We start from the raw sequence: 72089 nt of genomic DNA on the forward strand, positions 1-72089 counted from the left end.
CCCATAGCTTATTTCTTTTTTAGTGCTATGTAACTTTCCATTTGTATGAACACACTTTACCCATTCACCTACTGAAGGACATCCTGGTTGCTTCCAGGCTTTGGGAATTATGAGTAAAGCTGTTATAAACATCATGTGCAGGTTTCTGTGTGGACATAAGTTTTCAGCTCCTTTGAATAAGCACCAAGAAGAGTGATTGCTGGGTCATATGGCACGGGCATGTTTAGTTTTGTGAGAAACCGCCATAATGTCTTCCAAAGTGGCTGTACCATTTTTGCAGTCCCATTAGCAGTGAATGAGAATTCTCACCAGCATTTGGTGGTGTCATTGTTCTGGATTTTGGCCAACCTAATTGGGATCTAGGGGTATCTCACTGCTGGTTGTTTTTTTTTTTTTTTAATTTTTCAACGTCTATTTATTTTTGAGAGACAGAGTGTGAGTGGGGGAGGGTCAGAGAAAGAGGGAGACACAGAATCCAAAGCAGGCTCCTGGCTCTGAGCTGTCAGCACAGAGCCCAATGCAGGGCTTGAACTCACAGACCATGAGATCATGACTTGAGCTTAAGTTGGACGCTTAACCGACTGAGCCACTCAGGCGCCCCACTCATTGCTGTTTTATTTGCATTGCCCTTATGATACGGTGTGGAGCATCTTTTCATATACTTATTTTCCATCTATGTATCTTCTCTGGTGAGGTGTCTGTTAAGGTCTTTGGCTTATTTTTCAATCAGGTTGCTTGTTTTCTTTTTGTTGAGTTTTAAGTGTTCTTTGTATATTTTGGGTAATAGTCCTTTATCAGATGTGTCTTGTGCAAATATTTTCTCTCAGTCTGCAGCCATGGAAATTTCATTGCCCTTATTAATGACTGGCTTAGGCACAGGTATTTAACTTTGGTACCAACACACGTGGAAAAGTCTGTTGGAGGGATGTGGGGACGGCTTTTCTCAGAAAGGGATGTCCTCTCTCCTGGCCTTTGGAAGTTGCTGTTTGAGGACATGCTATCTGGGGCTGTTGGAATCATTCTGCAGCTATGAGAATAGGAGACAAACAGAACCTCAGAGTAGAAAAATGGAAAGAATATGAATCCCTGGTAGTATTGTTGAGCCAGTGAATTACCCAAACTGCCTCATCTCAGTTCTCCTTGTCATATAACTTAATAAACTCACAATTGTTGGGTTGCTTTCCTTTACTTGCATCCAGGCATTCTACCTGGCCTACTACCTAAAGCTGATGGTTCCTATAAAGCATAAGGTGACATCATTCTGTTTCCTGACACTACATAGATTCAGCTCCATTAGGGCTAAAGGTCAACACGAAATAATTAGAACTGATTGCCACAGTATGCGTTTCTTTTTCATTACTTTTATGGTATTAATAAGAATGCGTAGCTATAAAAGCAATAGTTATAGACAATTAGGAAAAAGTGTTTTATTTCCTTTTTCTCTTTGAAACCGCAGAATTATTGGAGAAGGTGTGCTCATTAAATCTGCAATGACACAGAGATAGGAGAGCACCATATGACAGTCAAGATTCAGAAATATTTCAGCAGGCTATAATGATGAGCCAAACCAACAAGGTGAAATGTAATAGAAATGTACATTTTTGCATTTAGGTTTGAGATGAGAACTGTTGCTGCTCAGGATGAGAGTTAAAGGCTGTTTATAGGAAAGGTATCTGGGGGGTTCAGTTATGTGCTAATTCCCTAAGTGCCAAGATTAGAACAGGGCAAGAAAAATGAAAGTGTAATTATAGAAATCCTTCCTTCAACGAGTATTTATTAAACATGTATTTAGCAAATGCATGTTGGCAGCTGGTTAAGAGGAAGAGCTTTGGACTGCAACTGATTTCAGCTTGGACTGTGTGATCTTAGGGAAGTTACTCTACTTCTCTGTGTCTCAGTTTTCCTGTCATATACCACTGGTAACAGTGTATGGCGACTGAGAGAGCCAAAATAAGGATATATGCAAAGTACTTATTAGCAATATTTTTTAGTGCTTGGCCTTGTATTAGATCAATTGTGATAATTTATGCACAATAATCTGTTTTGTTCATTTTATACCTGGAGAACTTTATTTTTTTTTAATTTTTTAAAATGTTTATTTATTTTTGAGAGAGAGAGGCAGAGTGTGAGCAGGGGAGGGGCAGAGAGAGAGGGAGACACAGAATCCAAAGCAGGTTCTCTGAGTCATCAGCACAGAGGCCGACACGGGGCTTGGACCCACGAACCGTGAGATCATGACCTGAGCTGAAGTCAGACGCCCAACCGACTGAGCCACCCAGGCGCCCCTGGAGAACTTTATTTTTATACCGTATTTTGAAGAACACTGAGACTAGGGAATGACCAGGCGAGCATGAAACGAGGCTCTCTGGAAATGATATCAAACAAGGAATCCTTTCAGGGATTAAACATATGATCTGAAGAGAACACTTCCCAGGTTTAGACAGGAGCCGTATGAATCAGGTGATGTACTTACTTAGTGTTGCTCCAGAGGGAACCCTGGACGCAACAAGAGGCAGAATTCAGCTCAATATACTGAAAACGTGAACTATGATTGTTCTGCGATAATTGCATGGCCTGATTGGAAAAGCGATGACCTCCCTGTCACTACAGCAAGGACTTGGGCAGAAGCCAGATGGGAACCTGTCAGGGAAGATGTGGGAAGTTCAGTGAGTCCTGCAGTTGTATATTTGACTTGGGCTCCTTTGAGCAGCAAGGTTCTTTTTTTTTTTTTTTTTTTTAATTTTTAACGTTTTATTTATTTCTGAGAGAGAGACAGAGAGACAGAGAGAGAGAGAGAGAGACAGAGCACAAGTGGGGGAAGTGCAGAGAGAGAGGGAGACACAGAATCTGAAGCAGGCTCCAGGCTCTGAGCTGTCAGCACAGAGCCTGACATGGGGCTCGAACCCATGGATTGTGAGATCATGACCTGAGCCAAAGTCGGACACTTAACCGACTGAGCCACCCAGGCGCCCCGTTGAGCAGCAAGGTTCTGATTCTTTCACCTGTGTGTCCTTGGAAGGTTTTTTAACCTCCGAGGAATATTAACACACCATCAGGGAAACTATTGTCTCACCTATTTTGCAGAGTCAAAAATTTCAGAAATTCAAATGTTCCTTAGAGCCTAAATAGATGCATTTTCAATTACTGGTCTATGAATTGGTAAGAGAATTGAAAGAGAAATTATTCTTCTTTGTATTAATTTTTCTTCCATTGTCAGAGTAATATAAATACATTAAATAAAATGGCAAAAGAGAAAAGAAGGAAAAATCAGCTCTGCTCCATCATTTTTATGCATAGTTTTTATTTTCATTTTATTTTTGTTATTTCTGAGAGAGAGAGAGACAGCATGAGCAGAGGAGGGTCAGAGAGAGAGGGAGACACAGAATCTGAAACAGGCTCCAAGCTCTGAGCTGGCTGTCAGCACAGAGCTGATGCGGGGCTCGAACCCACGAACCGTGAGATCATGACTTGAGCCGAAGTCGGATGCTTAACTGACTGAGCCACCCAGGCACCCCTTATGCATAGTTTTTTATATATAACTTGTATTTCATTTATATAGAAATAAGTATCAACACAGTTGTATATTTGTACATATAAAAATATACAATATGTAAAATACATAATATACATACAATACTATATGTATATGTGTGTATATATACATACACATGCACGCGTGTATGTCTTTTGCTATTTTCAGTATATAAGGCTTGTAGTAGTTTGCTGGGGCTGCTGTAACAAAATACCACACCACACACTGGGCAGTTTAAACAGCAAAAATGTACTGTCTCACAGCTCAGGAGGCTGGAAATCTGAAAGCCAGGTGTCGGCAGGGTGGGCTCCTTCGGAGAGTGGTGAGGAAGAATCTATTCCCCGCCTCTCCTCTAGATGCTGGTGGTTTGCCGGCCACCTTTGTTTGGCCTTCCTTGCTTCTGCTGTCACCCCAGTCTCTGCCTTCATCATCACATGGCCTTCTCCCTGTGTGCATGTCTGTTCCCACACTCCCCCTTTTCATAAAGGCAACAGTCACATTGGATTAGGGACCCGCCCTACTCCAGCAAGATCTCATCCTAACTTAAGGAATAACATCTGCAATGATCCTATTCCCATATAAGGTCACATTATGAGGTACTGGGGGTGAGGACCTCAATGTATGAATTTTGGGGGTACACAATTCAACCCATAGAAAGGATCAAACCAATTTACAGTGCCACCTACAATGTGTAAGGGTGCCTGTTTTCCTGTATCCTCGATGACGTCAGGTTTGATTTTAAAAAGTCATATTTTTGCCAACTAGGTGAAGAACAGCACCATGGTGATGTTTTAATATATATTCCTTTCCTAGTGAGTGTGAATGGTTTCCGTTTGCTTATTAGTTTAATGTCTTCTTTTGTGAAATGTCTGCTTGTGTCTACTGCCTCTATTTTTTAAATTATAAAACTAATATATTACAAAAGATTTGAAAAACAGAGAAAATAAAAACCACCCATAATGCCACTATTCCGACACAGCTATTATCATTTTTATTGCCTTCGAGGCCTATTTTCATATGCATGTTTTACTCTTTTGTAATTGTGGTGTACATATAATCTTATATCTTGCTTTTCTCACCTTACAGTGTATTAGAATATGGAAATGGGTTAATCCACAATGTACTAGAATAGCACATTCTTCAATAATTATGAATTCAGAACCAGGTGTCTGGTATTAGACAAATAAAAGCTTTTCCAAGGATATACTACCTGGCCATTATTGGGGTACGAAATAAGAGGATCCTTGGTTGTAGGGAAGTTAAAATTACATTTCTGTACCCTGGCCTATCTTTGGGCATCTGGCCCACAGGTGTCCAATACGTGTTGAATGAATTAATAGTCTAGTTATTAGACATAATTTTTATTCATTATTTTGCTGAGACAAGTCAGTTTTCAGAATTTTCTTTGTCCTGGGTGATATGCATGAAATACATTAAGGCTATCTTAATGCATGTAAGTCATACATTTAAGAACCAGTATCTTACTAGACCAAACAGAAGTTGAAGCAGTATAAGATATACCATTGAAAAAATATATTTTAGAAGTCATAAGTTAAAAAAAGGTTTTACAAAGTACCTTTTTTTTTTTTTAAAGTAGGCTTCATGCTCAGTGTGGAGCCCAGCGTGGGGCTTGAACTCACAACCCTGAGATCAAGACCTGAACTGAGATCAAGAGTCGGACACTTAACCAACTGAGCCACCCAGGTGCCCCTACAAAGTATCTTTCAGAGTAAACTTATGTATATCAAAAAATATGGTTTCACAAAAACAAATCTGTTCTGTGGACTAAATCCGAACACAGAATCCCTTTTTTTTCCTTTGTAAAGAAAAAGATTCACGTTAGAACCAAGAGATGTTACAACTTATCATTTGCCCATCGTCTGAAATAAGTTGAGCTAAAAGAACTATCTGATGGTGGCTGTTATGGTATGCACGACTATTGGTAATCTATGCCAACAATCTATTTTTCTATTTTGCATCCTTCCTCTTATTTCTTTGGTAATATTTTGCCCATATCGTTATTCAGATTTCAGCCTTTCTAATTAAAATGTAAAGACTGGCCTCAAAATGAAACTCAAAGATTTCATATCTAAAAGAAAAAAAGTTGAGGCACATGGGTGGCTCAGTTGGTTAAGTGTCTGACTTTGGCTCAGGTCATGATCTCACGGTTCATAGGTTTAAGCCTCACATAGGGCTCTCTGCTGTCAGCATGGAGCCTACTTTTGGGTCCTCTGTCCCCCCTCTATCCTTGACCCTCGCCCATTCTCTCTCTCTCTCTCAAAAATAAAAAATAAAAACACAAAAACCTGTTAAAAAGTTGTATAAAAGTAACACTTCTCAAAATGTGTGGTGAAGCTCTTTTCTAAAAATTTCCAATTCATTAATAAAAATTAACCATTAGAAGAACACTTTTAAAAATCACCAAGGCATAGAGAGTAAAAATCCAAAAATTTAAAAGTTTCTGTAGACATGAAAACTAACTTGCCCAATTTCTATAACATTTTTTAAATTTTTATTTAAATTTTTTTAGAGAGAGAGAGAGAGAGGGCGAGAGTGGGGGGAGAGCAGCAGAGCAGGGAGGGAGGGAGAGGGGGGAGGGAGAGAGAGAATCTTAAATAGTCTCCAAACTTAGCACAGAGCCCAATATGGGGCTCAATACCACAACCCTGGGATCGTGATCTGACCTGAAATCAAGAGGTTTTGATTTTCAACCAACTGAGCCACCCAGGTGCCCCAAATTTCTATAAAATTCTTAAATCCTTAATCTTTTTTTTTTATTTTTTTTTATTTTTTTTTTTTTACAAATAGTTTATTGTCAAATTAGTTTCTACATAACACTCAGTGCTCATCCCCAAAGTGCCCTCCTCCATGCCCATCCCCCCCCCCCACATCCATCAGTCCTCAGTTTTTGTCAGCATTCAAGAGTCTCTCATGGTTTGCCTCTCTCCCTTTCCCCCACCATTTCCGCCCTTCTTCTCCCCCTTGTTCCTCCGTCAAGTTCCTCCTAATCCTCCTATACGTGCAAACATATGATATTTGTCCTTCTCTGCCTGACTTATTTCGCTCAGCATAACACCCTCAAGGTCCATCCATGTTGTTACACATGGCCAGTTAAATCCTTAATCTTAATTCCTGAATTTATCTAGGCATGGTCTGGTAACAAGTAGTCCACTGAATACATTTTGAGTAGCCCTGATATAAGATATAGACCCTGTCCTCAAGGAGCTAAGAATCTTGTTATGGTGAACACTGCAAGAATACGTATCACTAAGCACAAACTTGTATTATAATCTATGTGCCCCAGACCACATCAGCCTGGAGTAACGTGAGACGTACTCACTGTGACATAATAGATAAAATATATATTGGTCTCTGTCCCCAGTTCCTGACACAGGGCTTCTAAAACCCTTGTAATTTCCTTAGTGATAAGAGCACCAGGAACATCTTTTGTTCTAATATTTGGTCTTTGACCCCCAGTTCCTGACACAGACTTCCTAAATCCCTTGGAATTTCCTGGGTGATAGAAGTGCCTTTTTGTTCAAATGAGGTGACTCTTGGATGGGAGCTGGTCACTAAGCCATGATTAGAAGCTTGGAATTTTCAGCCCCACTACTCGTTCTCCAGAGAGGGGAGAGGGGCTGGGAATGGAGTTAATGGTCAATCATGCCTCACGAGGAAGCCTCCCTAAAATCTCAAAAGTACGAGGTTCAGAGAGCTTCCAGGATGACAAACACATCCACTGACCGGGAGAGTGACCCGCCCCAACTCCATAGGGACAGGAGCTACTGTGCTTGGGACCCTTCCAGACATTACCTTTTATATCTTTTAATCTGGCTGTTCATCAGTATCCTTTACCATATCCTTTTATAATAAACTGGTAAACAGTGAGTAAACTGGTTTCCTGAGTTCTGTGAACCACACTAGAAAATTAATTGAACCCGAGGGGGGGGGCGGGGGAATCTCTGATTTACAGTGGGTGGGTCAGAGACACAGGTGACAACCTGGACTTGCTGTTGGCATCTGAGCTGGGGTGGGAGCAGTCTTGTGGGACCGAGCCTTTAACCTGTGGGATGTGATGCTGTCTCCACGTAGACAGGGTCAGAACTGAATTAAGTAAAAGAGATACACAGGAGGAAGACTGGGCTTGCTCCTTCTCATCTTAAAGGTAAAGGTGGGTATAGCAAGGACCAAGGAGCCTTCTCAGAGACACAAAAATGTTAAAAGTTAAAAGAGGTAAAACTGTCAAAAACAGCAATATAAATTGTAAAACATAAGTCATGGTTAAGTCATGGTTCCTTTACTTGTATGACTGTAAAATTCACAGATTTCATGGAGAAAAACACCATTATTATGTCTAAATAATCACAATCTGGTCAGAATAAGTCACCCACAGCATTTCGCTCGATTTGCTTCCATCAAGTCTTGTGGAATCTTCAGTTCTCCCCTATACCAACCCTCACCCCCTTATCTCTTGGAATCCCCAAGAACGTAATCTGATTCATACTCAGCTCTCAGATAGTCTTGTCTATACTCTTCCATTATCTGGTGATGTGATGCCAGGGCTTTTGATGCTGATGAAATTATCGTTACTGGCAGGGTCTACCATAGATACTGCTGCCCTCAACTTTTAAGTTGCAAGTATGGGAAACAAAAGTTTCATCAGTTATGTTTAATGGTCCACAGGAGGAGCCACTGACCTTTTTTAGCCCCTGGACCCCAGACCCATGCACTCTGACCATGAGAAACAGCATCAACTATGTGCTGTTGGTTGTTTCGGCGTGATTTCACATCCCATAGCACATCATCCCAACCATGCAAGGTGTTCATTTCCTGGGTGGTACCATGCTGAGTCTTCAGTAAACCTTTCCAACAATCTATGAGACCTATTGCTTCTGTGATGATGTACATAAAACCAGTCAATCTCATGGATTTTGACCCAACTTATCATTGGAAGCAACAAATTCAGAGCCTCTCATAAAGTACTGTACTTTTTTTTTTTTTTTTTTAGTTTCAAGTTAGTTAACATATAGGATAGTATTGGTTTCAGGAACAGAATTTAGTGATTCTTCACTTACATATAACACCCAGTGCTCATTCCAGTAAGTGTCCTCTTTAATGCCCATCACACATTTAGTCCATCCCCCCCCCCACCTCCTCTCCAACAACCCAGTTTGTTCTCTATATTAAGAGCCTCTTCTGGTTTGCCTCCCTCTCTGTTTTTATCTTATCCTATTTTCCTTTCCTTCTCTTATGTTCATCTGTTTTGTTTCTTAAATTCCACATATGACTGAAATCATATGTTATTTGTCTTTCTCTGACATATTTCACTTAGCATAATACACTCTAGTTCTATCCACGTTGTTGGAAATGGCAAGATTTCATTCTTTTTGACTTTTGAGTAATATTCCATTGTATACATACACCACATCTTCTTCATTCATCACTCAATGGACATTTGGGCTCTTTCCATAATTTGGCTATTGTTGATAGCGCTGCTATAACATGTGCCCCTTTGAATCAGCACTCCTGTATCATCTGGATAAATACCTAATACCACAATTGTGGGATTATAGGGTAGATTTATTTTTAACTTTTTGAGGAACCTCCATACTGTTTTCCAGAGTGACTGCATCAGTCCGCATTCCCTCCAAGGGTGCAAAAGTGTTCTCCTTTCTCCACATCCTTGCCAACATCTGTTGTTTCCTGAGTTCATTTTAGCCATTCTGACAGGTGTGAGGTGGTGTCTCATTGTGGTTTTGATTTGTATTTCCCTGATGATGAGTGATGTTGAGTATCTTTTCATGTCTGTTAGCCATCTGGATGTCATCTTTGGAAAAGTGTCTATTCAATGTCCTCTGTCCATTTCTTTTCTGCATTATTTGTTTTTTGGGTGTTGAGTTTGGTAAGTCCTTTATAGATTTTGGATACTAAACCTTTATCCCCTATGTTGTTTGCAAATATCTTCCCCCATTCTGTTGGTTGCCTTTTAGTTTTGTTGATTGTTTCCTTTGCTATGCAGAAGCTTCTTATCTTGATGAGGTCCCAAGAGTTCATTTTCGATTTTGTTTCCTTGCCTTTGGAGACATGTCTAGTAAGAAGTTGCTGTGGCCGAGGTCAAAGAGGTTGCTGCCTGTTTTCTCCTCTAGGATTTTGATGGTTTCTTGTCTTGCATTTAGATCTTTCATCCATTTTATTTTAGTGTATGGTGTAAGAAAGTGGTCCAGTTTTATTCTTCCTCATGTTGCTGTTCTCCCAGCACCATTTGCTAAAGAGTCTTTTTTTCCCCATTGGATACTCTTTCCTGCTTTATCAAAGATTAGCTGGCCATACATTTGGGGGTCCATTTCTGGATTCTCTACTATACTTTTTAAAGTTTTATTTAAGTAATTTCTACAGCCAGTGTGGGGCTTGAAATCATGACCCCGGGGTCAAAAGCCTCATGTTCTTCCAACTGAGCTGGCCAGGTGCCCCGTAAAGTACTGTACTTTGAAGTGACCAGTCATAACCTTATGGCAGGTTGATTGCACTAAACTCTTTCCATTATGGACGGGGTGGCAATTTCTCTCAGTAGAAAAGAAACTATTTCTGGATTTGCTTTCCCTGACCCTCCTGGTCCCATTCCTCTGCAATGGAGACTAGGGCCTTTGGGGGCTGCATGCTACTTGGGACATGTGAATTCTCAGTGTCTAGGCCCATTTTAAGTTCTTAACATGTTCATCTTTCAAAGGCTTTGGTAGGTCTGGTATTGTTTATGGACCCTTTCTCAGAATAGTATCTTTATTTTTTTTCATAATTTTAAGCTATTTTCTTATGAACCTTTAACATGGCTCATAACACACTTTAAACAGTTTTTTAATGTTTTATTCATTTCTGAGAGAGAGACAGACAGACAGACAACGTGAGCAGGGGAGGGTCAGAGAAAGAGGGAGATACAGAATCCGAAGCAGGTTCCAGGCTCTGAGCTAGCTGTCAGCACAGAGCCCGACGGGGGGCTGAAACCCATGAACCGTGAGATCATGACCTGAGCCAAAGTCGGACACCCAACCGACTGAGCCACCCAGGTGCCCCTGGAATAGTATCTTTAAACGCAACATATAAAACACATAAGATTACTAAAGAAACTGGCATTATATGATATTATATTGTTCTATCTTCAGGCCATTTAGGGTTCTGTGGGCCCCAAATTAAGAGGTTAAACTTGTTACCGATCCTCCACTTTCGATTCCATATCCATAACCGTCTGACCAAACCATTAACCTCTGCCAATTGGTATAGATGAGAAGCTGGAAAACTTGTTACCTGGTTTTGTGAATAAAGTTTTATTGGAAAACAAGCAGATCCATATATTTACATACGATTTATGGTTGTCTTTGCACTGCAGGGGTGGAGTTGAACAGTTGTGACAGAGATCGGATGTGGCCTACAAAGCTGAAAATACTTACTTTTTGGACCCTTAGAAAAAAAAAGTTTTCCAATTCCCAGTCTAGATCCTGGCCTACAGGCCAAGCAAGCAAAGTAGACCAGAAGTACTCCTTGAAGTTCTGCCCACTGGGAGGATTTTCCTTTTTCTGTTGTCCCTCAGAAATACCCTTCAGGGCTATAATTGTGGAACAGTTCACTTCTGCCCATTGCAGGCATATTATGCAGAGCCAGTTGTAAACAAGCCTTGAACCTCCATGAGGTGTGAGTCACTGGAACTATAGCTATAAGTTCCAAGCACACAGCTTCCACTGAAGATGAACTGCTTCAGGGCACACCTGAGTTTATAGCTAGGCAGGTCTCAGCATGCAATTTATGACAGGCAGTTTGGGTTATGTGGTCCCTTGGAGATATATGTTAGAAATTCAATCCCAATCAGAAAGGAGAAGCAAGACAGGAAATGGCTTTAAAGGAGAAAAGTTACTTCCTTCAAAGAACATAGGTTTGTTCCCGAGCTCCAGGGATTTCTTGCTGTGATTCACTGGTATGGACTCTCCACGTGTTGTCATAAAATCCCAATCTGCGAGAAATGTATTTGGCACCACGGGGATTATTGGATGACAAGGGCCAGGTGGTAGAACCACCCCCACTGCTGCATGGACCAGATGGAGCACCATCTCTTGCTCTGGGCCTTCTCAAAGATGGAGGGTTACAGCTTTGTAGGCCAGTGAATGGAATGAAGCAACCAATCAAATGTGATATATGTTACCTCGGACATCCATTGAAGCCCATTAAATGGCAGGGGGTCCAAGATGCAACAACTGTTCACTCACAATGGACAGGATATCCTGTGTGTCCCAGATCAGTGGACATACTGGCCTCCCTCCCCCAAATTTTACTGAGGTGTCAGTGGAACTTTGTATTTTCTGGAGAATTATGCATTTTCCAGTATCTGGGGGTACCTGTTAATTTTTGCTCTCCAGATTCAGTCAACATGATGTCATCGATGGAAGACTAGCATAATGATGTCCCATGGGATGATGAGATGATCAATATTCCCTGACAATTAGTGGCGCACAGCTGAAGAGTTGACATACACTGTGGCAAGACATTGGTGGTCTGCTTCTGGTGTTCTCTGGCTGGTGTTAGTTCTGTCTCTATTTAAAATTTGGCGTTTTGTAGGTTATGGATTTTTTGCATTTTAGTTTTATAAAATATTACATTACAATACTATTTTTCTTGGTTACTGAGTGTTTTGACATTCTCCGCATTTTTGTGTCTGAGGTGAGTGCCTCACTCACCTCACCCTAGCCCCATCCTGACTGACATATATAGAAAATGCTTTCATTAGATCAATGCTACTTGCCAAGTGTTTATAAGTATATATCTGGAACAGTAGCCACAATTAGAGTTGACATACAATTAATGATGATCTAAGGTCACTTTCAGACCCACTTGCCTTTTAAAGTAGCCAAATATGAATTAAATCATCACTCCTACATCTCTCAGGTCATTGATGATAACACTTATCTCTGCCATTCTATCTACCAGGGAGGCAGCACTGCTTTCCTGTTAGGGAATTGGAGCTCCAGGTGTTTCCACTTGGCCCTTTTTTTCTGTAATAGTCTTTTCTTTAAACATTATTTTTGAGAGGGAGAGCATGAACACATGTGAGCAGGGGACGGGCAGAGAGAGAGGATCAGAAGCAGGCTCTGCTATCTGTCAGCAGGGATCCCAATGTGGGGCTCAAACTCAAAAAGTGTGAGATCATGACCTGAGCCAAAGTTGGATGGCTAACTGACTGAGCCATCCAGGGGCCCCTCTTCTGTAATAGTATTAAAATCGCTGTCTCTGTGGCTCCAGGAGCCCAGGTAAGAATTTTGTCATTTACTGAGGACATGCATTGCATTTATATCTTCAGGAACTGAAGATGTTTCTGCTGGATTGGGTTTGGCAGTGTCACTGGGCCTATGGTGAGACTGACAAGGGTCAAGAGCTACACTTATATCTTGTCGACACTGACCCAAAAAGTCAGCAACTGGTAACTATTGTGTCCTGGCTGTCCAGAAATCAGTGTTTAACTCAGAGCTAGGACTTCCTATTCTTCACAATTTGTGGTATTTCCCTTTCACCAGGGAAAATGGCTGTAGGTTCACTGGGGGAAAGCTAGGAGAAAAATGCATACATAGTTGGGAGGGGTGGTTCTTCCTTAAGGGTACCTGGCCTCCCTTTCATTTACGGGGCCCTAAATTTGTAAATCAAGTTAGATCTGGTAATTGGGTGAAAGATTATGACTCACTGTTGTAGTAGATCAAGTCAGGTTTTCATTCACTAAACCAGGAGTTCTGTCTGTTATAGAAGGATCTATTTGTGTCCTAAGGCTCCTGCTCAATTACACAATGCCAAGATCCTTGCAAATGATAATTTCTGATTACTACACAGGTCCTGCTATGGATTCCAGTAGTCACCCCCATCATGTCTATGTTGGGTCGGTGCCCTCATCTTGTCTTTGCTAACCCAGGCCCCTAATTATCCCCACTGAGAACAGCAAGCTCGTTTTGACTGCAATATGTCACACCAGCATCCCCATCCAGAGCAAACAGCTAATAAAGCTGTTTTAAAAGATAAGAAAGCCTGAGTATCAAATGGGGAGGAAGCGCTGGAGTTGGAAAAATCATTGTTTTTCAACCATCACAGAAAAGATTGGTTTAGGCAGGAAATCATCAACTGATGCTAAAACAAAGGGGAAATTTTGATGAGAATCAGAATATTTGCATCATTCTTAAAACATCCCTCCACAGACTGCTAATTAGTTGCTAGGAAAAAATATAGTAATTGTAAAGTGGGAAACTCAGAAAACAACTCGATTGGCTGATCAACATTTACATCACCCATGGAGGGCAGACAGACATCGCGTGCCTCCCAATATCATGCTCTAAGAAGGACATAGCATCAATTATGTAGTTGTCTAGCAGGAATGCATACTGTGAATCTAAACATGAGGAAATAGTAGACAATCTCCAAACGAGGAGCATTAAAACAAAAGGAAAGAGGACTGTATTCTTCAAAAATCTCAGTGTCATAGAAGAAAGACTGTGCGAGTGTTTCAGACTAGAGGAGATGAATGAAACATGACAACTAAGTGCAATATGTGATCCTAGCCTGGATCCTGTGCTCAAGGGTAAAGGTGCGCTATAAAGGGTGTTACTGGTCAATTAGTAAAACTGAACTATGGAAGTTAGATTGGATCAAAGCTCTGTTCATTTTTTTTTTTTTTGATTGTTCGGTGTGGCTTTATCTTCTGATTGTACAATTGTGTCCCACAACCGGCCCAAGCTCTGAACAGTCAGCAGTCCTGACAACTCGTCCTGGGGAGAAAGGGGAAAGGATGAGCCAATGTTGGTCCCTGCATCCAGCGCCTCAGAGGTGATCCACCTGGCTGGGCACTCAGTAAACAGTCTCTGGGGGAGACAGGCCCCCCAGCGGGGCAGAGAAGGGGGATGGACAAAAGAGAAACTGGGGCCGGCATGCCTGCCCCTCCCTGGGCCTGGCTGGGCCAATGTCCGGGGCCTGGGAGGCTGAGACGGCAGCCCCGCCGGGGGGGGGGGGTGGTCTGGCTTGGCAAAGGCAGAAGGCCCAAGATGGGGGCAGAGACGCAGTCCCCCAGGAGCCTGTCCGTTCCAGCGAGCGGAGAGCTGGTTTCTGGATGGGGAGTGGCCGGGAGGCGGCAGACAGGAGGGAGCCTGTCCTTCGGCCCCTTCGGGCCTTCCCCATCAGAGGACAGCAAGGCCTCCCTGGTGGCAAAGGAGGCAGCCGCCTGAGTGCCTCGTCCCTCTTCCCGACCTGCCTCCCAGCACAAAACACCGAAATGATTATATTGCTAACGAAGCGGGACACCTGGAAGAAGCACCTGGGTCTCCCTGAGTCCAATCTGAGGGGCTCGAGAACTTCTCCCCATGCCCCTCCCTTACAAGGCACCTGATCTGTGCGCTGCAGGCCCTGACCTTGCTCTCCAGGTCCCAGGTCCTGGGAAGAGCAGCCCCCCCAGCCCCGTGGTCGGTTGCATCTCCTTCCAGAAAATGCTCTTGCTCCACCCCCAGCCTGGGTGTTCCTCTTCTTTTAAAGATAGGAAACTGGAGGGGCGCCTGGGTGGCTTAGTCGGTTAAGCGTCCGACTTCGGCTCAGGTCACGATCTCACGGTTCGTGGGTTCAAGCCCCACGTCGGGTTCTGTGCTGACGGCTAACTCAGAGCCTGGAGCCTGTTTCGGAATCTGTATCTCCCTCTCTCTCTCTGACCCTCCCCTGCTCATATGCTGTCTCTCTCTCTCTCAAAAATAAATAAAATATTAAAAAAAAAAGATAGGAAACTGAGGCCAGAGAGCCCAAGGTAAGAGGCAGAGGAGCCAAGGGCCTCCTCTAGGGCTCCCTCCTGTCCCAAGGACTCTGAAGGCACCAAGGTCCCCAGGGGGACAGGCCCCAGCTCCCTGGGGTGTGGCGGGAGGGCAGAGGCAGTGAGAATCATGGGAGAGGGCGCGTGGTGCCCGGAGCCTGACAAGGAGGCGGCTGGGTGCTCAGGGCGGTCGCAGCCAAGGCCGCACCCTGAGCTGGCTCCCCTCAGCCCTGGCTGGGAGGCTGGGGATGGACACAGAGGTTCCGAGGGAGAGGCCAGAACTGGGGACCCAGAGGCTGGTGCTGCCCTCCTTCAGGCAAGAGAAGAGAGTATCCTGGCCACCAGAGGGCGACTGGGGCAGGGTGGAGGACAGACACAGAGCGGCGAGGGGTGGACGCCACCCTCAGCCTGCAGTCCCCGTTCAGCCTTGCGTGCAGCAGGAGGGACACGGAGGCTGCGCCCGGCCCATTTCCTCTGTCATCTCGGCTCACAACCCCTGAGGGCCACGGGGTCGCCTCCAGGAGTGGGGGCTCATTTGTAGGCTTGTTCCCAAGTCCATGGCCTGCCTCTGGACTTCCACCAAATGCTCCTCCAAGGGAGTGCAAAGGACAAAAAAAGAGAAAGAATCCCCCAAGTCCTCAAGAGCAGTACAGAAAAGCTCTGAATTCAGGGCTGGGGCTTCTCAGCAAGGGGTGAAGCCCTGTCCTCCTGCCGGCGGGGGGGAGGGGGGCAAGGGGGCAGGTGGAAAGCTCATCGTGCTGGTGGATGGCCATGTCACTGCGTCTCGGCCTTCAGGAGCAGTCCCTGAAGTGTTTTGTACAGGACGCTGTAGTGCTGGGGACAGTGCAGCAGGGTTCAAGTGAGGTCAGGGGCAAACCGTGTATCGAAGAAGGCCTGAGGACCACCTGTGGAGTTACCTTCTAGGCAGGATGCGGGGGGCGGGGGGGGGGCGCGGGGAGCAAGGACTCACCTGACCAAGGTGACCCCCGCGCAGGCCATCCCGAGGTGGGCACCAATGCAGATGGCCAGGAACGTGGAGAAACTGGCTGGCTTGATCTTGTAGGCTTTCCCTGCCTGCTTCAGTTGAACACAGAAGACAAACCTGGGGTCCCATTTGTCAGCCTTGATGTGGCGCTGCTTCGCCTCCTCCAGGTAGCAATTCAGGTAGTGTTCGAGCGTGCTGAGGAACGTGCGCTAGTTCCTACCAGCGGTGAGCCCGCCCATCCCCCAATCCAGCTGCTCCTGCTGGATCATCTGCTCTGGGAAGACTGGCCTGTCTCGGGGGTTTCCTTCCCAATCAGGCTGTAGATGACGTGGGTCAGGGCCTCCGCGATGAGCCTCAACTTGTGGGTCACCGTTTTCAGCGTGGGACCTCAGGTCGACGAGGTGGCTCCCCAGGCTGGACAGGGTGAAGGCAGACACCCAGAGACTGGCAAAGCGCTCCTGCTCTCAGGCCAGGGTGTGCTCAGGTGGCCTGTCTAGTGCCCTACGGAGAACCGCACCTCTGGGAACTGGCGGCCCAGAACTGGGGGCCACCAGCTCCAGCTCTAGGAGGAAGGCATGCTGTAGTGTCCCCTCGCAAGGCGGCTCGGACGTGTGCAGGTACAGGCTGTCCCCTTGGGCCACGGGGTTAGAGAACAAAGGCAGAGGACAAAGGCCACGTTGTACCGGAGCAGGCTGGAATCTCTGTGGTCCAGATCGCCTTCCAATCTGGTTGGTTCCCTGGTAGTTGAACTTGCTCCCCCGGAAGTAAAGAACAGAAGGTGGGTTCTTTACCCACCCTGTGTGGGTGCGCTTGTTGGTGCAGAGCGTGGAGAAGGGGCGGGTGAGCTCCAGCAGTAGGAAGATGCCGCTCTCATTGGAGTCCAAGCCGTGTGACGGCCAAGGGGCCACTCTGAAGGTATCGTAGTGGGCCACGATGACGATGGTGGTAAGGTCCTCTCTGCTCAGCCCCATCAGCCACCAGTCACTTGTGGCCTTGCTGTGGACTCATGACCATCTGGAAGCTGTTGGCAGCGGCGCGGCGGAGAAGTACTTTGGCAGCAAAGGCAGAGCCCTGGGAAGCGGGCCTGGCCTGCGTCTGCTTGCAGACGGAGAGCAGGGCCTCATCGTGCACAGCAAAGGACAAGGGGACGATGGTTTGCATGGCCAGCACCTTGGGCTCCATCTCCGTGAATTGCTCGATGACTTCCTGGGACATGGAGGCCACAGGCCTGAGCAGGGCGGTGACCACGGCGCCCGGCCGCAGGGCCTCCCGGAACCGCCGGCAGCCGCTCAGGGGCCGCGGGGGCACGCAGCGCGAGCCGCACGTCGGGCACGTCGGGCACGTCCGCAGAGATGCGCGCGCGCCTGCGTGTGAGGCGCCGGGTGCTCAGTGCCTCCGCAGCTGCGGGGACGCGGCGGGTGGGCGCCGGAGCCCTGGAGGGAGGCGGGGGTCCTCACGACGGAACCAGCGCGGGTCTTAGTGCTGCACGCAGTAGATGTGCCGCGTCATGGGGTGACGGGGCGGAGCGGCAGGCCCCCGCCTTCAGCCTGTTCCCCGGCACCTGCCCGCGTCTCCGGCGTCGTGGCGGGGCCGCGCCGGGCCGCCCCTGAACTCAGCTCCGCGTGGGCGGCCGCAGGGGCCCCTGTAAGTTCGTATCCGTGCTGTGGTACCTAGGAGAATATTCCTGTTCCAAGAAAATACACAATGAAGGGGCGCCTGGGTCGCTCGGTTGGTTACCCGTCCGACTCGGCTCAGGTCATGAACTCCCGGTTCGGTTTGTGGGTTCAGGCCCCCATGGGGCTCCTTGCTGACAGCTCAGAGACTGGAACCTGCTTCGGGTTCTGTGTCTCCCTTTCTCTCTGCCCCCTCCCTCCCCCCATGCTATGTCTCTGTCTCTCTCTAAAATAAAAAAAAAAAAAAAAAGAAAATACACAATGAAGTATTTAGCGGTAAAGGGGCAATGTGTATGCAACTTATTTTAAACAATTTCGGAAAAAAATATGTGTATGCACACACACACACAGCCCACACACAGAGCCCACACACAAATGTAAAGCAATAAAGGTCAAATGTTAAAAATAGATGTATTTGGTTAAAGGGTATTTGAGTATTTTTGGCGTTATTATTATTCTAACTCTTGCAGAAGTTTTACATTATTTTCAACAACAACAAAAAGATACTTGAGCTTACCTCAGTGATTTGTCTCAAGTTTTTAGGGAAGAGATAGTCGTCTGGCCTTTCAGAGCGTGTAATTAGGGAGTGAGCAGGCAAGTTGCATGTGATAAATTTACACTCGTATATTTCTCTCGCTAACTCCTTCCATTGCATCATGTTGGGGGGGGGACGGATTTATAGGGTTTCAGCATCTGTGTGTTAGTCAAATCAGTAAAATAATAGAGGTATATCCTGACGCTCTGGCTAGCAAACATGTGGGCGAACTCCATCACCCTCAGTACAGTGTCCCCAGTGCTCAAGTTTCTGGTACATATAAATTCACAAATTCCTGCAAGTCTTTTGGGATTTTCTTTAGTGACTTTGTATTTCCAGTCGGAGGGGCTGCTTCTTCCGGCCAGAGATGAAGATTCTGTTAGCAGAGTCAATAAACCCTTGAATTTCAGTCTGTAGTTGAGGTGAGAAATTAGGGACATTGTTACACTTTGGTGTTAATGCAATGTTTGTTTGATGCAGTGTTATAAAATGCAACGTCTCCACCCCCTAGGTGCTGTCATTTCTTAATGTTCCAGAAAACCTCAGCGGTTCCCTGATCCCCGCCCTCAGTGAGCACTTTGTTCCAGGTGAGCACTGGCCATAACTTACATCGATCGTTTTCTTATAATTATTGGGGGCTGCTCTATTCCTGTCTTAGGATTCAAACTGGAGCTTTATTGCGTCCTGCCTCATCCCTGCTAGATTACTGGTGTGTACGAATTGCAAGAAATAGATTTGGAATAAATCTTGCACTTAGGCGTTTCAAAGAAGTTTAACACAAATTGTCCTGTATTCTCTTTCATCGTCACACAACCCTATGAGATAAGGAGGGAAGCTCTTCCTTGCATTTTGTAGTGAGGAAACTGAGGCACAAAATGGTTAAGAACCCATACAACATAGTGATGGAACTGGTATTAGAATTTAGGCTTTGTCTTCCTCTTTTTTTGTGTTTTTTGTTTGTTTAAGTAGACTCCACACCCAGTGTGGAGCTCAGTGCAGGGCTTGAACTCATGGCCCTGAGATCCTGACCTGAGCAGAGATCAAGAGTTGGATGCCCAACCAGCTGAGCCACCCGAGGTGCCGCTTTGTTCTTTGTTTTAGTGAAGCATCCCAGGTCTAATGAAAATATTGCTAAATCCCCGAAGATATTTTGGAAATACTAAATATATACAAAGAATTTTGCAGAAGTACCTTTTAGCCAATGTGAAATAATCATTAGGATACTAAATTATCAAAAATAATGTCTCACCTCAAATTCAAAACTTCTTTCTTACCAACTTTCTTATTGTCTCCATTTCTGCCAGCGATACCATTATTTTTGGCTTGCTGTTCTGCCCCTCAGCTTCCCACTGTGTCTGGCTGCAGACCCCACCTAGACTCTGAGGGTTGGGATCACCTTGCCCTAGCATGCATACCTCTTCAGCAGGGGCCTGTGAAGGAAATTCAAGCTGGAGTATCTTCCTTGGGAACCTTTCTGTCCCGTGGTAAACACGCTGTGCTGTTACCCCACCAAATACTTGAAGTTCAGATTGCACCCGCTGCAACCCACTCTCCTTGCTCGGCAGTCATAGGTAACTCCAACCAGTCTTTAAATTTATTATTTTAGGCAAACCTCAGTCACGCTCCCCGGACCTTCTGTACTTCAAAGGACACATATCAAGTGTTGTTTAAACTCTAGGGAATACAGTAGTTCTCCTGAAGCCTCTTTAATTTGGTTTGAAGATCAGGAGAGTGCAGAGAGAAATGCACAGCATTATGACAATCTGCTAAGTAATCCACACTTGTCAGTTACCCTTTCTGATCACTCTCTTCTTCTCTTGTATAGACCAGAGGCTGGTAGTGGGCTGTTTTACAGTACACTAAGCATATCCTTCATTGAATAAATTAATATTTCTTTTTCTTTTTTAATTTTTAAACTTTAGTCTGAGAGAGAGAGACAGAGAGAGAGAGTGGGAGAGACAGAGACAGTGGGAGACAGAGAAAGAGCATGCATGCAAGCAGGGGAGGGGCAGAGAGAGAGAGAAAGAGAGAATCCTAACCAGGCTCCTAACTATCAGAGCAGAGCCCAATGTGGGGCTCAGTCTCATGAACCATGAGATCATGACCTGAGCTGAAATTAAGAGTTGGAAGCTCAACTGACTGGGCCAGCAGGAGCCTCTAAAATTTCCTTTTAGAATTGTCTTAGTTGGCTATAACAAATTACCATAGACATGGTAACTTAAACAGCAGACATTTCTTCTGAAGGTTGGAAGTTAGAAATCATGATGCCAGGAGGGTCAGCTTCTGACGAGAGCCCTCTTCTTCGTTGTAGATGGTTGATTTCTTGCCGTGTCCTCACTTGGTAGAAAGAGAGCTAGCTAGCTCTCTGGTTTATTCTTATAGGAATGCTAATCCCATTCATCAGGACCCCCTCTATATCTCCAAGTACCATCACATTGGGATTAGGGTTTCAACATGTACATTTTAGGGCAACACAAACATTTAGTCCATAACAGGAATGATAGATATTTGTCACATACATTTTCCAGGAGCAGTCTGGAGACAAATATTCTGATTTAACACTGTGCTTCATGGATAAGAGATACATTAAAACATATAAAGACAAGGATCCTGGATCACACAGCCTGCTGTTTGGAAATCCCAACAGTTTTATGCTGGCTTATAGTGGACATGATAATTTGTGATATTGTTATCTACTTAATTCCTAGGAGACAGCACAAGTTGGTCTAACAACATTTACAGTACAAGTTGGTCTAACAACATTTGGTGCCGAGGAGGAGAAAGTAGTGAAGGCTAAAATCTCAGATCTATATGATGTCAAGAATAGTGGAGTAAGGAACTCTAAGAAACCTCTTCCATAAAAGCAATGAGAACACTAGCAGAAAAAAAAATGTCAAAGGCAACTTTTCCAGAATCCTAGAAATTAACTGAAAGCTTGCAAAAATTGAGAGAGTATTTCCTCAAGAAAAATAGTTAAATCTTTGTAAGAATAGAAAGTTCTGTGTCATTAGAACTTCCCGTATTCCCATACTCTCTCCCCAGCTCTGTAGTACCCTTGAAAATCAACAGCTCACAATCACAGTGAAAATCAGCAACTTAGCAGCCATGGGAGGGATCAGAATGACAGAGAATATAAACTTTATACTTCTCGATTTCAAAAATTACCGTTAAATCACATTAATCAAGACAGCGCAATGCTGGCCTATATAGATCAATGGAGTAGGATAGAAAGTCCATAAAAAAACCCTCACATCTGTGTTCAACTGATTTCCAACAAGAGCACCATGACCATTCAAGGGGAAAAAACAGTCTTTTCAACAGAAGGTGCTGGGACAACTGGATATCTGCATGTAAAAGAATGAAGCTAAACTCTTACACCGTATACAAAAACTTAATTCAAAATGATAGATACTTCAAAATGGGTCAAAGACCAAAAAGAGTAAAACTCTTAGAAGGAAAATAGGTATAAATCTTCACAACCTAGATTAGGCAATTTAGGCACTTCTTATATATAATACCTGAAGCATGAATAACCAAAGAAAAAATAGATAATTTAGATTTCATTAAAATTAAAAAATTGATACTTCAAAGGGTATCATCAAGAAAATGATAAGACAACCCATAAATTAGAAGAAAATATTTGCAAATCACCTCTTTGATAAGGGTCTTACACACAGAATATATAAAAAAAAACTCTTACAACTCAACAAGTAAAGAGTACCTTGATTAGAAAATGGGCAGTGGAGGGGCGCCTGGCACCTGGGTGGCTCAGTCAGTTGAGCATCCAACTTTTTATTTCAGCCCAGGTCATGACCTCATGGTTTGTGAAGTCAGGCCCCATGTCAGTCACCATGGAGCCTGCTTGGGATTCTCTCTCTCCCCGTCTCTCTGCCCTTCCCTGGCATGTGCTCTCTCTCTCTCTTTCTCTGCAAAATAAACTAAAAAAAAAAAAAAAAAAAAAAAAAGAAAATGGGTAATGGGTAATGGAGAGGCATTGGATGGCTCAGGTGGTAGAGCATACAACTCTTGATTTCAGGGTCATGAGTTTAAACCCCATGTTGGGTGTGGAGCCTACTTAATTTTAAAAATGAATGAATGAATGAATAAATGAATGAAAGAAAATGGGAAATGGATTTGAATGTATGCTTCCCAAAAGATGATACATGAATGGCTAATAAACACATGAAAAGATGTTCAACATCATTAATCATTAGGGAAATGCAAATCCAAATACAGTAAGATACCACTTCACACCTACTAGGCTGGATATAATGGCTAGAATATATATATTAGATAAATAGACAGACAATAGCAAGTGTTGATGAAATAGAGACACTTTACCCATGTTGGTGGTAATATGATGTATATATACTTATTATATAACAAATAAATGTTATAAACATATAAAGAGATTTATTATAAGAAATTGGTTCATATGAGTATTGAGGCTGGCAAATCCCAAGATCTGCAGGGTGAGTTGGCAAGCTGAAGACCTGGGAGAGCCGATGGGATAGTCCACTCTGAAGATTGGCTTGAGATCCAGGAAGAGCTAATGTTTACCTTTAAGACTAAAGGCATGAAAAAGTTGATGTCTCAGCTCAAAGGCAGCAGCAGACAGGAGGAATTCTCTCTTATTTGGGGGAGGGTCAGCCTTTTTATTCTTTTCAGGTTTTCAACTGATCAGATGAGGTCCACTCACATTTTGAAGGGCAATCTCCTTTACTCAGTAAAACACCCAGCCAAAAACACCCTCACAGAAACACCTAGAATAATGTTTGACTAAATAGATGGCCATCCTGTGACTCAGCCAAATTGATACATAAAATTAACCAGCATGAGTGGTAAAAAGGAAATGAGCCCTAAACATTTTATTCTCTTAATTCCTCATGTTATTCTCCTTACTGTACCATTTTTGCTAGTCTGCACATCTAGAATTCTGCCTTGGTTTCCTGGAATTTCTGTCCTGCTCCTTTCACCATCTCCTTCCCATGTTCTCTGTATTCTGAGTGGCTAATGACAGTTCTACTCTAAACTGGATGAACAACTCCAAACCACACTGCTGACTCACTTCAATAGCAGATTTATTTACTCCTGTTTGGAGACTCTTACTGACATAACTTCATTCTGCAGACTGACTCCCTTAAATGCTGGCGCTAGTATAAATCAAGACTCAGTCTATCTTGACCTTTTGGCCAGTAATTTAAATTGTTGGCTATCACCTACAGGAGAGAATCCAACAGTTGATTTTGTTTCCCTAACCTGAATCCCCACTGTTCACAGCTTCCTTTCTTTCCCTGTGGTCTCTCTGCTGAGTTACTACTTCACATACATATGTTCACTTAAAGTATAAACATAGCAAGGTTGTGTCCCTCAACTCTTGCTTTAGTTTTGGTCCAATTTCACAATTGAAGAATTAGACCTTAGAGGAAAAGGAGGTAAATTGGACTACATAAAAAATTTTGAACTTTTGTGCTATCGACAGTATCATCAAGAAAATGAAAAGTCAAACTACAGAATGGGAAAATGTTTGCAAATATATCTGATAAGGGCACAGTACCCAGAGTATGTAAAGAACAATGACACCTCAACAGTAAAAAGGCAAATGACCCAATGAAATAATGGGCAAGGATTTGAATAGAAATTTCTTCAAAAAAGACATACAAATGGCCATTAAGCACATGAAAACATGCTCAACATCATTAGTGGGGAAATGCAAATCAAAATCACAATGAGAGAATTACACAACCAAAGTGTGTGGGGGGAGTTAAAATGGCAGAGAAGTAGGGGGACTGGGATTTCCCTCATCCCTCAAACACAGCTGCGTTGAGGTCAGATCACTTGGAACACCCAGGAAATCAATCAGTGGAGTGACTTAAGGATTTCCACAGCTAGAGGAAGACAGCTTGGCAGGATCGAGGCTCATAGTTTCTGATTTGTTGGTTTTGGTCAAATTATATATATATATAGACTTCCTCCCACACTTTACTTTTTTGGCAGGGTTACTTCAACAAACAAATCAAAGCACATGTGGTGGAAGGTCTGAACACTCATACTTCACCACTAAAGCCAGGAGGACCTCTGCAGAGGACTGACCAGTGGGACAGAGCAGCCAAAGTGCAACAACAGAGAGCGTGAAACATACTGCAAAAACACTTCCTGAACTGCCAGGCCCTGGACAGGGTGTGACCCCTTTTTAACATAGTAGTACTCACAGGTGCAGGAAACATAACAAGCTTTTTAAAAAAGACATAAAAAACAGAAGCATAGCCAAAGTGATGAAATAGAAGAATTCTCCTCAAAAGAAAATTCAGGAAGAAATGATAGCCCAAAAATTACTCAAAACAGATATAAACAGTATATCTGAATAAGAATTTAGAGTAACAGTCATGAGACTAATAGTTGGGCTTGAAGAAAGCATAGAAGATAGCAGAGAATCTATTGCTGCAGAGACCAAAGACCTAAGAAATAGTCATGGTAAATTAAGAGATGCTATAAATGAGGTGAAAATAAACTAGAGACAGTGACAGTGAGGATGGAAGCAGCAGAGAAGAGAATGGGTGAAATAGAAGATAAAATTATGGAAAATTATGAAGCTAAAAAAAGAGGAAAAGGAAATTATTAGATCATTGAGGAAAAATTAGAGTGCTAACTAATTCCATCAAATGAAACAATATCCATATCATAGGAGTTCTAGAGGAAGAAGAGCAAGAGAAAGGGGAAGAAGGTTTGTTTGAACAAATTATAGCTGAGAACTTCCCTAATCTGGGGAAGGAAACAGGCATCCAAGTACAAGAGGCACAGAGAACTCCCTTCCAAATCAACAAAAACAGGTCAACACCATGACATATCATAGTGAAACTGTCAAAATACAAAGATAAAGAGAGAATTCTGAAAGCGGCTAAAAATAAATGGTCCTTAATCTAGAAGGGTAGACGCGGTAGTAGCAGACCTGCCCAGTGAAATTTTCAGGCCAGAAGGGAGTGGCAGGAAATATTCAATGTGCTGAATAGGAAAAAATATGCAGCCAAGAATCCTTTATCCAGCAAGGCTGTCGTTCAGAATAGAAGGGGAGATAAAGACTTTCCTAGACAAACAGAAACTAAAGGAGTTTATGACCACTAAACCAGCCCTGCAGGAGATCCTAAGGGGGATCCACTTTGTGAATGGAAAGCAGCAAAGACTACAAGGGACCAGAGACATCACTGCAAGCATGAAACCTACAGATAACACAGTGACACTAAATCCATATCTTTCAGTAATCACTCTGAATGTAAATGAACTAACTGCTCCAATCAAAAGACATAGGGTATCAGAATGGATAAAAAAAACAAGATCCATTTATATGCGGCCTATAAGAGATTCAGTTTAGACCTGAGGATACCTGCAGATTGAAGATGTGGGGATGGAGAACCATCTATCATGCTAATGGACATGAAAAGATTGCTGGAGTGGTCATACTTCTATCGGACAAACTAGATTTTAAAACAAAGACTGTAAAAAGAGATGAAGAAGAGCATTATACCATTATTAAGGGGTATATCCATCAAGAGGAGCTAACAACTGTAAATGTTTATGCCCCCAGTGTGGAACAACCCAAATATATAAATTAATCAACAAATGTATAGATAATGATACTGTAATTGTAGGGGACTTTAATATTCTACTTAGAGCAAGGGACAGATCATCTAGGCAGAAAATCAATTAGGAAACAGTGGCTCCTAATGACACATTGGACCAGATGGACTTAACATATATTCAGAACTTTTCATCCAAAAGTAGGAAAATACACATTCTTTTTGAGTTCACATGGAATATTCTCCAAAACAGATCACATACTGGGTCACAAAACAGCCCTCAATAAGTGTAAAAAGATTGAGATCATAGCATGCATATTTTCAGTTCACAATGCTATGAAACTTGAAATCAACCACAGGAAAAAAATTGGAAAGCACCAAGTATATGGAGTTTAAAGAACATCCTACTAAAGAATTAATGGGTTGACCAGGAAATTAAAGAAGAAATTTAAAAATATATGGAAACAAGTGAAAATGAAAACATGACAGTTGAAACCCTTTTGGATGTAGGAAAGGCAGTCCTAAGAGGAAAATACATTGCAATCCAGGCCTATCCCAAGAAGCTAGAAAGGTCCTAAATACCCAGCCTCACCTTACACCTAAAGGAACTAGAAAGGCAGCAGCAAAGAAAGCCCAAAGCCAGCTGCAGAAGAAAAATAATAAAGATTAGAGCAGAAATAAATGATATAGAATCCCCCCCCCCAAAAAAAAACCTCAGTAGAACAGATCATTGAATCTAAGAGCTGGTTTTTTGAAAGAATAAACAAAATTGATAAACCCCCAGCCAGACTTCTAAAAAAGAAAAGAGAGAGAACCCAAATAGATAAAATCAGGAATGAAAGAGGCGAGATCACAACCAATACCACAGAAATACAAACAATTATTAGAGAATACTATGAAAAATTATATGCCAACAAACTGGACAATCTGGAAGAAATGAACAAATTCCTAGACATTCACACACTACCAAAACTCAAACGGGAAGAAATAGAAAATTTGAACAGACCCATAACCAGCAAAGAAATTGAATCAGTTATCAAAAATTTCCCGACAAATAAGAGTCCTGGGTTAGGTGACTGCCCAGGGGAATTCTACCAGACATTTAAAGCAGAGTTAATACCTATTTTTTTCAAGCTGTTCCAAAAAATAGAAATGGAAGGAAAGCTTTCAGACTCATTGGATGAAGCCAGCATTATGTTGATTCCCAAACCAGACAAAGACCCCACTAAAAAGGAAAATTATAGGCCAATATCCCTGATGAATATAGATGCAAAAATTCTCAACAAGATACTAGCAAATTGAATTCCACAGGACATTAAAAGAATTATTCAACATGATCAAGTGGGAGTCATTCCTGGGCTGCAGGGCTGGTTCAATGTTTGCAAATCAATCAGTGTGATACATCACATTAATAGAAGAGAGAATAAGAACCATGTGATCCTGTTAATAGATGCAGAAAAAGCATTTGACAAAATATAGCATCCTTTATTAAATAAAAACCCTCAAGAAAGTTGGGATAGAAGGAACATACCTTAAAAACATCATAAAAGCCATATATGAAGGGCCCACAGCTAATATCATACTCAGTGGGCAAAACCTGAGAGCTTTCCCCCTGAGATCAGGAACATGACAAGGATGTCCACTCTCACCACTGTTGTTTAACATAGTGTTGGAAGTCCTAACCTCAGCAATCAGACAAAACAAAATAAAAGCCAAAGAAGTCAAACTTTCACTCTTGGCATATGACATTATACTCTACAAAAGACTCCACCAAAAAACTGCTAGAGCTGATACAGGAATTCAGCAAAGTTGCAGGATATAAAATCAATGTACAGAAATCTGTCACATTTCTATACACTGATAATGAAGCAACAGAAGGAGCTATCAGGGAATTGATCCCCTTTACAATTGCATTGAAAACTATAAAATACCTTGGAATAAGCCTAACCAGAGAAGTAAAAGATCTGTACATTGAAAACAATAGAAAGCTTATGAAAGAAATTGAAGAAGACACAAAGAAATGGAAAAACATTCCATGCTCATGGATTGAAAGGACAAGTATTATTAAAATGTTGATACTACCCAAAGCAATCTACACATTCATTACAATCCCAATCAAAATAGCACCAGCATTCTTCACAGAGCTAGAACAAACAATTCTAAAATTTGTATGGAACAAGTAAAGACCCTGAATAGCCCAAGTAATGTTGAAAAAGAAAACCAAAGCTGGAGCATCACAATCCCAGACTTTAACCTGTATTGCAAGGCTGTAATCATCAAGACAGTATGGTATTGGCACAAAAGCAGACACGTTGACCAATGGTATAGAATATAGAACCCAGAAATGGATCCACAAATATATAGCCAACTAATCTTCGACAAACCAGGTAAGAGTATCCAATGGAAAAAAGACAGTCTTGTTAGCAAATTGTGCTGGGAGAACTGGACAGCAACATGCAGAAGAATGAACCTGGACCACTTGTTTACACCATACACAAAAATAAATTCAAAATGGATGAAAGATATAAATGTGAGACAGGAAACCATCAAAATCCTACAGGAGAAAACAAGCAACAACTTCTTTGACCTCGACCACAGCAACTTCTTACTTGACATGTATCCCGAGACAAGGGGAATAAAAGCAAAAATGAACCATTGGGACCTCATCAAGACAAAAAGCCTCTGCACAGCAAAGGAACCAATCAACAAAACTAAAAGGCAACTGACAGAATGGGAGAAGATATTTGCAAATGACATATTTTTATCTAATATAAAATCTATAAAGAATTTCTGAAACTCAACCCCCAAAAAACAAATAATCCAGTGAAGCAATGGGCAGAAGACATGAATAGACACTTTTCAAAAGAAGACATACTGATGGGCAAACAGACATGTGAAAAGATGCTCAGCATCACTCATCATCAGGGAAATACAAATCAAAACCACAATGAGACACCATCTCACACAGGTCAAAGTGGCTAAATGAACAATTCAGGAACAACAGATGTTGGAGAGAATGTTGAGAAAGGGGAATCCTCTTGCACTGTTGGTGGAAATTCAACTGGTGCAGTCACTCTAGAAAACAGTGTGGAGGTTCCTCAAAAAATTAAAAATAGAATAACCCTATGACTCCACAATTGCACTACTAAGAATTTATCCAAAGGATACAGGAGTGCTGATTCAAAAGGGCACATGCACCCAAATATTTATAGCAGTGCCATCAACAATAGCTAAATTATGGAAAGAACCCAAATGTCCATCAACTGATGAATGGATAAAGAAGATGTGGTATTTATATATAATGGAATACTACTTGGCGATGAAAAAGAATGAAATCTTGCCATTTGCAACAATATAGATTGAACTGGAGGGTATTATGCTAAGTGAAATAAGTCAGAGAAAGACAGATATCACATTGATTTCACTCATATATGGAATTTGAGAAACTTAACAGATGATCATAGGGAAAAGGAAGGAAAAATAAGATAAAAACCAAGAGGGAGACAAACCATAAGGGATTCTTTCTTTTTTCTTTCATAGTTTATTGTCAAGTTGGTTTCCATGTAACACCCAGTGCTCATCCCAACAAATTCCCTCCTCCATGCCCATCACCCCCCTTCCCCTCTTCCCCACCCTCATCAGCCCTCAGTTTGTTCTCAGTATTTAAGAGTCTCTTATGGTTTGCCTCCCTGCCTCTCCCCAACTATTTCCCCACTTCTCCTCCCCCATGGTCCTCTGTTAAGTTTCTCCTGTCCTACTTATAAGTGAAAACATATGGTATCTCATAAGGGATTCTTAAATACAGAGAACAAACTGAGGGTTGATAGGGGTGGGGAAAATGGGTGATGGGCATTAAGGAACACACTTGTTGGGATGAGCACTGGATGTTATATATATGTGATGAATAACTGGATTCTACTCCTGAAGCCAAGACTACACTGTATGTTAGCTAACTTGAGAATAAAAAAAATCACAGTGAGGGGCACCTGGGTGGCTTAGTCGGTTAAGCGTCCGACTTTCGCTTAGGTCACGATCTCGTGGTTCGTGGGTTCGAGCCCCGTGTCGGGCTCTGTACCGACTGCCAGCTCAGAGCCTGGAGCCTGTTTCAGAGTCTGTGACTCCCTCTCTCTCTGACCCTCCCCTGCTCGCACTGTCTCTCTCTCTCTCTCCTAGAAATAAATAAAACATTAAAAATTAAAAAAAAAAATCACAGTGAGATACCACTTTAGTCCACTGGTATAGTCGTAATAAAAAAAGATATGGGCACCTGGGTGGCTCAGTCAGTCAAGCATCTGACTCGACTTTGGCTCAGGTCATGATCTCACAGTTCGTAAGTTTGAGCCTTGCATCGGGCTCTGTACCAATGGTATAGAACCTGCTTGGGATTCTGTCTCCCTCTCTCTCTTCCCCTTCCCTGCTTGCTCTCTATCTCTCTAAAAAAAATAAACTTAAAAAAAATAAAAGACAATGACAAGTGTTGTCAAGGACATGAAGAAATTGAAATCCTCATACATTGCTAGTTGGAGTATAAAAAGTTTAACTTCATTGGAAACTGTTTGGAAGTTCCTCAAGAAGTTAAGCATAAGTGACCATATGACTCAGCAATACCACTCTTAGATATATTAAAAATACCCATGAATCAAAAACATATGTCCACACAAAACTTCGCATACACATGTTCATAGCAGCATTATTCATAAAAGCCAAAAAGTGGAAACAGCCCAAACATCCATCAGCTGATGAATGGATAAACAAAATGTTGTATATTGATACAATGGAATATTACTCAGCCATAAAAATGAATGAAGTTCTTATACATACTGCAGCATGGAGGAGCCTTGAAAACATTATGCTAAGTGAAAGAAGCCAGACACAAAAAGGACAAATATTGTGTGGTTGCATTTATATGAAATGTCCAGAATAGGCAAATCTATGGAGACAGAAAATAGAATAGTGGTTGTCAGAGGCTGGAGGAGGGAGTAAGGAATGGAGAGTGACTGGATGGATATGGGGTTTCTCTTGGGGTAGTAAAAATGTTCTGGAATTAGGAAGTAGTGATGGTTGCACAACCTTGTAAATATACTTAAAAACATTGAATTGAAAGCATACATCCAAACAAAAACCTGTACATGGATTTTCATACCAGTATTATTTGGATATTGCAATAGCCAAAAAGCAGAACCAACTCAAATATCCACCAACATGATGGGTGAATAAACAAAATGTATATTCATACAATACAGTATTATTCATTAATAAAACTATAAAACACAAATGAAAGAAATTAAAGCAGACACAATTAAATGGAAAGATATCCTACATCCATGGATCAGAAGTATTAGATGGTAAAATGTACATACTACCCAAAGTGATCTACAGATTTAATGCATCCAACCCCATCATCATTTTTTACAAAAATTGAGAAACAATCCTAAAATTCATATGGAACCACAAAAAACTCCAAGTAAACAAAGTAATCTTAGTAAGAAGGAAAAGGCTGGAGACATTATACTTTCTGATTTCAAAATATATTATGAAGTGATAGTAATAAAAACAGTATGGTATTAGCATAAAAACAGACATGTAGAACAATGGAAGAGAATATAGCGTCTAGAAACCCATGTATATATAGTCAACTAATCTTCAACAAGGCTGCCAAGACCATTCAATGGGGAAAGTCTCTTCAAAAAACAGCGCTGGGAAAACTGGATATCCACATGTAAAAGAATGAAATTGGACCCTTGTCTTACACAACACACAAACTTAACTAAAAATAGATCAAAGATTTAAAGAAGATCTGAAACTCTAGAGCTCCTAGAAGAAAAAATAGGGGAAAAGCTTCTTGACATTGGTTTTGGCTATGATTTCTTGGATATGACACCAAACTTACAGCCAGCAAAAGGAAATAGACAAGTGGGATTATGTAAAACTAAAGAGCTCTGTAGAACAAATGAAGCAACCAACAAAGTAAAGGACATCCTATGGATTGGGAGAAGAATCTTTGCAGGCTATACATCTGATAAAGGATTAATATCCTCAAAAGGATATTGAGTTATATCCTATAACTCAATAACAAAAAATCTGAAATAACCTGGTGAAAAAATGAGGAAAGGATCTGAAGAGACATTTTCCCAAAGAAAACATACAAATGGCCAACAGGTATATGAAAGGGTGCTCAACATCACTACTCATCAGTTAAATACAAATCAAAACCCCAATGAGATAACACCTCATACCTATTCTCAGAAATAAATAAAATATTTAAAAAATTAATTATAAAAAAGTAACCTACAGGATGGTAGAAAACATTTGCAAATCATGTATTTAATAAGGGGCTCCTATCCAGAATATATAAAGAACTCCTACAACCAAACAACAAAAGAACAACACAATTTAAAAATGGACAAAGAATTTTTTTAAATTTTTTAAAATGTTTTTTATTTATTTCCAGGAGAGAGAGAGAGAGACAGCGTGAGCAGGGGAGGGTCAGAGAGAGAGGGAGTCACAGACTCTGAAACAGGCTCCAGGCTCTGAGCTGGCAGTCAGCACAAAGCCCGACGCGGGGCTCGAACCCACGAACCGCGAGATCATGACCTAAGCGAAAGTTGGACGCTTAACCGACTAAGCCACCCAGGCACCCCATAATTTGAATAAATGTTTCTCAAAGATAATATACAAATGTCCAAGAAGCATATGAAAAGATGCTCAACATCATTAGTTATTAGGGAAATGCAAATAAAAACTACAATAAGATATCACCTCACATCCATCAGGATGGCCACTATAAAAAAAAAACAACAAAATAACATATGTTGACAGAGATACTGGATACAGAAAGATTGGAGATACGGAGAAATTGGAACCTTTGTGCGCTGTTGGTAGGAACACAAAACAGTGCAGCTGCTACTGAAAACGATGGTGTTTTTCCTCAAAAAATTAAAAATAGCATTACTTTATGATCCTGCAATCCCACGTCTGAGTATAGACTCAGAAGAACTGAAAGGAGGAGCTCACTCTCATGGAAATATTTACACACTCAATGGTCATAGCATCATTATTCACAATAGCCAAGAGGCTGAAGCAATACAAGTGTCCATCGATGGATGAATCAATAAACAAAATATGGTCTATATATACAGTGGATTATTCAGCCTTAAAAAGGAAGGAAATGCTTGAATGACTATGTTGTACACATGAAAATAAAATGACACTGTATGTTAACTCTGCTGGAATTAAAATAAAACATTTAATTTAAAAAAGGAAGGAAATCCTATCACATGCTACAACATGAGTGAATTTTGAGGTCATTAGGCTAAGTGAAAATAAACAAGTCACAAGAAGACAAACATATACAGTATGATTCTGTCTGTATGAGATATCTGAAATAGTCAAATACACAGAAACAAAGTAAAAGGGTGTTTGCCAGGGGTTGAGGGGAGGGGAAAATGGATAAAATTTTAGTTTTGCAAGATGGACAAGTTCTGAACATTGGTTGCACAACAGTGGGAATATAGTTAATGCCTCTGAACAGTGCACTTAGAAAAGGTTAAGATGGTATATTTTGTGTCGTGAGGTTTTTTTTAAATCACAATTAAAAAGTTTAAAACGGAAATGATGGAAATGCTACGTCACATAACAGGCAGCAAACTCAAGGGTTAATTAGCCACTCAAGAGCTGGTACAGGTTTCTGTTGTAAATAAGTTTAAGAAAGCTTTAAGCAAAATTATAAGTGATAACATGAAAATAAACTTCTTTTAAAGTTTATTTATTTATTTAGAGAGAGAACACGAGCAGAGGAGGGGCAGAGAAAGGGAAAGAGAGAGAATCCCAAGCAGGCACCGCAATGCCAGCATGGAGCCCAATGTGGGGCTTGGACCCATGAGCCATGAGATCATGACCTGAGCTGAAACCAAGAGTTGGACACTTAGCCGACTGAGCCACCCAGGCACCCCTTAAAATGAATTTTTAATAGAATTTGGGATGTTTTGGTGACACTCCAGATCTTTAAAAAGATCATTAAATAGAGGATAATAGGCTGTCAAACAACCTGGGTTTTTTCTTTGTTTTGTTTTTTGTTTTGTTTTTTGTTTTTTTAGTGTTCATTCTTGGGACAGAGAGAGACAAAAAGAGAGGGAGACACAGAATCCAAAGCAGATTCCAGGCTCTGCGGGGCTCGAATTCACAAACCGTGAGATCATGACTTGAGCCAAAGTTGGACACTTAACCTACTGAGCCACCCAGGCGCCCCAAACAGCTTAGCTTCTGGTGCATGGAAAAAAGAGACTTCTGACCTGGATGGAGCACAGCTCTGATTGAGTTAGACTATTACTATGTTCCAAAAAAATCAAAAGTCTACAGTGTGCTTCTCTAATCATTTGCGTAAATAATATTACTTTAATGTGAGTCTTTTGAAGCAAAGTGGTAGCACACAGAAGTTTGTGAAACAGCCAAACCCAAGCACGTGCTATAGACTTCAAATACTGAAAGGACCCCTTTTCATTATTTTATGGTTCTATATTTTCATGGCAGATGTTGACATTTTACCATTGTTCCAGAATCAAATGTCAAGTTATTCCTGTTCAGAATTTTCCATTTACATTTTCAAAGAATTCCATGTGCAGCTGTATTTCTAAGTGAACTCTCTGCTTGCAAAAGCCCGGCGTTTCTAAACAGGTTTGTAAATAGGTTTGAAGGAGGACATGCAAGCACTGGAGACCTGCCTGGGTTAATTAATTCTCTTTTCAGGCATTAGAACCTACACAAGTAAGCCAGCTGGAGGTGAATGTTCCCTTTGAAAGAGATAATTATATGCTTTACCAATTGTTTGCTTTTCCACATCTCTCCCAGTCAGATTCCCCAGAATTCATAAACTAAGTATCAGGAGAGATTTTTTTTTTTTTTTTTTTACCTCCTGGGAAACTGAACGTGTAGATGAGCTGAGATAATAATTGTGGATAATACAGATAGTTTGACGGTCTGGATGATGCATACAAATAATTATAAAGAGGGGGCTGTGGGCTTCTGCTAAGCCTCGCAGCTAGAAACTGCTATGGCTTTGTGAATTGGTAATTATGCTTCCATTCACATTTTCTTTCTTTTGTTAGTTATAAGGTGCTCTTCCTCCAGATTGCACACTATCCACTTTCTTCCCAGCAGAATGCTGTGGGAAATAGCTCTCTGTACCACTCGGGTGTGTAAAAGCAAAGGGACCCGGCCCCTTCCCATCCCCAGCGGAGAGCACACACCACCCCTCCCCTCTGCCACCCCGGCAGCTGGGGGAGGTTAGGAAGGGCTTGGATGGGCTGGCAGCCCACTGCTCTCCTGCCCTTCACTCCTCCAAAGCCCACTGCACCCCGAAGGTGGCTTCCCAGTGCACTTTGTGAGGCAAACCCAAGTGTTCACTCTTCTTTTCTGGTGAGGATTCAAGTTGACCCGGCCCGCTCCTTGCAGTGGCCTGCGGCTAGAGAGGCAGTTCTGTGTTCCAGGCCACTTATGAGGACAGCGGCATGGACTGCCGTGCCAATTTGAGTCTTGCTGCTACTGGTCTTGTCTTTACAGCTGTTTAGAAAATGACCTGTAAAGGCTAGCATTCTCACGTGCGTCTCTCCTGCTGTGCCTAAAATCTTGTTTGTTCGATGCTGCTGGGGTAATGGAGTTTTATAAAGATAAAGGACTACAGTTCCTTAATGGTTTTCCTCTTCCAGCATTATCTGCGCCCAGGGAAAGAGTGTTTGAGGAACAGGTCAAGAAGGACCTTTGCTTCCCTTGCAGGAATGGAAGAGGACCAGAGGGGGTTGTCTGGTAGCAAGCACCTAATTGAGACACAAGTTAGCAGCTTTCTCCACAGTAAAAGCAGCAGGGACAAAGGAACAGGTGACTCTGCTGACCTGCTCACAGCAGTTTCAGCTTCACAGATCAGTGCCCCAGGCTCCTGTAGATTTCCTTCCTCGTTTCACCAGCACTGCCGTGTTAGTGCCCCTACACAGGCAAGGAGCTTGCGGTGACTAATGTCTCCTCCCCATCTTGCTGTTCAGGAGGAGGGTGTGGCGTGGCTCAAAAAAAAAAAAAATAGATCCACAAAGTCTCCAGACTCGCTCATTGGGATGGGAGTTAGTCCAGAGGGAGACAAAGTGGGAGGCCCTGGCAGGGGCCTCTGGCATTGGTCCACAACGGGGCAGATGAGGGGTGAAAGCTGGGCTGCCCTGTTCACACTGGTTCCTTCATGGGCTCCTCACCCTGTGGGTCCCATCCTACTGCTTGATGGTAGGACTGGAGGCCTGGAGTTCCTGATGGGCCCCCTTTCTCTTGCTGTTCTCTGGCCACACGCAAGGAGTGTCTATGGAAAGGGGAATTGGGCATGACTGAATCCTGCCTTAATTAGAAGACTGAAAGGTCTTCTAAAGATTCAAAGAAGATTTGGGGGGATAGGAGCCCAAAGAGTGATGCTGTCTATGTTGATTTGGAGCAAGAGAGAAGCTAGTCTGTATAGTTTTCCCTGTTAACACCAGCATCTCCTTCATAGGCCTCTACTGCCCTGGGCCTATAAGTCTTAGCCATCTTGTTTCCTCTCCTTGCGCGAGACTGAAAACGAGTGGCTGCATTAGTGCTTTTACAGAGCTTGGGGACTGGAAACACCATCAGATTTTCCAGTTTCCTACAGCAGAATCTATTTATTTTTTACAAGTTTCTTTCTTTTGAGAGAGAGCAAGCAGGGGAGGGGCAGAGAGAGAGGGGGACAGAGGATGAAAAGTGGGCTCCACGCTGATAGCAGACAGCCCGACAAGGGGCTGGAACTCCTGAACTGTGAGCTCATGACCTGAGCTGGCAAGACACTTAACTGGCTGAGTCACCCAGGTGCCCCCAACATGATCTATTTCTGATAGAAACAAGCATGCAGTGGCTGCAAGGGTGCTGGAAGGCGGCCCAAAAGGAGAGCTGGGGGTGGAGGTGGGGGGCTCTGGTATGTGTCTATAGAGAGGAAGTAGTGGCAGAGGAAAAGCTGCTGCCCTGGGAATTCTAGAACCTCTGCTGCCCTGTGCCTGCACCTGTGGGCTTGGGATATCTCTCCTTTCTCTATTTTTGTGGAAATAAACCTTTAATTTGAGAAGAATTTCAGATGCACAGAGAAGTTGGAGAAGGAAGTACAGGGAACTCCTTTGTAGGCCACACCCAGTTTCTACTGTTGTAAACATCTTACACTGGGATGGTCATAATGAATCAAAATTGATACATTGTTCTTAACAGAACTCTACACTTTATTCGGATTTCATTGATTTTTGCCTAATATCCTCTGTCTGTTTCAGGACCCCATCAAGGCTACCGCTTGTATGAGCTTGGTTGGGCTGCCATAACAAAATGCCACAGATGGGGCGTGTGTGTGTGTGTGTGTGTGTGTGTGTGTGTGTGTATAAAAACCAGAAATGTGTTTTCTCACAGGACTGCAAGCTGGAAGTCCAAGATCAAAATGGCAGCCAGTTTGGTTTCTCCAGAGGCCTCTCTCCTTGGCTTACAGATGGACCATCTTCTCTCTGTGTCCTCACATGGCCTTTAGTTGGTGCACATGTCACTCCTGGTGTCTCTTCCTCTTCTTATAAAGACACCAGTCCTTATGGTGGGCCCCACCCTCATGACTTCATTTAACCCGAATTACTTCTTAAAGGCCTTATATCCAAATACAGTCACATTGAGGTTACTAACTCAGCATATGAATTTGGGGTGGGGAACACAATTCAGTTCACAACACCACTTTTCTCTTTTTCATAGGTTGAGATGGAGCAGCTGTGTTTCTGCCTTCACAGAGGTTTGGGAGGAGCTACTATCAGCTTTTCCATTTTTTCCAGAAGTTTTTTCTGTGTTAAGAAGGAAAAAAAGCAGGGTGGTCACTTTAAGGTAAATAGATCATGATAGCTCCTTCCCTTTTTGGTAGTGGAAGGCTGCTTAGATATAAATTTAGATGACAGACTCAGGCAGGTACCACTGCTTATCAGTCTGTAGTCTTTAAAAATTTTTTTAAGTTTATTTATTTTGAGAGAGAGAGAGAGAGAGAGCACAAGCAGGGGAGGGATGGAGAGAGAGGGAGAGAGAGAATTCCATGCAGGCTCTGCACTGTCATTGCAGAGCCTGATGCAAGGCTTGAACCCATGAACCGTGAGATCATGACCTGAACTAAAATCAAGAGTTGGATGCTTAACTGACTGAGCCACCCAGGTGCCCCCAGTCTGCAGTATTTGAGAAACATTGGTGAAAAAGGACCTTCCATGTTCACACTAGATCTTTCTTCCCTGGTCTTGCTGCTCTCTGCCTCTGGTCCTACGCTTCAGATGGATGCGTGACACTGCAGTTTTGAGAACATTGCTGGTAGCCCCTTTATAGAACTAGAGGTCTCAAGGTTACAATGGCCATGATGTTTTCTCTCACCCAGTTTATGTCCCAAGAAAAGAATGTGTGGAGAGAAGGTCTAAAAGTGTTCCTCAAGGGAGTAATACCAGTAAAATGGCAGAGTGAGGACCTCTGAAATATCTCTTCTGCATCAAATAATAAGAAAACTATAGGGGCATCTGGGGGGCTTAGTTGGCTGAGTGTCTGACTCTTGATTTGGGCTCAGGTCATGATCTCATGGTTGTGAGATCAAGCCCTGCGTTGGGCTCCGTGCTGGGTGTGGAGCCTGCTTAAGCTTCTCTCGCACCCTCTGCCCCTCCACTCACTGTCTCTAAATAAAAAAGAAAAGAAAACTGTAAAAAAATGTCAGGTGGTACACAGACACACACACTCACACACACACAGGAATATGGTTCATCTGTAAAAAGAATAAAATCTTGCCATTCGCAATGATGTGGGTAGAGCTAGAGAGTATACTGCTAAGCAAAATAAGTCAGTCAGAGAAAACCAAATACCATATGACCCCACTCATATGTGAAATTTAAGAAACAAAACAAATGAGGAAAGGAAAAAAGAGAGAGACAAACAAACAGACAATTAACTATAGAGAACAAACTGAAGTTACCAGAGGGAAGGTGGGTGGGGGGATAGGGAAAAGGGGGATTATTAAGAAAATTTTAAAAATCTGTGTAGGAAAAAAATCCCACAAAGGAGTATAGGAGACAGTGGTACACATAATAAAATGAAAGAAAATGCTGGAAAAAAGTCAGAATTAACTTTTTCAGACCTTTGGACCTTAACCAAATATTTGCAGCAATCAAGGAGTGTTTATACAAGAAAAAATGCCTAACTAGGTAAGAACAGTGAGCTCTGTGGTCTTTTAACGTGCTTTAGTCCCATCCCCTACTCTGCAGCTCTCTGGTAGCCTTGAAAAACAACAGCTCAACTTCTCATCTTGGCAGCCAACAGAGGGAGCAAACCCAGTATGGAGCTCTTTCAAAGATTCATTCCCAAAGAATGATCTGTCTGGTGGCTCGCTGGAAGACCCCACTCACAAGGGTGTCTGTATTTGACCAGACTCAGAGCTTACTTAGTGTTAAAAACTCTTCCCCATGAGGCATTTGTCAAAAGCAATTTGTGAGGTAATTATTTAATTTCCTGGCTGTCTGGGAAGGTGATAACAGTTTTGGAAAACAACAAGCTAACCAAAAAACTTTTAAAATAAAGCTAGGAAATGAGATGTCCATAGAGGTTTTGCAAAGCTCTCTGATACATTCCTGGGAATCTAGGAGGCCATGTGCATGCTCAGGGTTGTTCATATACTCAGGAAGGACCCGAGAAGGCCCTAAGCTCTCACCTCTGGCTGACTCGAGGCTCTGCTAAAGCAGAAAGTGAAGGCTAAAGGAGAGTTTTAAATTGCTTGCCGGAGCATTGAATGTGGGCTCCAACACACACACAGAGCCTCTCAGCAAAGATTCATAGGCTTATTGGTTTCAGTAGTTTAAAGAAATTCCTTTCCAATGGATAACTGATCATGAAGCCAGCTGAGCAGAAGTTTTTAATGGTCACACATGACAAAGAATACAGACTTCACAGAATTACTTCAGGAAAACCCCTAAACAAGCAGCAACAATTACAACAGACAGCAACAACAACTTCATCTGGGAAGGGGAGAAAATTTGATTTCCAAAGTTTTTACATTATATTACTTAAAATGCCCAGTTTTCAGCAAAATATTATAAGATAAGCAAAGAAATGAGAAACTATGGTCCATACACAGGATAAAAAGCAATAAACAGAAACTAACTGAGGAAGCCCAGACATTAGACTTACTAGACAAAGATTTTAACTCAGTCAGTTACAATATGTTCAAAGAACTAAAGTAAACGATGTCAGAAGAACTAAAAGAAAGTACACAAATGCCATTTCATTAAATAAAGCACATTAAGAGAAATTATAAAAATGGAAAAAGAGAATGAAATCTTGCCATTGTGACAACATGGATGGACCTAGAGGTTATTATGCTAAGTGAAATAAGTCAGACAGAGAAAGACAAATACCAAATGATTTCATTTATATGCATCCAAAAACCCCAAACATATAGCAGAAACAAATCCATAAATACAAAAAACAACTAATTGTTGCCATATGGAGGGAAGTAGGGGGATGGGCAGCATGGTTGAGGGGGAGTGGGAGATAGAGGCTTCTATTTACAGAATGAATAAGTCACGGGGATGAAAGGTACAGCACAGGGAATATACTCTATGGTGTTTTGATAGCATTGTATGGTGACAGATGGTAGCTATACTTGTGAGCACAGTGGAACATATAGAGTTGTTGAATCACTGTGATGCACACCTGAAAGTAATGTAACATTGCACATCAACTCTACTTTGATTTATTAAAAAAATAATTAAATGGGGGTGCCTGGCTGGCTCTGTCAGTAGAGCATGTGACTTGATCTTGATTTGATTGGGCATAGAGATTACTTTAAAAAAAATAAATAAATAGGAGCTCAGTTATTAAGAATCTGACTTTGGTCATGCTCTCACAGTTTGTGAATTTGAGCCCCACTTTGGGTAAGCATGAGCCCTGCTTCGGGTAAAACATGAGTCCTGGGTGAGCCTCACTTCTTTCTTTCTCTCTCTCTTTCTCTCTCTCTCTCTGCCCCTCATGAGGTTCTCTCTCTTTCTCTCTCTCTCTCTCTGTGTCTCTCTCTATGCCCCTCACTCACTTGTGCCCTTTCTCTCTTTCTAAAAAACATAAATAAAAATAAATAAATTAATTCAAAGAAGAACCAAATGAAAATTCTGGAGTTGAAAAAGACAGTAACTGAAATGAAAAATTCCCTAGAGGGCCTTAAAGTATATTTGATCAGAGAACTTGGAGATAGGTCAATTAAAATTATCCAGTCTGAGGGACAAGAAGAAAACCGAATGAAAAATAAGCACAGCCTCAGAGACCTATGGACACCACCAAATGTACCACCATTTGCATAATGAGAGTCCCAGAAGAAAAGGAGAGAGCAAAAGGCAGAAAGACTATTGGAAGAAATAATGGCCAAAAACCTTGGAAAAATCTGATGAAAAATATTAATTTGCACACCCAACAAGCTCAACAAACTCTAATTTGATTAAACTCAAAGAGATCCTCACCCAGGCACATCAGAGTCAAACTACTGAAAGATAAAACCAAATGAGATTTTTACAAACAGCAAGAAAAAGGTGATCTAAAACATAGCAAGGGACCCCCGATAAGATGAACAGTGACTTAGCGTAAGAAACCACGGAGGCCATATTACCTGTGTGAAGGCGGTAGCACAGCATATTCAATATGCTGGAAGAAATAGTCCATCGACCAAGAATTCCAAATACATCAAAACTATACTCTGTAAAAGAAGCAGCAATTAGGACATTCCCAAGTGAATAAAAACAAAGAATTCTTCACTAGCAGCCCTGCCTTCCAAGAAATACTAAAGGGCGTTCTTCAGGTTGACATGAAAGGACACTAGACAGTAACTTGAATCCACATGAAGAAATAAAGAGCCTCAGTCGAGTTAGCTCCATAGATAAACATAAAGGACAGTATCTGTGTATCTTTCCTGTAACTTGTTTTTCTCCTCTCTGATTTAAAAGACAGCTGCATAAAGCAGTAATTATAAATCTGTGTTCATGGGTTTATAATGTATAAAGACATAAAGCAAAAAGAGAGAGCGAATGGAGTTTCATGAGAGCAAAGTTTCTGTAGACTATTACAATTAAGTTGATATTAATATGAACTAGATTGTTATAAATTAAGATGTTCATTGTAATCACCAGAGCAACCACTGAGAAAATAATTTAGCATCATTATGCCAACCAGACAATGCTAGGTGACTTTCTTTATATCTGCCTGGAGCCTGGTTTGCCTTCCCCTTTCGTTTCCTGTGTTTTTCCGCCAGTGCTGCTAAGTTTGAACCTTTATAGAGCTGGGGGTATGGAGCGAGGGAGACATTGTTCATTCTGCTGTATGCATATCTGATGTAAAGGGACTCATTATGCCCAATTTTGTATTAGTCACTGCCTAATTTCATCTGAAGAAAATTGAAGTGAAAATAATTCTTTTGCGGAATTTTCTTTGATTGGTGAGGCAGTCCTGTCTGGAGGGGTTGCCCTTCTGGGCCCTCCACCTCAGTCAGGGTGGCCACGTGCAGGCCACGTGCCGGCCACATGCAAACTGTGTGCCTAGAGTATATCTAAAGTCTATGCATGTCTGTGAATGTTGGCATTCATTTGAAGGAGGCTGGAGACAAAAGAAGGATTTTCAGAGACAGTATCTCTATAAGGTGCCCACTGAGTCTCAGTACAGCTTTGAAGGATACAATGAGTTGAAAAATAGAGGAGTCTGGACCTTTCTGTGTAGCTACTTCTTCATGGGCTTCAGCTGCTTTGTGCTGACAACCTTAGTTGATCTCTTCCCATTTTATGTCCTGTTTTGCATTTGAGTTGCCTCTTTCCCCTCCCTCAGATGCTAGGGTAGACTTTGGTGTTTTGTTCCCTCTAAAAAATGCACTTTTTACACCAAGCCTGAAATACTCACATACTGCCCTACATTTTAAGAGAAAGGAGAAATTTTGGTTGTGTTCTTTCCTTTTCTTCCCTCTCTGCTTTCCCCCCTTCTCTTCAGGCTCAGGAGGACGTCTCAGTCCCTAGAACAGGCTGGGGCCCAGATTTAGGCCGTCAGGCACTTTGTCAGGGTTGTGAGGCTCTGAACAGAGCGATGGGGGAATCACACTGGGATTAGATAGGGCCAGAGACAACCAGGAAGCAGGTAATGTTTGCAAGTATTTGATGTAAAGCCTTTTTCTTCTTTTTGTTTTTCTTTCTGTTGCAAAGGCCAGACCAGCAGGCAAAGTAGCCAATCAGCTTTGGGCAAAGGAGTGATCAGTATCTCTGCCCAAAGCTGTGGGAGGCACCACGGGACAGCTGGGTTACTGTCACATCGAGGAATACGGTTAGATAACACGAGAAGTCAAGGCAGGCTGACTACCACCCTTGGAAAGTAGAAAACTGTTAACAGGTACTCAAGTCTGGAGGTGACTAAGATTTCAGTCCCTAGAAGTGGAACCAGTATGGCTGGTTTTGTGGGATCAGGGTACTAGGTAGGATGCCAGAGTGAGGGCTTAGGGTCAGGGAGGAGACATAGTTCCAGTGACCGAACGAGGGTGCAAGGAGGGCCTAGACCTCAGGATAGCGTGTGTGCCGCACAGTAAAAGCACAACTTTGCAGCTGTTCTTTCATCATGAGTTTCCACCACGTGCCAGATGCAGGCCCTGTGCGAGGTGCTGGGTATGTAATGACGAATAGGACAGGGCCATCCCAGATTTGGAAAGTTGGGGAATCAAAATGGCCTCAGCTCTACCACTAGCTGTGGGACCTTGGGCAAGTCACAAAACTACCCCATGATGCCATTTTCTCAGCTGTGAAATGTTTTGAGAAATGTGAATTCTCAGTTTGGTTGGAAGGAGCAGAGGTTTGGTAGGCTAGGGACTGGTTTGGAAGAGGCTTTCACACAACAGGCAGAGTTTGTTTTTCTCCATTTTATTATGAAAACTTTCAAACATGTAAGACAGTTAAAAGAAGGGTAAACACCAGATGGCCGGCACCTAGATCCTATAGTGGTTAACATTCTGCTATGTTTGCTTTATCTACCCATCCTTCCACCCAACAATTAAAGTCAGTTGCAGACATCAGTACGCTTCATCCGTAACTGCTTCAGCATGCATATCATTAACTGGAATTCACTGTTTATTTATGGTATTTTTTGGTTCTGAGGTAAGCCTTATATACAGAAACACCCACAAATCTCGAGTATACTGAGTTATTGCAAATGAATACATGTAACCCAAACCAGAATATAGAACATTTCCTTCACTCCAGAGAGTTCCCTAATGCTTCTATCTAGCCAATCCCTGCTCCACCCACCCTGTATTAGTTTCCTAGGGCTAATGAAACAAATTATTATAAACTGGATTGCTTAATACAACAGAAACTTATTCTGTCACAGTTCTGGAGTCTACAAATCCAAAATCAAGGTGTTTGCAGGGCCATGCTCACTCTGAAATCTCTAGGGAAGAATCTACTCCATTTCTTTCTTTCAGCCTCAGGTGTTACTGGAAATCTTTGGTGTTCCTTGACTTAGAGACACATCACTTGAATCTCTATTTCTCTCACCACATGGTACTCTCCTTGTATGCATCCGTTTCCATCTCTCTTATAAAGGACGATTGGATTAGGGCCCATTGTAACGACATATTTTATTTATCTTTATTTTTAGAGAGAGAGAGTGTATGAGCAGGGGAGAGAGGGAGAGAATGTTAAGTGGGCTCCACGCGAACATGGGGCTCAATCCCACCACCCTGGCATCATGACCTGAGCCAAACTCAAGAGTCAGACACCCAACTGACTGAGCCACCCAGGCGCCCCTAATGACATTATGTAAACTTGATTTTATTTGCAAAGACTCTATTTCCAGATAAGGTCACATTCACTGGTATTGATTAGAACTTCATCATATCTTTTGGAGAGACATAATTCAACCCATAACATACCCCCAGTTGCAACTGCTGTTCTGATTTTTTCCACCACTGATTTTGCCTATTCTAGAATTTCATATAAATGGAATCATGTAATATATATATATATATATTGTTTTGTGTCTTGCTTCTCTCACTCAGCATGTTTTTATAATTCATCTATGCTGATGTGTGTATCAGCTCTTAATTCCTTTTGATTGTTGAGTAGTATTCCACTATATGGTTGTACCACAGTTTGTTTATCAGTTCTTCTGTTGATGGATGCTTGGGGACCGTTTCCAGGTTTTAAATTTCTTTAACATTTTATATTATTTTTTGAGAGACAGAGCACAAGCAGAGGAGGGGCAGAGAGAGAGGGAGACACAGAATCTGACGCAGGCTCCAGGCTCTGAACTGTCAGCATGGAGCCCAACGCGGGGCTTGAACCCACAGACGTGAGATCACGACCTGCGCCAAAGTTGGATGCTCAACCAACTGAGGCACCCAGGTGCCCCTGTTTCTAGTATTTTAGTTATCAAAAATAAAGTTGCAGGGGCGCCTGACTGGCTTGGTCTGTAGAGCACAGGACTCTTGATCACAGTGTCATGAGTTTGAGTCCCACATGGGGTGTAGAGTTTACTTAAAAAATAAATAAATAAAATAATAAAAAAGCATAAATCTTACAAAAAATAAAAATAAAGTTGCTATGAACACTGATAATCACCCCTTTTTGTAGACATGTGATTTCTTTTCTCTTGAGTATAAGCCTAGGAGTGGAATTTCTGGATGGTGGAGAAGAAGGAAGGAGGGGAGGGAGGGAGGAAGAAAAGGAAGAAGGGAAAGAGTGGGGAAGGAATTCCACTTTATTTTTTTAATTTATTTTTAAATTTTTTAAGTTTACCTCTCTCTCCTCACCTCCCCTGCTTGTGCTCTCTCTCTCAAAATTAAACATTTAATAAATAAATAAAAATAAATAAATAATTGGGCCACAAGTGCAGGACTTGCAGCAAGTTGATGTTGAGTCTTACGATGTTGGGGTTAAGCTTCCTGAAACGCTGCCGACAAAGTTGTGTCTGGGGCCAGCACTGAGCCTGGAGCTGGGATCAAACTGATGTCCCAGCTATGGGTAGAGGAGGCCTATCGAGACTGGAATCGGGCCCTTGGAGATAACCTTAGTGCGTTGCCCCGGAATGAAGATTCATTTGTCTTCAGCTATGCCTGTTCCATCAGCGCCCTCCTAATTTTTATGGTTACTGCCTGCAGTGACTGCCATGTGTTTCAGGTTTGTTTTTTGAAACATCATTTGCTATTTCTGGGTCGAAGCCCTATTTTTAAACCAAAGGTCCTGGAGGCTTACACTAAATCATATTGTGGTTTCCAAATGTCTTATTAGTGGCCGTGTTCTTAGAGAAGAAAGCAGCAGATGAAATTGAGTAGAAGCGAAGAGTCCAGTTCCCTAGGAAATATTTCTTGGTGCTACCTGGCCACACTGGAGGAAAGCGATTGGGATGGCTAGCCTCAGCCGCTGGCTGGGATCCAGTTGCTTGACTGCAGCCAGCCCTTGCTGCAGACCGTGTTTGGTTCCTGTGTCTCCCAGTGGCATTCCTCTGACTCTCCTCCTGGATGTATTCCAAGTGGGTATCTCTCTTGCTCTTAATGAGTTTCAGGGAAGAAGATTCCACAGCCTCCTTTGACAGCTTATATTACAGTGCTTTATAATATTGTCAAGCAGTGCCTTTCTATTTCCACTACACCTCATTTCCTCTTTTTCTGAATTAGTGACAATAGAGCTGAGGCTGCCACTGCCTTCTCCCATGGCAGCCCTTATGTCCTATGATCTCATGAAGGTAGTTTAGTGCGTTAGCCTTCAAACTTCTTTCTAGGAAAAGTAGAGAGTGTATGTTAGTACTCTCCCGATGTGAGGTACTGCTGAGTGTGAGTGAATCCACTACCTTGAGAGCTGAAGTGATCCTTGGGTACTGGTCCCAACTGGACTGTTACCACACAAAGACTTTTTTCTTCTCCTGGTTTGCATCCAGTTAACCCTATTGCACAAGCCCGAGGAAGGCGGTTTGTTTTCCTGATAACGGGGCAAAGCTCGTTGCTGTGACATTAGCCTGTCTAGTCCTGCTTAATATCCAGCTCTTTGGACTCATGTCTGATCCTTGATTCTGGAACCCTGTCTGCTGTGTATAGTATGGTCATCTCAGTGTTTGTGGCTTATACTGACAAGGGCTTTTACTTTACCTCTTTTGTGTGTGAAAGGATCTTTTAGATTATGAGGGGAGAAGGACCACGATCAGCCTCCGGGGCTAGACTGTGACAAGAACTGATATATCGTTGTCCTTGGAAATAGCACATATTTGATTTAGAGTATATCTAGGTTTGTTTTCAGGTTGGAAAGACAGTGTGACATAATGGTTAAGAGCATAAACTCTAGGGGCACCTGAGTGGTTCAGTCAGTGAGTGTCTGACTCTTGATTTCGGCTCAGGTCATGATCTCACAATCCATGAGATTGAGCCCCACATCAGGCTCTGTACTGATAGTGCAACCTGCTTGGGATTCTCTCCCCCCCTCTTTTTGCCCCTCCCTCCCTCAAAATAAATAAGTAAACTTTTTTTAAAAAGAGCATAAACTCTGGTATTGGACAGACCTAGGATTGAATACCAGCTCTATTACTTACTTGCCTGTGATTTAGGACAATCACAGTTAACTTCTCTCCATGCTTCACTGTGCCTTATTTATTAAGTGGGCACGAATATAATATTACCTGTCTCAGTGGATAAACAAGTTGTGGTAGATCCATACAATAGAATTCTGTTTGGCAATAGTAAAAAATGTACTAAAATGGCAAATTTTATGTTATATATATTATGCCACAATTTAGAAATTAATAAAGTAAACCAAAATACTTGAGTTTGTTCACTTGTACACTTGAAATGGGTGAATTGTATGGCATGTGAATTATATCTCAATGAAGCTGTTTAAAAAAATAGAATGGACTGTTGATACATGCAAGCACTTAGATAAATCCCAAAATCATTATGCTGAGTGAAAGAAGCCAGACAAAACAGAGTATATGCCATGTAATTGTATGTATATAGAAGTCTAGAAAATGCATACTAATCTATAATGACAGAAAGCAGATCAGTGGTTGTTTGGCAGGGCGGATGGCAAGGGTCAGGAGGAGGGATTACAAAGCAGAGCAAGGAAACTTTTAGAGATGATGGATATGTTAATTATCTTGATTATGGTGATGGTTTCATGGCGTGTATACATATGTCTAAGCTCATCAGATTTACACTTTAAATATGTGCAGTTTATCATATGTCAATTACACCTTTAAAGAGCTGTTTTTAAAAATGGCACTTTTTTCATATGGCTGGTAAGAGGTTGAAATGAGATGGTGATTGACAGTGGCCTGGCACACGGTAAATACTTCAGAAATTGTAACTTAAAAAAACAATCAGATATACACATGGTCAATAAGCACATGAAAAGATGCTCAACATCATTAACTATCTGGGAAAAGCAAATCAAAACCAGAATGAGACACTGTTTCACATCTACTAGGATGGTTATAATAATAATAAAAGAAAGACAGATAATAACAAGTGTTGTCCAGGATGTGGAGACATTAGAACCTTTGTATACTGCTGATGGAAATGTAAAATGGTGCAGGCACTCTGGAAAACAGATTAGGTCTCCTCAAACGTTTAAACATAGAGTTAACATGTGACCCACTCGTAGGTATATATATACCCATGAGGACTGAAAACATACGCCAGCCCAAAAACTTATGCACAAATGTTCACAATAGGATTATTCATAAGAGCCAAACAATGGAAACAACTCAAATGTCCATCAACTGATGAATGGATAAACAAAATGTATGGATATGCATACAATGGAATATGATCAGCATGAAAAGGAATGAAGCACTAATACACGCTCTAGCACCGACAAACCTTGAAAGCATTATGCTAAATGAAAGAAGCCAGTCACAAAGGATCATGTATCCAGACTAGGCAAATCCACAGAGACAGAAAGTAGATTGGTAGTTGTCTAGCGCTGGAGGGGTTAGGGCGAGATGGAGAGTGATTGGTAATGGGTACCGGATTTCTTTTCGGAGGAATGATTACGTTCTAAAATTAGAGTGAGGTGATGGCTGCACAACTCTGTGAATATAGTGAAGACCACGGAGTTATGTACTACAAAAGGGCAATTTTATGGTATGTGAATTATGTCTCAATAAAGCTGTTCTTTAAAAAAGTCAATCAGCCAACAAGTATTTATTATTTTCTCCGTGTTTGATAGGAGGTCAGTGTCCCTAATGCCAACATCTTCTATGCAGCAATGTGAATAGAAAGCATTTTTAGTTTTTTTTTTTTTTTTAAGTTCATTTATTTTTTGAGAGACAGAGAGATAGAGAGAGGATCCCAAACAGTCTTTGCTCCATCAGGGCTCGAATTCACGAACCGCGAGACTATGACCTGAGCCAAAGTCAACACTTAACCCGCTGAGCCACCCCGGTGCCCCGAAAGCATTTTTATCCAGAGGAAATATTTTCAGTTTTTGCTGAATGTGTTGGAAGTGTGAATGAAAGAAGTGGGAAGTAAGAACCTATTTGTCATAAAGTTTCCTGCAGAATATAACGGTTTTTTTGTAGCCTAAAGCCTTGCTGCTCAAATTGTGGTCAGTCACATGAGCACCACCTGGGAACTTGTTAGAAATGCAGAATCACGGGTCGCATGGAGACTTTCCGAATCAGAATCTGCATTTTAACAAGATCCGCAGGTGTTTGGCATGCACATTCCAGTGTGAGAAGCAATAGCCTGAAGGTTAGCAGGATGACTTCATGACACTTTAATTTGCCTTGTAATCAGTCTGTAAGTGAGATGGTGACAGCATATTTAATATTGTATTATGTTGAATAGTCTCTATATAGATTAATCATAGATGTAATCATAATCCTAAGAATTGAAGGTGAGCCCATTTTAGTATAATTTCTGTCCTTACTTTTAATCTTTTACTTTTGATAGCCCTTTGTAAAATCCTATAATACATTTCTTTTCAGTGATAATATTTTGCTGGTAATTTGTCACGGCAATGATTAATATTTCCATATTTCAAGACACACCTGCTTAGTACACTATAGAAAAAGTTCTTGGAATTTTAAATGAAAAGTATGGGTACAAAGGTAATTTCTAGCTTTAAAGTTAAACTCAGTAGTGAGAAAAACTATTTGGCATGTACTGTATTATTTGCTTAGTATGAAAAGTAGGTAAGTTATATTACTCAGTTAAGAGCTGTTCATTTTCAAAGGATTGTTGTGTCCTTGTTAAATTGCTAAATTACATTTTCAATATTATGGGGCTGCTCTTTCATCTATGTAGAAATTAAGATAAAATGACAGACTGGTTTCATAAAATAAAACTGTTAGGTACATTAATTTGAGCAATATCTGATAACTATATATTGCATATATTTTGGAGAAGGGACCATATAATCAACTTTGAAAGCATTTCTGATGTATCAATCATATATGTGCATTTTATAAAATTCAAATACTTCTCTTCTTGCCTTCCTATAGTAATATTATGCCTTTTGAATATCCATCTAGATGATAAAGTTGTTTTCTTGATCTTTCTACATTGCTGGAGATTTTATTTTGCAATTCAACTGCCGGATCTCTCGAGTATGAGCATCTGGACATTAATAATCACCGGGTAGGCCAGAATCTGTGTTTATTTTTTCCCTAAGTTATTGTGGCATAAATAGAATGTAGTTTATTTGTGGTTTGTTTCAGGCATCCATTAATACGGTTTGATAATATATATGGCCCCATTTTTTCTTCTTGCCTTTGCTCTCATTTGGCCAATCTCTTTTCAGAAGAAAAGGGACAACTTACTCTTTAAGAATTACTGTGTTGGAGGGGAACCTGGGTGGTCCAGTCGGTTAAGCAACCGACTCCTAACTTTGGCTCAGGTCATGATTTCATGGTTTGTGAGTTCAAGACTCCTGTCAGGCTCTGCACTGACAACGTGGAGCCTGCTTGGGACTCTCCCTCTCCCTCTCTCTCTGCCCCTTCGCCTGCTCACTTTCTCTGTCTCTCGAAATAAACACACTTAAAAAAAAGAATTACTCTGTTGGAGTAATCCATGGAGATTGTGAAGGAAGGGTTCAAGGGTGGAAAAGAATGGTCATCCCAGCAAAAGTGACATCAGAGTTGTCCACCAGTATTTTATTGGTGAAAGCATTTGTCAGTAAGAGCTGCACTGTGAAGGCCCAAGGTTTTAACGTGGTCTGCACATCCCTGCATCATCACCCCTTCCTCACTCACTGTGAAGAAGCTTTAGGAAAATTGTAACTATTTTATTTTGCTTTGTGTATGTCTAAAGTCCAAAAGAGCTCCCTTCAGTAATTATAGGATAAAAATTTCAAATGAAAAGAAACTAGAGTCATTGTTTGATTGGCAGTATTTATCTTTTCTTAGTGTTCCATAAAATAACAATGGAAAAATCTTAAAAAAAAAAAAAAAAAAGAGGGGCACCTGGGTGGCTCAGTCGGTTGAGTGTCTGACTTCGGCTCAGGCCATGATCTCGCCGTTAGTGAGTTTGAGCCCCACATCGGGCTCTGTGCTGACAGCTCGGAGCCTGGAGCCTGCTTTAGATTCTGTGTCTCCCTCTCTCTGACCCTCCCCTGCTCATGCTGCCTCTCTCTCTCTCAGAAATAAATAAAACATTAAAAAAAAGAATAAGAAAAATGGGGCTCTTAGCCAGCTCAGTCAGTAGGACAAGTGACTCTTGATCTCAGGGTTATAAGTTCGAGCCCCACACTGAATGTAGATTACTTAAAAATAAAATCTTGGGGTTCCTGGGTGGCTCAGTCAGTTGAGTGTGAGTCATGACCTCATGGTTCCTGGGACTGAGCCCTGCACTGGGCTCTGTGCTGGTAGCATGGAGTCTGCTTGGGATTCTCTCTCTCCCTCTCTCTCTGCCCCTCCCTTGTGCATGCTCTCTCTCTCTCTCTCAAAATAAATAAACCTAAAAAATTAAAATAAATAAATAAATAAAAATCTTTGGGGCACCTGGGTGGCTCAGTCAGTTAAACATCCAACTTCAGCTCAGGTTATGATCTCGTGGTCAGCACTGAGCCCACTTGGAATCCTCTGTCCCCACCTCTCCGCCTCTCCCTCTCTTTCTCTCTCTCAAAAATAAATAAACATTAAAAATAAATAAATAAAAATTTAAAAATCTCACAAAAAAAAAGCAAGGTATCTTAAGATCACTGGTGGCTTCGATTCACTGAAAGTAAGTACTTGCTGTTTTTATGTGCACCTCAGTGCATTTTTCCATGCAGTTATCTCTGCCTGGAATCACTTCCTCTTTCTTTTTTTGTAAGTTAACTAATTAATTTTTTTCTAATTTTTTTGACATTTATTCATTTTTGAGAGGCAGAGAGAGAGTGTGAGGGAGGGGCAGAGAGAGACAGAGACACAGAATCTGAAGCAGGCTCCAGGCTCTGAGCTGTCAACATAGAGCCCAACGTGTGCTGGAGCCCACGGATTGGGGGATCATGACCTGAGCTGAGGTAGGATGCCCAACCAACTGAGTCACCCAAGTGTCCCAATTTATTTATTTTTAATTGAAGTATAGTTGACATAGACTATCATATTAATTTCAGGTATACAACATAGTGATTAAACATTTATATCGATTATAAAATGCTCACCACGTTAAGTGTAGTTACCATCTGTCACGATACAAACTTATTACAATATTATTGACTATATTCCCTATGCTGTACTTCACATCCCTGTGACTTATTTATTTTGTAATGGGATGTTTGTACCTCTTAATCTCCTTCACCTATTTTGCTCACTTGCATGACCCCAACGAGAAGTCACCAGTTTGTTCTCTGTAGCTATGAGTTTGTTTGTTTTTTATTTGTTTTCTTTTTTAGATTCCATATATAAGTGAAATCATATGGTATTTGTCTTTCTCTGTCTGACTTATTTCCTTTAGCATAATACTCTCTAGGTCCATCCATGTTGTTGTAAATGGTAGGATTTCATTCTTTTTATGGCTGAGTAATATTCCATTGTGTATATATACCACATCTTCTTTATCCATTCATCTTATCAATGGACACAGGTTGCTTCCATATCTTAGCTTTTGTAAATAATGCTGCAGTAAACAAAGGGGTGCATAAATCTTTTTGAATTAATATTTTTGTTTTCTTTGGGTAAGTACCCTGAAGTGAAAGAGTAGAATTACTGTATCATATGGTAATTTCTATTTTTAATCTTTTGAGCAACCTCCATACTGCTTTCCAAAATGGCTGCACTAGTTTACCCCAGCAGTGGATGAAGGTTCTTTTTTCTCCACATCTTCACTAACACTTGTTATTTCTTATCTTTTTAATACTAGCCATTCTGATAGGTGTGAGGTGATATCCATTGCAGTGGTTTCTTTCTTTCTTTTTTTTAGAGAGAGAGAGCGCACACACATGAGCATGGGAGAGGGGAGGAGGGAGAGAGAGAGAATCATTTTTTAATGTTTATTTATTTTTGAGAGAGAGAGAACAAGTGGAGGAGGGTTAGAGAGAGCAGAGGACACAGAATCTGAAGGAAGCTCTAGGCTCCAAGCTGTCAGCACAGAGCTCAGTGCGGGGCTTAAACTCATGAACTATGAGATCAAGACCAAAGTTGGATGCTTAACTGACTGAGCCACCCAGGAGCTCCTCATTGCAATTTTTTGATTTGATTTTCTCTGATAATTAGTCACGTTGAGCATCTTTTAGCATGTCCGTTGGCCATCTGTATGTCTTCTTTGGAAAAATGTCTATTCAGATCTGCCCATTTTCTAATCAGATTGTGTTCTTGGTGTTGAGTTGTATGAGTTCTTTGTATATTTTGAATATTAATAACCCCTTATTGAGCGTATCATTTGCAAATATCTTCTCCTTTTCAGTAGGTTACCTTTTGGTTTCATTGGTTTCCTTCACTGTGCAAAAGGTTTTTAGTTTGCTGTAATCCCAATAGTTTATTTTTGCTTTTTTTACTCTTGTCTTCTTCCCCTTTCTATGCATACTAAAAACTTTCTATCTTTCAAACCCTGGAAACTCCATCACCTCCTCTATAAAACCTCTCCTAATGTCACCAGCTAGAAATAATCTTCTGCAGGGGTGCCTGGGTGGCTCAGTTAGTTAAGCATCCAACTTCAGCTCAGGTCATGATCTCACGGTTCGTGGGTTCCAGCCCCACATCGGGCTCTGTGCTGACAGCTCAGAGCCTGGAGCCTGCTTCTCATTCTGTGTCTCCTTCTCTCTCTGCCCCTCCCCCATTCATGCTCTGTCTCTCAAAAATAAATAAATGTTAAAAAATATTTAAAAAAAGGAAATAATCTTCTGCTTTTGAATTCCTGTATCATTTAATCCCATTTATGGTTTATTTTCATCATTTTATTATGGTTGTATATAGGCCTTATCTCTTTTTCTAGTCTGTGATTTTTATTCAAATACATCTCTCTCACTACATCTTTAGTAATTAAATATTTGGAAAATAACAACGGTAATATATAGATAATAAATCAATATTCAAATAATAAACACATGACAGGTACTAGACGGCCCCTTCTTTTCCATCTCCAAAATAGACTCTTCTTGGGGTACCTGGGTGGCTCAGTTAGTTAAGTGTCCGACTTCGGCTCAGGTTATGATCTCGCAGTCTGTGGGTTCGAGCCCCGCCTCGGGCTCTGTGCTGACAGCTCAGAGCCTGGAGCCTGTTTCAGATTCTGTGTCTCCCTCTCTCTCTGCCCCTCCCCAGCTCGCACTATGTCTCTCTCTGTCTCAAAAATAAATAAACGTTGGGGCGCCTGGGTGGCTTAGTCGGTTAAGCGTCCGACTTCCGCTTAAGCGTCCGACTTTCGCTTAGGTCATGATCTCGCTGTTTGTGGATTCGAGCCCCGCGTCGGGCTCTGTGCTGACTGCCAGCTCAGAGCCTGGAGCCTGTTTCAGTCTGTGACTCCCTCTCTCTCTGACCCTCCCCTGCTCACGCTGTCTCTCTCTCTCCTAGAAATAAATAAAACATTAAAAAAAAATAAACGTTAATTTTTTTTTAAATGCACTATTCTTTTCCACTTCAAAATGGAGCTGGACCTAATCATCCGTTTTCAGTTACGTATTTCTTTGGGTTAAGCATTGCCACCCCCACTCTGTAAGCCCTCCCACCAGGGAACCTCAGTGTAAATGAGTTTCTAAGATCTTTTTGATAATGACTATAGATTCTAGGAAACATAATGATCAGCGGATCAGTGGAGAAAGGGATGCAAAAGTGGGAAAAGGAAACCAAAAAAGAAGGGGTGCCTCTGATGAGGAGGAGAGCCCAGCATGTTGAACACCAGCTTTGCCCAGGGTTTGATGGAGCCATTGGCTTAACCTAGAATCTGGTTTTATCATTAGAGCACACATAATTCTTAGGAATTTCTCAGGTGTCATTGGATTGCCTCTCTTTAATTTTACAATTTATTGGAAATACAAAATTAAATGTAATTTTAGAAGGGAAAAAATCATCCTTAATTCTCCTAGGCAAATATGACTGTTTTCTTCTTTTCATGTTCTATTCCAATATTAGTATACACAGAACTTTGTATTGAGTTTTTCATGTTATGTTATATGTGTATATCATGTAAGAATATTTATATATATCTCCTTATGTCATTACATAATCTTCATAATTTTTACTCTTAATAGTTACATTATATTTTATTGAACCTTGATTTATATAACATACTTTCTTTAAACATTTTTCAGTAGTTGCACATGGATCTTACAGTGTTTGCTTCTAAAGGTTACTCATTAATTTATTATTCACTATTTGTAAAATGCAGAGATAAAGTAAATACTAATGAACAAAGCTTTTCTTTATTTGAATTTGGAGTATCATTACTAGGTTAAAGGTTCTCAATAGGTATATTTAAATTGCTTTCTGCAGTGGACATTGTAGTTCTCTTCCTAGCTACCATCTGATGTGTGTGGAATTGACTGCAACACCACCTCCAAGTGGGAGCCCTCATTAGTCTTAGCCAATCTGAATGATACATCCCCCTTGCCACAGAATTTCATTGGAGGTAACCCCAGCCTACACTATTCAGCATATAGTATTCCCCTGGTCACAGAAATTGGTTCATCAATGGCCCAGTCATTATGAAGGTCGGGGATTCTTTCCATGCTTGTAAAAAGTAGCAGGCTCTCTTTGCTAATATATTCAAGAAGAAGCATATAGCCTCATTGCTTTGGCAGCCATTTTGCATCAATGAGGAGCAGCTGTCTAAGAATGAAGCCAATACAAAGAGGTAAGCAGAGGTGAAAAAATTACAGTGAAAGAGCCTGAATGCCTGGACATTCCAAACAGAGGAAGATAGCAAGTGCCAAGGTCCAGAAGAACCATTGTACATCGTATATTCAAGGAGGCCAGCAGAGTGAACAGAGAAGAAGATGAAGCCAGGGAGGAACCAGCAATCCAGATTATATAGATCTTTATAGGTTAGAAGAAGGATATTCAATTTTATTATATAGAAGTTTACTTGCTTAAACAGTGCAGTCATAAAAGTTTATCATTTCCCTTTAAATTTGTTTTCCTGAAATATATCTTTCCAAAGCTATAATACATGTTCTCTTCTAATTGCTGCTTATTTCTAATTAAGTCAGTTTTCAACACTTAATTTTTCTTATTTTTTCTTTTAGTAATCTCTGTGTCCAACATGGGGCTTGAACTCATGACCCCAGGATCAAGAGTCACATGCTCTACCAACTGAGCCAGCCAGTCACCCCTAGTCTGATATTTTTGAATGGCTCTTTTTACCAGCTTAGGGATTGACGGGGAGTTGCAAACAAAGGACGAAACTCAAAGGCAATATTAAATGCCTTTACGGAAGGGACTTGAAGAGCAGATGGCCTGAGTATGTAGTGGTGGCTGGCACAGGGACACGGGAAGGCTGGGAGAAGATGGCAAGGAGGTACAAAGTAAGGTAAATTAAGATTTGCACACATGCACAGGTTGCTGATGAACGTAGACTTAACCTAGAATTTAATTAGGGCATACTCAGTGACCCCAAAGAATTTCTTTTGGCTTGGGTCTAATCTGAGGGGGTTGTAGTTCTCAAAAACACCAGTTGTGGTAGAACAGCTGTTATCTTACAGCTGAAAACCTCCACAGGACAAAACCTATGCCCTGGATTTGGCTATTTTTTTATTAATAGAGCTGGAGCTTCTGCAAGAGAAAGCCGTCTTGGGTCTTGGGATTGGAAAGAGTACTGAGCCTTGACACTCTGGTGCCTTAACAGCAGCTTGCGAAAGGGCAGTTTGCAGGGAGGGGATGTTTGCAGAGACATTGAGAAAAGTCAAAGAAGAAGAAAAGAGAGGAGGGAATAGGCAGTAAAACTGCCTGTGACAAAAGGGTAAGCAATTGAATCAGTGCAGGAAAACATGGAAGAAGTAACTGGAGTTCTGGCCGAGGAGGCTGAGTTTATTAACATAAAATAATCGCAAACAGTGTAGCAGCCACCTCACACCCATTTAATCCTGACAGCAATTCTATGAGTTAGTTACCATTATGGCCCCATTTTACAAATAAGAAAACCAAGGTACAGGGAGGTGAGGTAGCTTATCCAAATTACTCAGGTAGTAAGTGGCAGGGACCGGATTCTAGTCTAGATGGACTGGGGTTGAGTCCACGCTCTTAGCCGTCACTGCATGGTCTTTGTCAGGCTGTGTGAAAAGAGATAGAGCAGGATTTTGACATTATCCCAAGGCTATTTTTTTGTTGTTGTAGTTATTATTTTTCAGTGTTGAGTGTGTGAGGATTTATTTTGTGATACGTGATGCTTTGGGTCCCTTGGGTTTCCTTCTTGAGTGAGGTCTACTTTTGCTTTTTTTTTCAGATTGCCCCATGGGGAATGGTTGGACCTCTACATTCCTGGGTCAATTTTAGGATTAAATTCACGATCACTGGGCTGGCCCGTGCTTTCAATGCTCTGTGTGTTTTATCTGTGAACCCCTCCCATCCTTGCAGGAGCCCAGAGTTTGCAGGGGGAATGACCATCTCGGGCTGATTTAATGAGCTCTTATGGCATCCATCAGTATAAAAGCAACAGGCTTATGAAGCAAAAAAAAAAAAAAAAAAGCAATGGGAATGTTAGAAGTGACTAGAAAAAGGGAGAAATGAGGGGCACCTGGATGGCTCAGTCGGAGCATCTGGTTTTGGCTCATGTCATGATCTCACGGTTTGTGGGTTTGAGCCCCGCGTCTGGCTCTGTACTGACAGCTCAGAGCCTGGAGCCTGTCTTCGGATTCTGTGTTTCCCTCTCTGTCTGACCCTCCCCTGCTCACACTGTCTCTCTCTCTCTCTCTGAAAAATAAATATTTTATTTTTGAAATATTTTATATTTATATTTGAAATATTTTATTTCTTTCTGAGAGAGAGACACAGAGTGAGCAGGGGAGAGACAGAGAGAGAGGGAGACACAGAATCTGAAACAGGCTTCAGGCTCTGAGCTAGCTGTCAGCACAGAGCCTGACGCGGGGCTCGAACCCATGAACCGTGAGATCATGACCTGAGCCGAAGTCGGATGCTTAACCGACTGAGCCATCCAGGCGGCCCAAACATTAAAAAAAATTAAAAAAGAAAAAAGAAAAAGGGAGAAATGAGTATTGAGAAAAGAAAGTCTTGAGGAAAGGTGGTGAAAACAGAATTAAAACATACAAGAGCTTTTGGAGTACATTCCTCGCTGTTGGAGAAAAGGGAGCTGGGTGTGGGTGAGGGCATTAGCAGAGCCAAGGACCAGGGCCTTCCTGTGTTTTGATGAGCTCCGGTATGAAGCCACCAGAGGAGAAACTAGAACTATGGAGCTCTTTATATTTTGGACAGTGTACTTTGAGATATTTCTCTAAAGGATGTCAAGTAAAACCTATTGATAAAAAATACCCCCAAATTTTCCTCTCATAAGCAGCTCTGGAGTCACGAGAATATGGTGCTAAAAAATAACACATTGATTCAAGGAAAATCTATATTCTTACAGTCTTGCCCATCTATGAACATGGCATGTATTCTATATATTGAATTCACCTTTTATATCTTCTTAAAAAGTCTACTTTTGTTAGTGAAGCTTAGAACCCTTAACTCTTGTCTTTGACAGTTGTCTTTTGTTAGGGATCTTCTGGGGTAGGCAGTAGCTGAGAGCACAGAGCTGGATGTTGGACGGAGCTGTGTTTCTGCTCTACCTCAGCCAATGTCCTTTGCTGCATAATTTTGGATACATCACTACACTTCTCTGAGCTTCAGTGTTCTCACCTGTAAATTGGGGTTAATAAAAGTGCCTACTTCATCAGTTTGTCGAGAGAGTTGAATGAGCTAATGTATGTAAAGCAGTACCTAGCTCAAGCATTCAATTATTCATAATTACTGGCAACCTCACTTCTATCTGCTTATGAAAAAAGAGGTCCTGCTCTTCCATCAGCACTTTGGCCTAAATGTAGACACATTCACCTTTCCTGAGTACCTTCTAGCATAGTTGAGGTAAGGCTGGAATATTGAATGAGATTGTCTAAAGACTAGGGAACAACAGCAGATAAATAAATTCAGAAAATAGTATGAAACCAGATCATTGTACTTTATAATATAAGGTTTGCTTTTCAGAGCCCCATCTTATCCTTGGTTCTTGTTTATTTCCACATGATGGGTACCATCTTAGCAAGCCGCCACCCTGGAGCATAAGACGAGAACTTCTAATTTTTTTTAATGTTTATTTATTTTTGAGAGAGGAGACGGAGAGCATGAGTGAGGGAGGTTCAGAGAGAGAGGGGGACACGGAATCCGATGCAGGCCCCAGGCTCTGAGCTGTCAGCACAGAGCCTGACCCAGGGTTTGAACTCACAAGCCGTGAGATAATGACCTGAGCCGAAGTCAGATGGTTAACCGACTGAGCCACCCAAGTGCCCCGGGATGAGAACTTCTGAATCCTCTGACGTCTGAACCCAAGAGCACTAAGATTGGAGAAAGGCAAGCAGTTCAGTTTTGGGCATACCAAAGACCTGCCTTCTAAGGTTCACATTCTTGTCTTTTTGTGCAGATGATCAAGAATCTGGAATAACCACGGTTTTTCAGGGGGAGTCCATCCATGCTTTGCCCACAGGAGTGTGGCCTTCCTCTACAGCCATAACTTGACAGTAATAGACTATAACACAATAGTGTCAGCATTCATACGAAAAATGTATATGGTTGATGATGGGGGCTTTTTATTATATCTTCCTGTAGTATTGTAGTTTTCTTTACATTGGTAACATAACTTATGTTTATTCTTTTTTTTAACATTTATTTATTTATTTTGAGACGGAGAGAGAGAGTGAGCTGGAGGAGGGACAGAGTGAGAGGGAGAGAGAGAACCCCAAGCAGGCTATTTCCTGTCAGCATGGACTCCCATGTGGGGCTGGATCCTACAAACAGCAAGATCATGACCTGGGCTGAAATCAAGAGTCACACATTCAACCAACTGAGCCACTCAGGCATCCCAACTTATGTTTATTCTTAAGCTTTTTATATTTTGCATTTTCTATCATTATTTATCTACTATTTATACCTTATTTATATTTTATCTAATTGATCAGAAGTTCTAAAACGATATTAGAAATGATAGAAGATAGCTTTGTTTTGCTTGTTTTTTTTTTTTTTTTTTACAGAAATGATGGGGTACCTGGCTGGCTCAGTTGGTGGAGCATGTGACTCTTGATCTTGGGGTTATGAGTTCAAGCCCTACATTGGGTGTAGAGCCTACTTAAACAACAAACAAACAAACAAATGCTGTTAACATTATTCAGTAAGTATTATTTTTCCTCATGTTTATTTATTTTGGGGGTGCAGAGAGAGAGAGAGAGAAAGCATGAGCAGGGGAGGGGCAGAGAAAGAAGAAGGGGGAGAATTCCAAGCAGGCTCCGTGCTGTCAGCCCAGAGCCACCTTGAGATTTGATCTCATGAACTGCAAGATCATGACCTGAGCTAAAATCAAGAGTTGGATACTTAACCAACTGAGCCACTCAGTTGCCTCTAGTTTCACTCATGTTTAAAAGAGGTGTTCTTTGTTATGTTTTCCTTTTCATTTTCATGTATATCATTTATCCTTATAGTCCTAATTTGATATAATATGTATTAAATGTTATGATTTGCTCTTTTGGCTATCTCTTTGAAACGATTCTTGATCCATCTGGCAACCATTTATTAAGCCTCTACTGTATGTCAGATACTTTGCAGGGATGCTGGGCAGACAAAGATGGATAGCTCCAGAGACTAGTCAGAAGAAGGATGAGATATCAATGGCGTTGTACTAGTGTTGCATGGTGACAGATGGCAGCTACACTTGTGGCGAGCCCAGCATAACGCATACACTTGTCCAATCACTATGTTGTACAGTTGAAACTAATGTAACGCTGTGGGTCAACTATACTTGCTTCCCAGGTGTTGCATGTGACGCTTTGGTCTGGGTCACAGCCTGGGCTGACATTCAGCTGATATACACCAAGACAGTGAGACCGTGTAAACTATGAAAATACTTCCATAGTAAGTCACTAGTGCCCTGAGCACCCTGAGCGCTCCTTCTCTGACCCAGTTCTTCCCTGGGGCCTCCCCATCAGACCTCCCGAGAATGCCCCGACTAAAGGAATGATACCTGTACAGCATGCTGGCAGCAGGACCCTGATCTGATGCTGCCGCCTAGCATTGATGACACATCCTGATGGGCCAATTCCTGTGCCCTAGCAGTTGACGAATATTGTGAATAGCACCCTTGGTGACAGCCACCCCAACATATCCATCCCTTCAGTTCTCAGGGTAGCCAGTGGACTTGGGACAGCCTGAACCGCCTTCTCCTCTCCTCATTTGCAATAGTCCAGTGGCCCTTGCAAATATCTTCATTTTCTATGTCTGCCATGAATGGCTGGGAAGCGCTGATTTAACCTATAGATAGTATTACACTAACAGACTGCCTTAGGCTTGAACTGTTGTTGCTTTCCTGGGATCAATCCTTTGTGATTGTGTTTTGCTCCTCTCGAGGTTTGCTAAATTACGTTTGCTAGTGTCTTACCTAAAGTTTCACACTCTGTATTTGGAATTTATACTGGTCTCTGATTAATGAGTTTTATTTTATCTTTATCAGGTTTGGGGATCAAGACCATATTCGTTTCATGGGATGAATTAAGTATATCCTAACTTTTTCTGTTTTCTTCCTTAAAGATTTGAAACTACTTATTGTTCGGTTTAGGGGCCTTGTGTGACAGTCTCTCAGTGTATTCTGAAGTTATTAATTTATTCAGATTTTCTACTTGTAGTATGAATTTTAATATTTTATATTTTTGTCAGACAAAAGCATCCCTTGCATTGTATTTTTGAAGTTTATTAGCATACAATTTATGCATAGAATTTCCTTACAATTAAAAAACTATTGTTTATACTGGTTGTTATACCCCCTTTCTCATTTCTAATTTTATGTGTGTGTTTTTCTTACATAGGTTTGCCACAGGTTTATCTACTTTATTAGCCCTCTCAAGCTACCAGCTCTTGAATTTATTTATTAATGCCACTGTTTTTACATCCCCTAATTTATTTATTTTTGCTTTTATCTTTATTGTTTCCTTCCTCCTATTTTCCTGTGCAATTCTTCGCTCTTTTGCAAAAATGTTAAGCTCAATGTTTATTTAGTTCAGTTTATTGGCCTTAAATTTTAACGGTGAGAGGTAAAGACGATGCTGTGGCACATCTGTCAAAGGCTCCTTTCTCTGAGCTAGAGACAAGGAGGAAATGGAAATCGGGGACGGCCAGGACCCCAAAGCCAGAGAGCAGAGTACAACAGTGAATGTTTTTCTTTTGCGCTTCAACACGGTTTCCGAAGCGTTTCTCCACAGCGGGGCGGTAGGGAGTAAGGAGTATTGGGCCTGGCTTTCCGGAGAGAAGTTTCGCTGTGCGAGGTGGGGGGTGGGGGGGGGCGTGCGGATTTCCCGGCGAGCCCTCCACCAGCGCGTGTGCCGTTGGCGTGGGCTGGTGCTTGTGATTCCGGGTTCCCCGTGTTTGCCCTCTCTGGGTCTTGCCCTCCTTGCTGCTCGCCACAGCGGTCGGGAAGTTCAGCTCTCGGGACCGCGCTTTTAGCCTGGGGAAAGCTGCCCAACTCCCTCCTGGGCTCAGGAGGAAGAAGGCTTTGAGCTTTGACCTCAAGCTGGGACTTGTCTGCTGCCACTGTCACCGTCGCTCTGTCCTCTTATCTGACTCAAAGATCTTCACATGAGAGGCTCAGGGCGCTGACCGGCCGTCTCACGGTCCCACGAGGAGGTGAAGGAGATGGCTTGCATGCCCAAGTGGTTTTAGAGATGTGTGCGTTGAGTTGAGGAGGAGGAGGAGGAGGGGGAGGGAGGGCACAAAATGGGAGTAGGTGACAAAGAGAGGTATCTGCAAGGAAAAGAGCAAGCAAGTGTGAGGAAGGCCCATACTTTCCTTCCCCAGCCAGGAGATCCTGCTTCTGAACCCCTTTAAAAGAACTTATTTCTTCCACCCTGGCTCCTGTTAGGAATCAGTAGGGGGCAGCAGTCCCAACCCTAAGTGCAGGGACAGTAGGCGGTGCCGGGATGCCCACGATCCCTGTGAAATCTGCCATCCACCACCCAACACTCTGCTCCTTGGGCTTCTCCCACACCAGCGCCCTTTCCATCTTCACACGTGCCGAGCTCTTCGCCGCCTCCTGGCCTTTGTCCGGCTCAGCCCTCTGCCGGGAGCTCGCTTCTTCGGGCTCTTCTTCCGGCTGGCTCTCGTCCGTTAGGTCTCAGCTCCAACGAACCGTCACCTGCTCAGAGAGGCCTTCCCTGACCAGCTTAGCCTCACAAAACACTGCCCACGCCTGCCTCCAAGCTACCCGTAATCACATTTTCTTGCTTTATTGTCTTTATTTAAAATCTAGAAAATCTTACTTGTTTACTCCTCTGGCTCCTTCACCCTTGTGGAAGCTCCACTAGGCCAGGGACCTTGCTCACTGCTGTATGGCCAATGCCTATCACCGTGTTCAGCTTACAGTACAGCCTGATAGATATGCTCTGAAGGAATGAATGAACCAATGTGCCAAGCATTATGCTAGCTGCTAGCAGTACAATCCCCAAGGGAACTCCTAGCACAGTGGGAAAGAAAGATATGTAAACGAATAGTCATTAAATAGTGGGAGGGAGGCATATGTCCATAGGCCACGCCTCTGTGGCCAGAAAGGCCTGGTGTTTGTTTTGTTTTGTTTTGTTTTGTTTTTATATAGAAAGGCCTGGTTTTAAATGCTGGCTCTGGGGCACTTGGGTGGCTCAGTCCATTAAGCGTCCGACTTTGGCTCAGGTCATGATCTCATGGTTAGTGGGTTCCAGCCCCGCCTTGGGCTCCGTGCTGACAGCTCACAGCCTGGAGCCTGCTTCAGATCCTGTGTCTCCCTCTCTCTCTGCCCCTCCCCTGCTCATACTCTGTCTCTCTCTGTCTCAAAAATAAAAACATTAAAAAAAAACCCAAAACACAAAACAAGAACAACGCTGGCTCTACCATTTACTAGATGCATGACTTTGGATAGTTGCTCAGCCTGTCTGGCTCACTTTCCCCATTTGTAAATTGAGGACAATAATAATAACAAAACAATAACACTTATCCCATAGGATTGTTGTGGACATGATAGGAGATGACATATATAAAGCGTCAATACAGTGTTTGATAAATGCGAGTTATTATTATTGAGTCTTATGTACACTTGGAGCATTGTCCATGCAGATTCTAAGTCTTTTTTGTTGTTGCTTTTGCCCACCTTTGGCTCCAGTTGTTCTAATGGAGAAGAGTCCGGCCCTGCAAGGAGCCACAATGGTGTTCACTCACAGCAGGCCCACTCACAATAGCTTGGGCTGGGCTGATGGAACTGGAAAACACTTCTCTGAGCACGAGGGGTGCCTCCTACTTTCCATTGCATCTTATAAAGCCAGGCCAATGTTAGGAAATTAATTCAGGTCTTTAGATGCTGATAAATGCAGAGGCACTTACTGCTAATATTTCAATCAAGTGTCAAGATAGAACTGATTAAAAGAGGATTCAGAAGCTTCTAGTTGATGGAGGCTGTATCCTTTAACCATTCTAATGTAAGACATCATTTTAATTTTTTGTTTATTTGACCTCAGTAAATGTTATATTGCTAATGCAATAAGAGAAAAAAAGTACTATTTGTACAGTGTCATTTTGAATTAATTTGAGAGAAATGTATTTTTAATGCATTTGGCATCCGTCTGGCTCTCCTTAATAATTATAGGACTAATTAAACATATACTTGTAAGCAATCAGTGTCAGAGCTAAAAGGGATTGTAGGGATTATTCAGGCGAGCCCTTCACTTTGTAGAACTGAGGCCCAGTGTCTTGCTTGAGGACATCTGGCTTGCAGAGAGCAGCATTAGGAAGTTGAGTCTGGCAGCACATTAGCAAACCTCCCCTCGCTCCGCTACCTTTCTGTTCTGGGCCGACCCCTCGTGTTCCCATTTCATGAATTCAACAAAGTAATCGAGTGCCTACTGTGCACCACATACTGGTAGGGACGGATCATGAGCAGTATACACGCATCGCCCTTGCTGCTGTTGAGCTGGCAGTCTGGGAGGAAGACAGACAAAAAGATATGCAACAGGGGAAGTCCGTAGGGGGCTTACTTAACCCAGACTGGAGGGGGAGGGTAGATGGGAGGAGGTGGTCATCAAAGGCCTCCAGGAGGAAGTCTTGTTCTTCCCTCTAAACTAGAGAGCTGGAGTTTGTGTGGGAGTTACCCGTGCGAGTCCGGGTGGACAGAAGCCATGTGTTACTGACAGAGGGATACTGTGTACAAAGGCCAGGCAGTAAGAGAACATGGTGTGGCCGGAACAAGGAAAGAGCACTGACATGTGCTACCACGTGGAGGAACCTTGAAGACATGATGTTCAGTGAAGCAAGCCCATCACAAAAGAGCAAATATTGTGTGATTCCTCGTATATGAGAAGTGCAGACTAGGAAATCCATGGAGACAGAAAGGAGATTTATTAGTGGTTGCCTAGAGCTGGGGCAGATGGGGAGGGGGTGTGGGGTTTCTGTTCGAAGTAATGAAAATGTTCTAAAATTGAGTGTGGTCATTAATGCACAATTCTGTGAATATGTGAGAAGCCATTGAAATATACATTTAAAAAAGATAACAGAGGGGCGCCTGGGTGGCTTAGTCGGTTAAGCGTCCGACTTTCACTTAGGTCATGATCTCGCGGTTCGTGGGTTCGAGCCCCGCGTCGGGCTCTGTGCTGACTGCCGGCTCAGAGCCTGGAGCCTGTTTCAATCTGTGACTCCCTCTCTCTCTGACCCTCCCCTGCTCACACTGTCTCTCTCTCTCTTAGAAATAAAACATTAAAAAAAAATTTTTTTAAAAGATAACAGAATGTGTCATGCTGTAAGAAACTAAAAGGCATGGTTAGAGAATAGAGGGAGGGGAAGGAGTGGCAAGAGAGAAGATTAAGAGACCATGTTACTACTAAAAACTAACATTTATAGCGCACTATTTGAATATGGTGCACCTATCTGCAAAATATTCAAAACAACCCTAGAAGGGAGGTACTGTAACTACCCCACTTTACACATGTGAAAATGAAGATGCAAGAGGTTCACTTGCTCAGTTACATAGCTACCCAAAGTGGTAAAGTTGGGATTTGAACCCAGCCAGTCTTGCTCCTCAGTCTATCCATTACACTTACTGTGAAAGCAAGATCTGATCACAAAGGGCCTTGGACACCATGTGAAAGAGGTTTTTTATTATTAAAAAATGTTAAATGTTTTCTTTATTGTTGACAAAGAGAGACAGCGAGAAAGAGGGAGGGAGAAAAAGAGAGAGAGAGAGAACATGAGTGGAGCAGGAGAAGAGAGAGGGAGACACAGAATTTGAAGCAAGCTCCAGGCTCTGAGCTGTCAGCACAAAGCCCGATGTGGGGCTTGAACCCATGAACTGTGAGATCATGAGCTGAGCTGAGGTCAAACACTTAACTGACTAAGCTACCCAGGCACCCCACGTGAAAGGGTTTTAATTTTTGATTCAGGTCCTTCTGAAGTGTTTTAAACAGAGGCGATAAGAGAAGACAGTGATTGCATTCTTGTTGCAATGTAACCAAAAGGATTAGCGGGGAGTGATGAGATCAGAGGCAGTGAGTTCTGTATGCCGTTGGTCCGATCTTGGGGGCCTGAAGTGAGAATGACAGTAGCAGTGTGGATGAAGAGAAGTGGATGGATTTCCGAAATGTTTAGGGGAACTCACTGACAGGACTTGCTGGCTGAGTGAATGCGGGGAAGGAGAGAGAAGGAGTAGAAGCTGACTCTCACGATCTCACTTAGGCAGCTGGGTGATGCTTTTTGCAAGATCCTGGCAAGAGGGCGGATTCAGATTTGGGTGTGTTGAGTGTAAGTTCAAGTTTAAACATTGAGGAGGAAGCTGGATATTAGGGTCCAAAAACCAAGAGTACAAATCACGCTAGAAATACATATTGGGTGGGGGTGCCTGGGTGGCTCAGTCAGTTAAGCATCCAACTCTTGATTTTGGCTCAGTTCATGACCTCACGGATTCATGAGATCGAGCCTGGCGTCGGGCTCCATGCTGGCAGCACAGAGCCTCCTTGGTATTCTCTCCTTCTCTCTGTCTCTCTCTGTCTCTGTCTCTCTCTTTCTCTCTTTCAAAATAAAAAAATGAACTTTAAAGAAGGAACTACATATTGGAAGGCACCTGGCTGGCTCAGTCAGTGGAGCATGCAGCTTTTGATCTCAGTGTCTTGAGTTCAAGCCCCTCATTGGGCAAAGAGCTTACTTAAAAAAATAAAACACACATTTGGGGACTGATGAGCCTGTACATGATATTTGAAGCCGGGGAGGGACATGAGAGCGCTCGGGCTGACGTGCCCAGCGAGAAGAGAAGCAGTCCTAGGACTCAGCCTCATCTCCCGCTATTTGAGGACTGACCGACGTGATGAGCCTGAGCTGGAGGGTGCGGCACCGAAGCCAAATGAACAGAATGTTGCAAGAACAAGGGAGGGTTGACTGTGTCACAGACCTCCGAGAGCTAATGACAAGAAAGTGCCCGTTGAGCTTTGCAGTAAGGAGTCCATCGGTAAGTGCAATTTCGGTTGGAGTGTGGGAAGAGAAAGACTGATTATGGTCATTGAGAGGGTGATTCATAAAAAGCTTTCTTTTTCCTTTTTTCCACAGATCTCACTAGCTGATTTGTCTCCTTGAGTTCCTCTCTGCCTAAGCCGTCCCTCCAGCCCTTCTCCCTACCCTAATTTTGGAAGCTCTGGTAGGACATTCAGGTTCCTTTCCCTTTAAGGCTCCATTTCAGGGGTACGTGGCTGGCTCAGTCAGTAGAACACATGACTCTTGACCTCGGGGTCAAGCCCTGTGTTGGGTGTAGAGGTTACTTAAAAAAAAGAAAAAGAACACTCCATTTTGCTTTAAGGATTTTACTGGTGATAAGTCAATGGAAGCAGGCAGAAGACAAAAAACAAATCTGGAAAAGTGATTTAAGGCTTCTAGAAATCTGATAACTTTTTTTTTTTTATTTTAGAGAGAAAGTGAGTGAGTGTGGAAGAGGGGCAGAGAGAGAGGAAATCTTAAGCAGGCTCCATACTCAGTGCAGAGCCCATTGAGAGGCCTGATCTCATGACTCTGGGATTATGAACCTGAGCTGAAATCAAGATTTGGAAGCTCAGCCAACTGAGCCACCCGGGGCGCCCTACAATCTGGTAACTTTCCATGATCATTTCCTAAAATATTTTCTGCAGGTATTATATAATAAGAGAGTTCTGTAATTAAGCATGTTTCTTTAATATCAGACATTCAGGAGCGTTTAATATGCTAATACACACTGGGAATGCGTCAGTGCCCTAAGTAGAATGAATCATCCAGTGTTTCTCATACTTCCTTGATCATGGAACCTTTTTGTTGAGAAGCATTTGTGGGATTGGTTTTCCACAGAAGACATTTTGGGAAAGTCTTGCCTGTGTTTGTAATTCCAAAGACACTTTTCAGAGAGTTCTAGGGAGGTTTAAAAGCCCCCTCAGTATGCCTCTTCCACTCCTGAGGGTGAGGCTCATGCTCCTTTACCATCTCTTCCAAGTGACATCAGCTTCCTCCCCACCCCCACTCAGGTAAAGTGGGATGGGAGGGTGCATGAAGGATTGGAGAGCTGGGGGGGGGGGTTGGTTGGAGGCCCAGCTAGGAAGCCGTTGCTGATGCCCAGTGCTCCGTTATTCATTTGTCTGTCCATTCATTCAGAGGTTTATTGACTGTGTGCTATGTGCCAGACGTCATGCACATATCAGTGGGGATATATCAATGAATTTAATAGCAAAGCAAAACAAAACACTGTTCTCATGGAGCTTGCATTTATAGTGGGGATGAATTCCTAAGCTAAGTAAGGTAGAAGAAGTGAGATTAGGTGAGCGAAGCCTTGCCAGTAGGTTTAGGAAACAGGGAGAGAAAGTTCGGTTTCACAAAGATGAACCCACTCCAGAGCTTGGTATCACCAGTCTGATTTTCTCCCTCAGAGAAGCTTTTGGGCCGCTGTTTCTCTGCCTATTCAGAAGACCTTGGATTTCTACATATCTATTACCTGGGTGAAGAGGTCTGGAAATGCACCGAACATTCTGAAGGGCATCAGAGAGATAGTTTTGGACCCCTAACTTGACCCAAGTTGAATAATAATAACTTTGTATTTTTCAAAGTGCTTTTTCATGCAAGTTCAGATTTATTGGAAATTGGGGCTCAGAGACTTGCCATAGATCATACAGCTGTTCAATGTTGGGCCTGGGGTTTGACTCAAGTCTTTAGCTGTCAGAACATTTGCACACTGGTAAATGTTTTTCAGTTTGCTGGTTTTTCAATTCTCATGCTCATGGACATGTCTGGATTATTCCTCTGTGTGTGTGCGTGTGTGTGCTTGTGTGTGCGTGTGTGCGTGCGTGAGAGAGAGAGCTCCCGTGGGCGTACACACGGGGGAGGGGAGAGTAGACAGGAGGAGGTTGGGGTAATGATTAACTCTCCTTAGGGGGAAAATGGTCCCTGTTAATGTTTTTGGATTGAATGAAAGAGTTTTCAGGGCAAGGGCCAAGTAGCGATTAGATCTTTTTCCCTGCAAGTAATCCCCATTCAGGGCTGCGTAAATTGGAATCCTGAGCAGAGGGACTGTGAGGCAGCAAACCCTTTGGTCTCCCCCAACTAGTCAGACCCTTTGAATGAGGAATTTTGATGGTGTTTGTGTGACGGGTTGGGCTTTTAGCTTGAAGGCAGATGTAGTGAACTTGAAGAAGGCTCAGAGGAGATGATGAAAGGCTTGGAGAATATAACTTGAATTAAAAAGTTTGAAGGGATTGGAATTGTTCTGTTGAGACCTGCCTCCCTCTCATGTCCTCCCTGGTCACTTCCTGCTTCCCACTTTGTGTTGCAGCAATACCGAAATGCCTACAACATTTCCCATGGCTCCCCCCACCCCTTTCTATGGCATTTGTTGCCATCATGCCGTCCGGTGTACTCAGAACGCCCCTCTACTAAGAGGCAGTGCTTACTGAACTCTTCTGTGGTACGCAGCACCGTGCTAAAAATTTTAGAGGAAGTAGTTCATTTAGTCCCCATGGAAACCTTCGAAGGTGAATACTGTTACCCCCATTTTACGTACAAGGGGGTGAGGCTCAGAGAAGTATGGTGACTTGCTCAAGGCCACCCGGCTAGTAAGAGGAGCCAGAATTTGAGCCCAGATATTTCTGATTTCAGATTCCAACTTGTTATGTGAGTCCAGGTACCCCGAGAAGCAGAAGCCCCGATGGGGTTAAACAAGCAAGGATTTCACTGGCGGTGACATCAGTATGAGAGAAACCGGGGAGGTTGCTGGAGAAGGCTGAGAGAGCCAGCAGGCTGAGACGCAAGAACAGAGGAAGAAAGGTTGGGTAGGAACATCCTAGATGGCCATGCGGCCAAAGAAAGGTTCAGGAAGGGAGCGGAAGTGTGCTCTCAGTGGAGCCCCACATCTCCCCATGGCAAGCTTGCCTTAGTGCTCCTGCCGAGCGCAGTCCCTTGGCTAGAAGCAGCCTGCGGGGAGTGCAGCCTCGTGCACACTCCGCCATGAACACCACTCCTTGGGCCCTTGACCAAGTTACGCTCTGTGGAGTTCAGGGCTTCTCCACTGGCTGATTTTGTCCCAGCAGGGGGCATTTGGCAACATCTGGAGATATTTTTGATTGTCGCAAGTCAGAGGGGGTTGCTCCTGATAAGTGGCGAGTTGAGTAGAGGCTGGGGATGCTGTTCAACGTCCTACACTCCCAACAAAGAACCTTGCAGCCTGTAATGCAGGCGATGCTGAGGCTGAGAAACAGTGACGTCGCCGGAGGCTGGCAAGGGGCATTCTCATGGCCCCTGTAGTTCTTCGTCTCTCAGTCCTGTTGCCTGCACCGCGCACGTTCTCCGCCTTTCCCCTTCACTCGCTCCATTAGATGCCCCTCCTCCCTGGCCCTCACAGGGCTCTGCATCCATCCATCCCCACACTTATCGAACCGCATTACCGTCGCGTGTTGCCTCATCTGTCTCCCTCTACGGACTGTGAGAACATGTAACGCGGGAGCTCTGTCTTACTTTGCTTTGTATTTCTTGCACCCAGTCTAGGGTCTGGCACCTAGTAAATGTTCATTCAATGAATGAAGGTAGGAGCGGATGCTCTGTAGGCTGTCACATAGCTCCTTTTCAGGGGCCATCTACCCGAGTGGATCCTGCGTAATACCCACCAGTATAACAAATTCCCTTCTGAACATTTTCCTACTTGAACGCTTGAATGTCCCACAGTAGCTCAACGTCAGCCTGCCAGTCGTAAAATGTATGGTCCTCCCCAAACCTGATTTTCTTCCTAGGTCCTCTTCGTCTGTGAATGGGCCCTACAATTTATCCTATTATGGAAACTAGAAACTTGCATGT

The 72089-nt window shown here is 42.4% G+C and overlaps 1 pseudogene; it reads right to left on the bottom strand.

Moving 5' to 3' along the window:
• Window positions 1-16115: 16115 nt before the first annotated feature.
• Window positions 16116-46642, bottom strand: LOC120236829 (annotated as a pseudogene).
• Window positions 46643-72089: the final 25447 nt, after the last annotated feature.

The sequence above is a fragment of the Hyaena hyaena genome, unplaced genomic scaffold (assembly GCF_003009895.1).
Source record: "Hyaena hyaena isolate Hyena2069 unplaced genomic scaffold, ASM300989v1 scaffold_162, whole genome shotgun sequence".
NCBI classification, from domain to species: domain Eukaryota; kingdom Metazoa; phylum Chordata; class Mammalia; order Carnivora; family Hyaenidae; genus Hyaena; species Hyaena hyaena.